General features: G+C 43.4%; 1 protein-coding gene across 1 annotated transcript; it reads left to right on the forward strand.

The window, feature by feature from the left end:
• Positions 1 to 19,344: 19,344 nt before the first annotated feature.
• Positions 19,345 to 47,919, forward strand: LOC144492385 (uncharacterized). Its single transcript, XM_078210392.1, has 7 exons — positions 19,345 to 19,555; positions 21,390 to 21,486; positions 25,429 to 25,620; positions 29,972 to 30,095; positions 39,837 to 39,937; positions 44,617 to 44,776; positions 45,353 to 47,919. Exons 1-7 carry the CDS (start codon positions 19,423 to 19,425, stop codon positions 45,476 to 45,478), a joined length of 933 nt encoding a protein of 310 aa, XP_078066518.1. The 5' UTR covers positions 19,345 to 19,422; the 3' UTR covers positions 45,479 to 47,919.
• Positions 47,920 to 72,089: the final 24,170 nt, after the last annotated feature.

The raw sequence follows: 72,089 nt of genomic DNA on the forward strand, positions 1-72,089 counted from the left end.
CTGCAGGTACAGCCATGATGGGTGAATGGAACTTGGTGCAGTTTAGCATTTAGGCAGCAGAAAATTGGATGGCCTTAAGTTTCTGAAGGATACAAGATGGGGGAACCAGTCAGATGTGCTTTGAAACACTGGAGTCTGGACCTAAGAAAGACATGTTTTCCTCAGCAGATGAACTGAGACAGGAGTGACGTTGCATGATATTATAGAGACGGAAATAAGTGATCTTGGTACTGGCATGGATAGATGGTCAGAAGCTCATCTCAGGCACATAAATACCAAAATTGTGAACAATTTGGTTCAACCTCAAACAGTTGTCAGACAGAGAGATGAATTTGTGTATAGGGAACAGAATTATTGACAGGAACTGAAGACAATGGTTTCTATTTTCCCAATATTTACTTAGGAGAAATTTCTGGATGTCAGTCAAGCAGTATGACAATTTTGAGACAATGGAGTTGAGAGAGGTGGTAGTGTGGGAGAGCTGAGTGTCATCAATGTGCTTACCTGATTGGGCACCCTATGTTTTTGGATGATGTTGCTGAGGGGCAGCATGTAGATGAGAAATAGGAACTGGGCAAGGACGGGTCCTTGGGATGACCCGAAGTACCAGTGCGGGAATAGGAAGGGAAGGTATTGCAGGTATTTCTCTAGCTATAATAGGGTAATAAGAATGGAACTGAGTGAGTGCAGTCCTGCCTAACTGCACGGCAGTGGAGGGGCACTGGAGGAGGATGGTAAAGTCTACTATCATTGGTGCAGACAGATAAAGAAGGGCCAGGAGGGATAGCTCATCTTGGTCTTCGTCATGTGGAATACCACAACTGACTTTGGTAAGAATTGTTTTCAGTACAGTGTGCGGGAAGAATTCTGATCTGAGGGATTTAAACATAGAGTCCCAGGAAAAATAGATACATATTTTGGAACAGCAGCACATTGAAGAACATAGGAGAAGAAAGAGATATTGAATATGGGGAAGTCAGATAGATTAAGGATTTTTTTTGACGAGGGGTGATAAGGGCAGTTTTGAAGGCGAGGGAAACAGTGACAAGTGATAGAAGCATTAACAATATCAGCAACATGAGGCCAGGAAGAGAAGTAAGGTGGACAGCAGTTCCGTGGAGGTAGGGTTGAGAGAACAGGAAGTGGGTCTCATGGACATGATGAACCTGGAGAGGACAGGAGTGGAGATAGGAAAGAAACTAGAGAAAGCTCTGATTCCAGGGTTAGGGCAGGGAGAGCCTTTGAAGAAGTTTGTCCCAGGAGACTAGTGAGACAGAGGAAAACAGGTTATGCAGCCCAGCAGGTCGACATCAATGTTTATGCTTCACATAAACCTCCTCCTAACCCTATTCCTCTAACTGTCTTTGCATAATTTTGTAATTTTCTAATCCTTTCTCCTTCTGATTCCCCATCTATTCCCTCCTATCTGACTTCCCCATGAACGCATTTATGCTTTTATCGCAACTATTCATTGATAGTAGCGTGTTCCAGATTCTAATCACTTTCTGGGCAAAGGTGTTTCTATCTATTTCTCAAATGGAATTTATGAGTGACTATTTTGTATTCATAACCTCTTGGTTTTTTCCCTTCGGACGCTACCCCTGCCATCATAGAATGAAAGAATGATACAATAGAGACTGAGGCCATTCTGCCCATTGAACTTATGCAGGTTCTTTGAAAGAGCTATCCAATTACTCTCGCTAACCCCCTGCTCTTTCCCCAGAGCTCTGAAAATGGTTCTTCTTTAAGTATTTGTTCAATTCTCTTTCTTTTTTAATTGTTATTGAATCTACTTCCAATTTCTTTCAGCCTGGAGGAATGGTAGTAGCAAATCCAATAGCAATTTTCAAAAGAGAATTTGATATATACTTGAGAATGGAAAAAAAACATGCGGACCTGTGGGGAAAAAACAAGAATGTGCAACTAAATAGATAGCACAAGCTCTACAGGCAGAATGGTCTCTTTCCAATGCTGTATGATTCAATGTTATTCACCAATGAGGATTTCTTATAGAAGTTATCCAGTTGCATACTCATACACTGGGGCTGCAGTTTTATTCTGGTGTTTCTCCATCGCTCTGTCGAAAGGAGAGCAAGTGCTTTCTCTGGGCAGGAAGGAAAATAAATAGAGCAAGATCCCATTCTTGCATATCTTCTTCAGGCAGTTAGGGCGACAGTAAGATTAAGGATGTGAAGACTGCTCAACCATTACAAAAGCCTGCAAAACTTACGTGATACAGGGGGACCTCTAAAGATGAGAAAGTGGAAAACCTGCCAAAGATTAAAGTAGATGTTTGTCGATTTTTCATGTCAGGGTTTATTTTTACCTCAGCAGTGGTGATAATTTTACCCACCCCTTTAAAGATAAATTCAATGCATGGTGTACATGGTGATTCACCACTCCAAGAGGGACATATTCCACTGCTGAGGCCATAGGAAATGTGCATCATATGGTGATGTTGTAATTCTAAGTACGTCTCCATTTTATTGTGGCAGGATGAAGAAAAAATCAAGAATGCCTTTGTGACTAAGAGAAAGAAAAAACTCAGGTTTGATGGAAGCAATCTGACTTTGTCTGGAACCAGGAGGCTGCCTGATGAAAGCAATTCTCCTTCAGAAATGAGGAGCAATGTACTCACACCAGAGCAAGAGAGAAGAGAGAGGGGTGATGAACTGCTAGATAATTCTCGCTCAGCGGAGAACAACACACCAATATCAGGCTCTTTAAACTCAGAAACCATCTCAGGTACAACAGTTTTAAAGTTTATTTATTAGTGTCACAAGTAGGCTTACATTAACACTGCAATGAAGTCACTATGAAAATCCCCTGGTCGGCACATTTCGGTGCCTGTTCGGGTACACTGCGGGAAAATTTAGCATGGCCAATCCACCTAACCAGCACGTCTTTCGAACTGTGGGAGGAAGTCCACGCAGATACGGGAAAGAACGTGCAGACTCCACACAGACAGTGACCCAAGCTGAGAATCGAGCCCAGGCCCCTGAAGCTGTGAGTCAGCAGAGCTATCCACTGTGCCACTGTGCTGCCACAGCACACCCTGCTTGCTGCACATCTGAAATCTCGTGGAAAAGATCTTTTATAAAACAGGAAGTGTATAGGTCTCCTTGTCATGTGAAATCCAATGCATACTCACTGGGTTTGCTACATTAAAATCTTATCAAATTGGGCCAAACAGGGAGAAGCTTGGTCCTCAGGACTTCCATGCAATGAGAGGGACACAGAAATAGTTTACTTCTTTGGAATATTCCAGAATGGACAGTCTCAGTCGGAAGTCAGTTGGCAATAACTTAATCAGCTGGAAAGACCTGTACAGTGTCTCTTAAAGGACGACTGTTATGTAGGTAAATATAGAGGCAGCCATTTTGCACACAGCAAGATCCCGCAAACAACATTGAAATAAATGGTCAGTTAATTTGTTTGTGCAGGTGTTGGTTAAGGGAAGAATCTTTTACCAAGGTACAAATAGAACTCACGGCCCTTCTTTAAATAGTGCCAGGAATCTTTAATATTTCAACCCTTACATTGTTGCTACTTGCTGCTGACTCACTGAATTTATGGAAGCGTTGCCCTCAATTTCTGCATGTTGTAACATTTTATTACAATTCCATTTCCTTGTACCTATAATCCTCTTTTTAATTGCCATATGAAGGTCAACAGCAGGAAGAATTCAGTGCTCAACAGTTATTGCTCTGCGTGTCAGACTAGATAGCACATTTAAGTTAGCATCCTGAGCTAGCATATTTAAAACATTAACTCATTGCACTACTTCCTGGTGCAATCTGTACTCAATCCATACAGTGATTGGAGGACTTCAGTACATAATGAAACTGCTTTGCACTGTTGCTGTTTATCAAGAGTGTCCTCGTTAGTCAGCCAATTAATTATATCAACTTAGCAAAATAGAATTTTTTTTAACTTTTCATTTTCCTTATTTAGGATATAATGAACTCACCTTAAGCAAAGTCAGAAATGACATCCCAGCGTGAACTTTAGCTTCCGGTTCGGGAGGGCAGAGTTGGGACATTTCCTGGCTCCGCAAAACCAACCCAGGAAAAAGCGCCCCAGAAATTGGGATTTTGCATTCCAGGATAGCAGGGTTCTCTGAGAGCTGAACCGGGCAACCCCAGGATGAATGCAGAGTGCTGAATGAGGAGGCGGGCTGGGCGGAAGGCCTGCCTTGATGCACCAGAATTATGTCAAAGATTTTTTTTAAAGCATTAAAACATAAAATGACCCTCACCCCCCCACAAGCCCTCTCACTACCCACACACTCCCCATGCCCCATGCATGACAACACATGCCACTTCATGTCTTCTACCCATATCCATGTCACTTCATATCGTCCATGACAATATATGCCCCTCTACCAACCCTCATAACCCTTATACCTTCCTCACCCTTTCAAACACTCCGTAAAAACAATCTCTTTGGCCAAGTTTTTAGTCACCTGCTCTCCTATCTCTTTGACTCAGTGTGACTTTTTGAGTGATTCCACTCTTGTGAAGCATCTTGTTATATTTTTCCACATTTAAGTGTTAAGAACCCAGCTGATATTAAATGTTATGCATTCCAAATCCCAGAAGGGAAAATTGGAATACCAATTCCTAACAGTACTCTTTGCAACTGGGTATAACGTGAGGAAAGAAGTGGAAGACTAGGGAAGAATGTTAAGGTCTTGTAATAATGAAACAAATGAATGTTTATTAACAGTAAAACACAAAACATTAAATGCAACTAAAACATACACATAGCTATGTAATGGCTATGCACATTACATTTAAATTGACCCAGTTCCAAATCCCTCTACTTTCCTAACCTCAGAGCTAAACCTCCCCAACAACATTTCATAGGTTTTCAATTTATAAACAAAATCCAGCAGTAGTTACCACACTTGGCACCTATATCTCTTGCGGGGTTGCTTCTGGATTAGAATTGAAACAAAATGGCTGTTCGAAAACAATTTCTCCAGGTACTTGCTATTTGGAGCAAATCAGGGAATCTCTTCAGTGCAGCAGGAGGCCATTCAGCCCATTGAGTCTGCACCAACTCCCTGACAGATGGCTTATCCAGGCCTTCTCACCTGCTCTATCCCCATAACCCCACACATTTACCATGGCGAATCCATTTAACCTACACATCTTGGGACACAACGTAGCTTTGTGCTGCGTGTGGCTGTGATCTGTATAGGATGAACTCTGCCACTGCTTTTTCTTTTGATCTTTTCTTACATGAACTACCTGTCTCAGATTATTTTTTTCAATTTATAATGTATTTATTAGCATCACAAGTAGGCTTACATTAACACTGCAATTAATTTACTGTGAAACTCCCCTAGTCGCCACACTCTGGCACTTGTTCGGGTACACTGAGGGAGAATTTAGCATGGCCAATGCACCTAACCAGCACATCCTTTGGATTGTGGGAGGAAACCAGAGCACCTGGAGGAAACCCACGCAGACATGGGTAGAATGTGCAAACTCCACACAGACAGTGACCCAAGCAGGGAATCAAACCCAGGTGCCTAGCACAGCAAGGCAGCAGTGCTAACAAGTATGCTGCAGTCCACCTCCCAGAGGTCCTTCTTAATGACATTTCTTACATGAACTCATCCTTTAAAATGTAAATGCGATATTCACCCTCATCTTCCCTTTTGAACTTTTACTATCTTTGCTTTAATTCCTGAAATTCTACGTCTTACTGTTATCAATTTCTCTTTGGTAAATATCTGTTTACAGTGTTGCTAGATTAATCCACGTATCAAAGACCTCAATTCCTTGACCTCAGCCAATCTACTTTCCTATTCAATTCCCATTTAAAAATAGTTTGCTCTATTTTAATCATACCCCACCAGAACACATTTCCAATTATTAGATTCTTTAATTTTCATTTTACTACAACTTCTTGACATAAAACATTACATAAAAGTAGCATATGGTTGAAAAAAAATCATTAAAACTACCAGTCAAGTAAAGCAACGGGTTAGATGTATTGGGGGAACTGGAAGCAAGCAGTATATTTGTGACGTGGCACGGTGGCACAGCAGTAAGCACTGCTGCCTCACAGCGCCAGCACTGCTGCCTCACAGCGCCAGGGACCCAGGTTCAATTCCGGCCTTGGGTGAATATCTGTGTGGAACTTGCACATTCTCCCCGTGTCTGCGTGGGTTTCCTCCAGGTGCTCCGGTTTGCTCCCACACGACAGAGATGTGTGGATTAGGTTGATTAGCCATGCTAAATTGACCGTTAGTGTCAGGGGGACTAGCAGGGTCATTATGTGGGGTTACAGGGATAGGGCCTGGGTGAGATTGTTGTTGGTGCAGGCTTGATGGGCTGAATGGCCTCCTTCTGCACTATAGGGATTCTATGATCCTACGCACATTGTAGTGATCACTCTTATTGAAGTTTAAGATGCCCCTATTCACTGTCATCTTTCCAAATTTATTGAAGCCATGTTTATACCTCCCTCAAGTCGACTCATTGTAAAAATTTATTTTAAAATGGCTTACTTTTCTTCATGATAGTTCCTGCTTGCCATATTTGTTTCCTGTTTAAAGAAGAGTGCATGGAGTGGGTGTGGCTCAGTACAATAAGTGAGAACTTATATAGACATTATAAATCATAACACTTCTACTTTTGTGGCATCAGCTAATTCAAAGTCCATCGGAGCAAATCCCATAATTTACTCTTTGAGCTCCATTGGGGACTCGTAATCCATTTATAATAAAGGAGATTTGTTGCCAAGTTATGTGTCAGGGGTCAAGAAAATAGCAGAAAAGGAAATCCATTGTAAACCAAGTTAGGTCCCAAAAACTGAGCTTTAATTGGAGTTAATGAATAATGAGGTGTAATTATTATAATGTCACTTGACAGTGTTTGAAAATCCAATGTAAACAGTCTGCTTTGTTGCAGTTTGGAGTTAAGGTCATGGACAAATTTTATGATTTTATCTGATTTTTTAAAAATCTGACTTAGATTCTGAAAAAAGAAGCAAAAGGAAGAAATTGAAGAAGAAAAGCAAAAATAAAATCAATTCGGCTGACACCGAAGATAATTTTTCCAGAAATGTGAACTTAACAGCACCTCTGGGTAAGGCTGGTTGGTTGATTTTAAATGGCTGATAAATGAGCAAAACAACATTTACAACTTGTATTTATTCAATGTCTTTCACATAATAGAGAAACTCAAAGCAAAGGGGCATCATTTTAAAAAAAGACACGGCAGGATTTTCCATCCGTGCTCGCCCCAAAACCGGAAAATCCCACCCCAGGTCAACAGACCTTTGCATGGTCCTGTCGCTACGATTCCTATGGTGGGCAGGACGGGAAAATTCCAGTGACAAAGTCATAGAAGGAGATATGAGAGCAGACATGATTTTAGGGAGTATTTTAAAGGAGGAAAGCAAGATGGAGAGACAGAGAGGTGTCGGGAGTGAATTGCAGGGTTTTGGGCCATAGCTAAAGGCTCAGAGACCAAAGTTGGAGCAATTAAATTCAGAGATGCTCAAGAGGCCTGAGTTAGAGGAGCACAGATATTTTGGAGGATTGTGGTGCTGGAGGAGATAGGGAATGGCGAGGGTGTGGAGGGATTTGAAAACAAGCATGAGAATCTTGAAATCAAGTCATTGTTTAACCAGAAGCCAGTGTAGGTCACCGAGCACAGAGTGGCATTTGGTGCAAGATAGGACAAGGGCAGTGCAGAATTTGGGATGACCTTAAGTCTACAGGGGATAGGATGTAAGAGACCAGCCAGAAGTGCATTGGGATAATGAAGTCTAGAGATAACAATGCCAAAGGTAAGCGATTCAGCAATAGGTGAACTGAGACAGGGGCAGTCATATAATGTTGTAGTGATAACAATGAGCGCTCTTAGTGATGGTACGGATATGCTACAAGATGCACTTCAGGAACTCACCAAGGTTCCTTAGACAGCACCTTCCAAACCCACAATCACTACCATCTAGAACATAAAAACATAAGAACCAGGAGCAGCAGTAGGCCATCTGGCCCCTCGAGCCTGCTCCGCCATTCAATAAGATCATGGCTGATCTTTTCGTGGACTCAGCTCCACTTACACGACTGTTCACCATAACCCTTAATTCCTTTACTGTTCAAAAATCTATCCATCTTTGCCTTAAAAACATTCAACATGGTAGCCTCAACTGCTTCACTGGGCAAGGAATTCCACAGATTCATAACCCTTTGGGTGAAGGGGGAAGGTGGGGTAGGCCGCTGACACCCTGCCTGAGATCAGTGGGGGTAAGGGGGGTTCGCTGCCACTCTGCCTGTGATCAGTAAGGGGGAAGGAGGGTCCGCTGCCACTCTGCCTGTGATCAGTGAGGGGGAAGGGGGGTCTGCTGCCACTCTGCTTGTGCACAGTAAGAAGTCTCACAACACCAGGTTAAATTCTAACAGGTTTATTTGGTAGCACGAGCTTTCGGAGCACTGCCCCTTCATCGGGTGAGTGGGGTCAATTTACATCAGGACTCACGTGATGAAGGGGCAGTGCTCCAAAAGCTCGTGCTACCAAATAAACCTGTTGGACCTTAACCTGGTGTTGTGAGACTTCTTACTGTGCTTACCCCAGTCCAATGCCGGCAACTTCACATCATCACTCTGCCTGAGATCAGTGAAGGGGAAGGAGAGTCCGCTGCCACTTTGTCTGAGATCAGTGGGGGAAGGGGGGGAGGGAGCCGTGATCAGTCCGGGTGGTGGGTGGGTAGGGGGATAAGGGGGTCAGTAATGTTGTGGGGGTGGGGCAATGTCTGTGGGGCCAGGGGGAGTCATTATTCGGCCCACGAGGGATGTGGCAGGGGAGCCACATTCTATCCTTTTTTCTGCACATGCACAATTGGAGGTGCCGATCGGAGCTGCAGGGTTTTTGGTGGGGGGCCTGAGAACGGGTCTAAAAGTCGGACCTGAAACACTCCCAGTTTCAAGTCTGCCCAGCACTTAGAATCAAAATGGTAAAATAGGACCCATGGACCTACATGGGAAGTGCCTGGAAAGTTTAAATTTCCAATGAGCAATTGCCCTGTTCCCCGAGATGCTCTGTGAATATCTCTGACTTTGGGTTAGAGTCGGAGACTATGGACAGTTCCATGGAACTTACCTGAATAGCTACACAGGAAAGATTATACAGACAAATATCTAGTCTAACATCTGGGTAACTACATGACTGACCCCCCAACCCTGACTATATCCTCCAACCTGCATCCCTACCAGACCCAAGTATTCCCCTGAGCCCTCCAATCACTCAATCACCTGACTACCCCACCCTACCCCTATGACCTGACAATGCTCCCAACCCAATCCAACTACCCCTCAACCTCGACAACTCCCTTACGCCCAATAGGCCCGCTGACCCACTGATTACCCTGGCCACCCAACTCCCTCTGATCCAGCCCAATCTGACTACCCACCCCCGATCTGACTCAACTCAACCATGTGATTCGTTCCCCCACCCCACCAACCACCAACTGTGCTTACAAATATCCCTAACCATCTGAATACCCCTCAGAACCTACCCAACCACCCCATTAAACAAACCCAACGTGCTCCAACCACCCGACTACACTTGGACTGCTTGACTACTCACCTGACTGTCCCCCTCGCAACGTAATGCCACCCTCCCCCCCGATCATAAGATTATCCCATCGACCCCACTCAACTAAATCACCCAATTATCCCTCAGACCAGTCCCAGCCAGACTAATCCCCCCCACACCCCTTGACTATCCAAATGTCTCCTGACTATACCTCAGAGACACCTGACCACTCCCTGATCAACCTACCACCACTTACCCACCATACCCACCTTCCCCCCTTACCCATGCACTCACCTATTTACCAACATTGTGCGGCATGGTGGTACAGTCATTCGCACTACTGCCTCACAGCGCCGGGGGCCTGGGTTTGATTCCCGACTTGGGTCACTGTCTGTGCAGAGTCTGCATGTTCTCCCTGTGTTTGCATGGGTTTCCTCCGGGTGCTCCAATTTCCTCCCACAGTTCGAAAGATGTGCTGGTTAGGTGCATTGGCCATGCTAAATTCTCCCTCAGTGTACCCGAACAGGCGCCGGAATGTGGCGACTCGGGGATTTTCACAGTAACTTCATTGCAGTGTTAATGTAAGCCTACTTGTGACACTAAGAAATAAACTTTAACTTTATTTTAACATTAAGACTGGCTATTTAAACTTATCAAACAGCAGCCAGTGTTGTAGAAAGGGGGCACGTTCTGTCTTTTCCCAACACTACACCATTGCGGCAGAATTTGCCATGCTGCACATTTCTAGGAAAGCTCAACTCAGGAGGTTCCAGCATCAATACTCAGCAGTGTCGAGCTGGGGGAATCTTTGCACAATTCAATATTCAGACAATCATTTCTGCTGCTCAGAAGACCCTTTATAAATAAATGTACAGCAAAACCCTGCATACATTTCAATGTTAACTGCTAATGAATTGAGAAGATTCCACAACAGGCACTTTAGATTCACCTAATCATTCTCTTTTCCTTTTTTTACATCCCTTTTAGATCTCTACAGAAAAGCACTCCTTGCATTAAAGACCAGACCACGAGCTAACAACCAGTCAGTTTAATCAATTAAACTATAAGGATGAGTATCCAAATGAGTATCTCAGGGTTTTTTCAGTCACTGGATACTCTCCATGTTGAAGCATGTGAACAGTTGATACTTCATTTGAAACCCTTGCTTTCTTAAACTATATCAATCTTGGAGATGGTTCGGTAGGATAGATGTCTTTCAGTAAGTGCACAAAACAATTTTTTCTATAAGATTTCAAGAAAATATTGACAAATCATGCAATTTAATAATCAGAAACCAAGATAAATTTATTTTCCCATGACTCCTCAGAAGCAGGAGACCTGAAACCGTGGCTGCCATTCACACCATATTGTGATTCAAGGACACTTCACAACTCCTTTATGATCTATGAAGCACGTTTTTTCTATTCCATATTGCCACATTCACTTATTTTCTTCCACTGTTATATTTTGTATTCTTTGTTTCTTGCTTAATGTGTTTAAAGGAAAAAATATTGACCTGTTTGATATGGGGAGCTAATTCGGATAATAAAACACATAATCATGGGTTTAAGAACACTAACACAATACTGACTTAAGAGTGAATGATCTTAGGCTATCGAGAGCGCTGACAAAGGCTGTTGCTATAGAAGACAGCTCTATATGAATAACAAGTATTTATCATTTAAAACATCTAATTTGAATTTATAAAATCGATGCAGTTTGCTTTTAGTGACACTTTGTGAAAGCTTCAGCCAATGGCAAAACACAGCAGGGCTTGATGGATGAGGCAGGAGATAGTGCCTGCATTCCCGAGGGCAATAGTTCCACTGAAAGCAGTTACATTATCAGCAGTGGGTGGGAACAAGATGGCTACCAATGCCAATTTGATGAATAGAGCTATACAGCTCCGAGCTGATAACGCAGGTGGAAGGCAGGCATAAGCGATTTCTCAGGGTTGGACGAGTGTCATATGGGTTCAATTCGGTGGGAATCATTCTCACATTTCACTGTCCAATGACCTATGTTGCTGGGCAACAGAAGGAGATAACGTCCGTAATTACTAATAAATGAAATCCCATGAGGTCAAGATGTGTATTGTTATTGGCTGGAATTAATGACAGGATGATTATTGACTGATTTGTTTTAATGCTTATTGGATAATGCCCACTGGAAAGGTGGGCAATATGATTTTGTAACTGTATAATTGTCCTTGCAAGGGCTTTGTACCTTAGAGTGACATTGGGCTGCCTGCATTCTATACCTTGAGTGCTGGGCTACCTTAAATCATTCTCCCATTTGACTGTTTGGTTAAATAAAGTCACGTCTTAAAATCAGTACACTGTGTTTCATGAGCCTTTGTATTAGCTTAAATTTAGCAATACATAGCCTCGAGAGAAAGACCTTGGCAACACTGTTGCATAATCTTTAATGTAATAAAGAGAGGTACCTAAATATCTGCTAATGTCTCTCACTCCCTCAGTATCCAGTGCTTGGCACTGCTTTTCAGGAAGAATGTGAAGACTTTAGAGAGGGTACAGGAAAGATGGATGTGAATGGTTCCATGGATGAGGAACTTTAGTAACAAGTATAGATTGGAAAAGCTGTGGTTGTTCTCCTTAGGGAGGATAAGGTTGAGAGGGGATTTGATAAAAGTGTTCAAGGCAATGAGTGGTATAGATAGTACCGATAGAAAGAAATTGTTGATTTTGGAAGAAGGCTGGAAAACCAGAGAACACAGATTTAAGGCAAGTGGCAAAAGAACAAAAGGAAACATAAGGAAAACCTTCATACAGTAGTTGTTATGATCTAGAAAGCAATGTCTCTGAGTATAACGGAGGCAGATGCAATAATACCTTTCAAAAGAGGATTGCTAAGCATCTGCAGAGAAAGAAAATTACAGGCCACGGGTAAAGGGTAGAGGATTCATGACTAGCTGAGTTGCTCCTGCAGCGTGCAAACAGCTTTGATGGACTGAATGGTCTCCTTCTGTACTGTAATCAGTCTGAGATTCCATTTTATGATTACTCATAAAGAGGAAGGTTAAAAACATCTCAGCTTGCACCCAATTATATAGTTATAGGAAACATCTAAGATCCAAGATGATTTTGTAACACTTAATTATTTAGACTTGTCTTACACCATGTTGTTGACTGCAGCAACTTTAAAAAATTTAACTTTGATCTAAGCAAACATATGCCATCTTAAACTGCACTTTAATAAGGATATTTCCTTATTGGCTCAAAGATCAATAATTTAGTCTCAGATAATAGATCGTATCAAACAGGAACTGCTCATACATTTCAATTTAAAGATTGTAAAAAAAAAGTTCACAACAAGAAAGAGCAAATTTGCATCATTATCAGCCAGGAACAGATAGCCATTGTTGTTTAATGGGTTTTTGAATGGCAATTTCAATAATTAAAGAGCATTTTCAGCAAAGTGCCCTCTACAATTGATTTGGGATCTGTGTGAACAAGGTAATCAACACTGCGTCTTTTCAACAAACTTCATTACATTGATATCTCCCCGAAAATATGAAGCTTCAAAACATAGGCATAAAACATGCCAGATACAGTTGCAGCTTGCCCATTCAATTATTAGTGAATTTTTAATCGTATGATAAATTTTAATCCATGCTAAATAATGGGCCCGATTCTCCCCAAAAAATTCTAAGTGCTGAATTGGCGGGAAAACTGGTGTAAATCACGATTGTTTTCTCAGTGGGAGTTCAGATCAAATCTCCCACACTCTGCGCACTGCAGAGGCCAGAATATCATTAAAAGCTTACGAGGGTGCCGGGGGGGGGGCCTATTCATGCCGGAGTCTGACAGTTCCGGGCCTCTGCGCATGATCTGTCAGCCTGCCATTTCCTGGCCAGCTCAATCGCTGGCCAGCCCGGGACCCCCGCAGTGCTGCCCCCTTCCACCTCCACCCCCACGGCCCAATTGCAACCCCCCCATCCATTCCCAGGCCACCCCCAACCCCCCCTCCTAGTCCTGGAGCACCGCGATCTCCAGCCTCCCCCCTGCCCAGCAGTGACGATCCCCCTCATGGCAGACCCCCCCCAGCAGGCAGATGCTCCCAGTAGGCAGACCCCCCTGTGGGAGGCAGACCCCTCCTGAGAGGCAGACCCCCCCCCCCCCCCCCAGCCCTGGAACCCCCCTGATCGCTGGCCTTACTGACCCCCCCTCCCTCCACCCGCGAATCACTGACCTACCAGACCCTCCCCAGGCCAACCCCGATTTCGCCCACCCCAGGCCAGACCAGATCTACCCCCACCCAATGACCAGGACTGAACCCCCGCCCCACCAATGACCAGCCCTGGTCACCCTCCAGCTTCCCTCTCTGACCGGTCCCAATGCAGAGTGGCAGCTGGTTCCCCCCCACTGACTGATCATACCCCCAATAGACCCTGTCCCCAGTATGTCCTGCCCTCTCTGGCGCTGCCCCCTTTGTACTGCTCAGTGTCCGGTGGGCAGTCCCAAGGGGCACACCCTTCCTTGCCCCCAACCTCCCGGGAGGTCCTCAGTTGCCTCTGCCCCCACCAGCAGGATGAGGATGCCTGTTCCCCATTAGTGAAAAGCAGTTGTTAACCCCGCTGGTAGGAACCACTCCCGGCAGTGGGTGGAGATGCTAGCGAGTCTGGGGACTAGCCGGAGACTGTCAATTTCCATGACATTGCCATATGATAATCAACTCCATGCTGATTTCTGGCACGGAGCTGAATGCCTGGAAGACTCGCGACCGGCGTCCAGCAAAAGATCCCCCGCTGATGTCCCCGGCCTACTGCGCTGCTCACACAGTGCAGTGAGCCTGGAGAATCACGGCCGTGGTTGCTTGCCCTGCTCAATTGGCAGTGCAGTGAACAGTAAGCACAGTTCACCACTGACTGGAAAACTTGAACTGCACTCTATCCACCATCTTAAACATTCTTCCCCTTTCACCAGAGACACACCATGGTTGCAGTGTGTACCATCTACAAGATGGTAAAATGGTAAGATGGAGAAAATCACCAAAGCTTCTTAAAATCATTTTATAAACCTGCAACCTCTACCATCTAGGCAGGCAAGGACAGCAAATGCATCGGCACACCACTACCTGCAAGTTCTCCTCCAAGTCACTCACCACCCTGACTTAGGAATATATTGCTGTTCTTCCATTGCTGCTGACTCAAAATCCTGAAGCACCCTACCTAACCACATTGTGGGTGTACCTACACCATACAGACTGCAGAGGGTTCAAGGTGGCAGTTCACCACCACCTTCTTAAGGGCAATTAGGGATAGACAATGCTGGCCTTGCCAACAACACTCCCATCCCTTTAGTGAATTTTAAAGAATCCTTAAATGCTTCAAGCCAATGATTTTTTAAAATTATAATCACTACTGTAGGGATACATGACAATAAATTTTCACAAAGCAAAGTTCCACAAACAGCAAAGAAATAAAGGACCAGGTAATTTAATTTTGCAATATTACTTGGGAAATAAAAGGTGCCCTGGACACTTGGGGATCCCTTCTACTCTTCTTCAAGTAGTCCTGTGGGGTCATATACATCCATCTGAGAGGTTAGATGATGTGGGCAGCACGGTGAGAGAGTGGGTAGCACTGTTGCCTCACAGCGCCAGTGACTCGGGTTCAATTCCCTGCTTGGGTCACTGTCTGTGTGGAGTTTGCACGTTCTCCCCGTGTCTGCGTGGGTTTCTTCCAGGTGCTCCAGTTTCTTCCCACAGTGTGAAAGATATGCTGGTTAGGTGCATTGACCCAAACAGGCACCGAAGTGTGGCGACTAGGGGAATTTCACAGTAATTTCATTGTTAACATAAGCCTTACTTGTGATATGGTGTGGCAAAATCTGAGCCTCTTTTGGGGCTATTCTTTGAGTATCTCATAGTAACTCCTTTCAACCTTAGATAGAGAAAGCCAGAATACAAACATACTTTACTGGGTCTACAAAATCTGATAAATCGCTTCGCAAAAGAAAAGAATCAGTCGAGATTATTACCTTCTTCTGGAGAGCCTTTTATATTTTAATAAGTTACAGCCAGATTAGAATTTCTTTGGATATTAAAAGGGTCCGAGCAAAAACTCCTCTGTCATGTACTCCCCCACCAGAAGAGAGTACGGAGTTGGGTTCGTCAAGTTATTGATATAGAAAATTATGTGAGACAGTATGAATTTAAAAATACATAAAAATTTATTCAATGTTTATGAGGCAAAAACAAATAGCAACACTCGGCAGATTAAGGAAAGAAGAAAATAACTAGGTCTTATTTCTAATAGAGAATCAAAGTTTAAGCTTTAATTGTTAAGGAGGTAATATTTTTTTAAAAGGCTATCCTGTGATGCACGGTGGCACAGTGGTTAGCACTGCTGCTTCCACAGTGCCAGGAACCGGGGTTCAATTCCAGCTTCGGGTGACTATCTGTGTGGAGTTTACACTTTGTCCCTGTGTCTGCGTGGGTTTCTTCCCATAGTCCAAAGATGCACGGGTTAAGCTGATTGTCCATGCTAAATTGATCTTTAGTGTCAAGGGGATTAGCAGGGTAAATACATGGAGTTACGGGGATAGGGTGGGATTGTTGTCGGTACAGTCTCGATGGGCCAAATGGCCTCCTTCTGCACTATAGGGATTCGATGATTCTGTGAAAAATTAAAGTAAGATTGTCTTAATCCTAGAGTGAGATTCCCTCTGTTCATGAAACAAATCTATCTGAACTGTTTTTAGATACTTAATCATAAATTTTTGAAGCTGTATAATTCCTTACATAGAGAGGTGTCTCTTTGTTTGTAATGAGGCTACGAGTATTAATGTTCATATTTGGTTAAAAAAATACAACCTATTATAACTGATGTAATTGTCCAATTCCATGAATTCATTGCCTGACTTGCCTTTGAATGGCAAGGCCGAGCTAACGGTGATGCTAGTCAACATTTTCACTGAGTCAAAAGATGGCTTCATGTGAAGTAACATGACATGGAAGCTGAAGTTCTCTGTGATTGTGGTTTTGTTATCACTAACTAGCATTGTACTCGTTACATGCTGACGTAAGTGAAAAAAAATACATGGGGTCGAATTTTACAGCCTCCTTGGGGCTGCTCTGGAAAATGCAGAGACCTATTCAAAATTCCATTGACTTCAGTGGGACTGGAAAATTCTGCCCGCAAGAAGGGCTGTAAAGTTTCGGCCATGGTGCTGTTTTTTTTTTAGTTGTGTGAATTCATATCACATTTTTGTGGACGGGACTAATACATCTTGTCTTTGTAATCTGCCTCAGACCTTTTGTTAAAAATAAATAATATTTTGTGGGTTTACAGGGAAATAACCATTTTTAATCTCATATTCCTGCATTATGGCGATATCTTTCTACTCCTATTCCTTCGCAGTGAGACCCTGACAGTGCAGCACTCACCCGGCATTGTTCTGAAGTGTCCGCCCAGAGTGTGCTCAGACATCTGAAGTGAATATTTAATCCAAGGCCTTCTGTTGTGAAAGGACTATCACTGAGCTAATAAATGTAACAAATGTTCTATTTAATCATTGAAGGGCGACTATGCTTCGCTGCTAATTCCCTGCAGTTAATGTTTCTCACTTTCTGTTGTAACAGAACTAACAATAAGATTTCACAAATAAATTACAGTTAATTATACATGAAAACTTACCTTCTACATGCATTATACTTTCCATTATTCCATATATTTTTGTTCAAATTCTTCTAAGACTTCATATTTACGTTATAAATTTCTGGGCTACCACATCACTCTCTTCCAAGTCAAAGGCTGCCTATGTTTGCAATCTGTGCCCATATATGAAGAGGAACATTTCTCTCGATGGGGCGGCACGGTAGCACAGTGGTTAGCACTGCTGCTTCACAGCTCCAGGGACCTGGGTTCGATTCCCAGCTTGGGTCACTGTCTGTGTGGAGTTTGCACATTCTCCTCGTGTCTGCGTGGGTTTCCTCCGGGCGCTCCGGTTTCCTCCCACAGTCCAAAGATGTGCGGGTTAGGTTGATTGGCCATGCTAAAAATTGCCCTTAGTGTCCTGAGATGCATAGGTTAGAGGGATTAGTCGGTAAATATGTAGGGATATGGGAGTAGGGCCTGAGTGGGATTGTGGTCGGTGCAGACTCGATGGGCCGAATGGCCTCTTTCTGTACTGTAGGGTTTCTATGATTTCTATGATTTTCCTAATGTAGAAAAGGGTCGAAAAACTCAATGAAGCATGTCACTTTCTGGACAGGAGGAAGAATGTTGTGAGAGGAGATCACAGATTTGTCATAGGGTAAAAAGTGGCCATTTGGCCCATCGTGTCTTCACCGGCTCTCCAAACAAGCATAATGGCAGATCTTTCACAAATGAGGTCAATGTTCCCAGTCCTTAATTAGTTTTCAGTTTAATCCTTGCTAATGTTCCTTGGTACTTCCTGGTAGATACAACTGAAACATTCAAAGAACATTACATTTGGTTAACAGTTAAGAGACAGAAATACAGAAAAATTGCTACAAAAGGGGAAAGAAAATTGCATGTAATGGAACATATTCCCCTTTGCACCGTTTGCATTTGATATTCCACTTTTGTTTCTCAATCTATTTTTTGTTTTTCTCGCTTCCTTATTTTTGCACCTCCTTGTTTTATTTTCACCCTTCATTGTCCAAATTGAAGACCCTGTAGGAACATCACGAGGCTCAAAAATGCCTGAATAACTTGGACCATTGTACAGAAGCATCTACATTACACATCATTATGATAGCACAGGTTTTCCAGAACTTTGACAGAAAGCAGCAAGTAGATGTGAATGCCCTTTCTTTAGGCTGGAGGGCAAGTTTACTATAAGGAAAGAAAGACCCACAATTGGCAACTAAAAGTGGGAGCTGAAGAAACTCAAGCCATTATTCAGGTGCCACCGCAGGCATTTACGCTCAACTATTGAAACTGCTCCTTCACAGCAATTGGTTCTTCATGGAGAAGGAATATTACCAGTTGTACTGAGTCCTGAACTACCACCAATCCCAGAGGTCCAAGAGACCTCAATAACTGCAACGGAATGGCAACAGTCACAAAGGCCACAGGAATAACACTCACCAGGCAAAGAACAAAGAACAGTCAGTGTGCATGCATTCCATTAAGAGACCTGCATGTTTTAAACACTATGGCCAAAATTTTCCAGCCCTTCACACCAGTGGGATCTTCCAGTCGCACTGATGTGAACAGAGATTTTAATGGCTTGCAGACCCTCACTGGAAAATTCCAGCCAATGCATATGCAGAGATTGACTAGTTGTTAATGCATAAGAACAGATTGACAGTATCATGCATGCAAACGTGTCTTTTATTCACTAAGAAAAAGGGGATGTTAATCTTTAGTTCAATATGAGAGGGGGGGTTATTTAGCTTTTGAAATGTAGCAATTTGATTGACACCTCTTTCAGTCATGTGCTATGATATCTTGAGATCGATTCAATAAAAGCCTCACACCTAAACATACACTAAATGAAGACTGTTGACCACTCACACGCCCTCTCCTCCCCATTGGGACTGACATCTGATTGAAAACATTGTATATTGAAATAACGATGTGGAAATCGTACACAACTACATTTTCTTTCTCTTGAAAGATGCCGTTTAAAGAGGCCAACAGCTCAGATAAGATACCTTCTGCAGCAGGTGTAGCTTCAAGCTATAAACGTTCCACATTACCTGGGTGGGGAAAATATTAACAACTGCTAAATGATTACCTGAAATGTATTTCCTTTCTGGTCATGTGGGGAGTGATAAAATCTGTGGACTTCAAACTTTTCTTAATGCAAACAGAGTTCCATTTCCACTCTGGTGGAACGTTGGTGGAAATATAAAGTGTAGGTTTGATATGAAAATTCCAAGAATGTCACTTCTCAGTGTTATTTTTACAGTCATCTTGATGCTGTTGGCCAGTACATCTACTGGACAGACTTTGAAACCTCTAGCTTCAATCCTCACTAGCACGGAAGGTGCAACGTTGGGTGAGTACTGTCCAATGTCAATATTGTTAGTCAAGTATACATCATTAGTGTTGAAAGTGTTCTCTTCTCTAAGTGTCACTGGGGAGCTTTGTTATGTGCAAAAGTTTCAGATTAAGGAGGATTCAAAAAATTCTATGCTAAAATAAGTCCTCTTGCGAGATCGAATATTTTAAAAAGTACTGCCCCAAAATGTTTTCCCTAATAAGAATATATATAAAGGGAGTATTTGTTAATGTTGGCATGAGATCATTTAGATTATTGTTTCATGATATCAGGGTTGCACTAGACAGTGTATCTATCCATGGGCCAGATTTTCCTGCAAAAGAACAGCATTGTGACGCAATGAGAACAACTTGCATTTCCGGACCACTAGCTCTTCTCTGTTGGGTTCTGTTATAACTGGTGTCCCTAACTGTATGACATTAAAATCTCATCCCAGTCTCATGGACATCATTGGTCTCCAATTAGCATATAATTAATGGGAATCCCACCTGAAAAAGGAGGGTGCTTCAAAACCAAGTGTAATCAAGGGCCACCTCGCACGCCGCACATACTGGATAGGACTTTACAGCCTCGCTCGGGCAAAACCAGAAACTCCCGCCCGAGGTCAACGGAGATTTCCGTTGTCGGACCCTTGCCTGCCACAAAATCGGCGTGGTAGAGTTCTGGCCACTCTCTTCCACCTTTTTCCATTAGGAAAAAGATATAAAAGCCTGAGATCGCGTACCAACCAACTCAAGAACATTTTCTTCCCTGCTGCCATCAGACTTTTGAATGAACCTACCTTATAGTAAGTTGATCTTTCTCTACACCCTAGCTAGGACTGTAACACTACATTCTGCACTCTTTCCTTTCCTTCTCCCCTATGTACTCTATGAACTGTATGCTTTGTCTGTATAGCGCACAAGAAACAATACCTTTCATTGTATCCCAATACAAGTGACAATAATAAATCAATTAAAATCAAATCAAAAACCAGCAGAACAAAACTTGTGGTGGGTGAGAATGGAACATCATACAGATCCACTTGATTATTTAGTTCCATTTCCATTGGGGGATGCATCTTCTGTCCTCAAAGATTATTGGGCCTCTCTGACAGCATGACTTGAGGTTGGTATTTCACTCCACAGAAATAATACAAGTGCAAACCTATATTCCACCATGGCACAGCATTCTGCTGTATCACTGTGCTTCTGCTATTATGTTAGATTGTTGTTCTGGGATTATGAAGATCAGAGACTGAATTCCCTCACATAGGAACATGGCGGGCAGCACAGTGACACAGTGGTTAGCACTGCTGCCTCACAGCGCCCGGGTTTGATTCCCGGCTTGGGTCACTGTCTGCGTGGAGTCTGCACGTTCTCCCTGTGTCTGTGTGGGTTTCCTCCGGGTGCTCCAGTTTCCTCCCACACTCCAAAGGCGTGCTGGTTAGGTGAGTTAGCCATGCTAAATTCTCCCTCAGTGTACCCGAACAGGTGACGGATTGTGGCGACTAGGGTATTTTCACAGTAACTTCGTTGCAGTGTGAATGTGAGCCTACTTGTGACTAATAAATACATTTTCGAATAATGGATGTAAAGCTCAACTTCGACATGGGTACAAAAGGTGTGCAGCAGCTTCCTCTCCTGTTGAAGTCAATGGATAGGAAAATAGGGCTGGGTGAATAATGTGGCAGCCAATCCATTACTGCGTATTTTTTGCAGACCTGCTTATGTTCCTCTTAATGTTTCAAATTGATAACACCAAGGGATGTTTCATTCCTCACAACTTTTTAGGAAACCATCTTTTCTTTGTTAACATTTTTCTCAACATCCTTTCCATATTTTTCTTCCAGAAAGTTGCAAAAATATTGGCGACTATGAACCATGTCTGAGGAACACCTGTCCAGAGTATATGCCTTGCTACTGTAAGGAGGAGAAAGAATATTGCCGGTAAATATGTGTTTTGAAATGGATATTAATAATGAGATTTAATCAGTACTGCCCCAAAAATAAAATTCCGAATAATGCTACATAAAACGAATTTGTTAATATTGGCATGAGGTCATTTAGATTATCATTTCATGAAATATCCAGATAGCTCTCTGGGTGGTGTACCCCGGGCCAGATTTTGCTGAAAACTAACAGCACCTTAACGGCTGCAAATTGTAGCGAGAAAAATATTTGCCATAAATTGCAAATTGCCCAAAAATTGCAGGCAAATTTACATTTCTTCACTGTTAATGTTGTGAAAACAGCATTTTGCCCTTTCTTCTCTGAGATTTTCACGAGGTTGCTTTATAGAATCCTACAGTGCAGAAGGAGGCCATTCGGCCCATCGGGTCTGCACCGACCGCAATCCCACCCAGGCCCTATCCTCATAACCACATGCATTTACTCTAGCTAGTCCCCCTGACATGAAGGGAAAGTTTAGCATGGCCAATCCACCTAACCCGCACATCTTTGGACTGTTGGAGGAAACCGGAGCACCCGAAGGAAACTCACGCAGACCCGGGGAGAACGTGCAGACTCCGCACAGGACCCAAGCTAGGAATCGAACCCAGGTCCCTGGTACTGTGAGGCAGCAGTGCTAACCACTGTGCCACCATGCAGCCCAATTAATCAATATCCACCAAATGTTATGTAGTCTCCTCATTAAGAGCATTAGCAAGCAATAGCAGGCAATTTAATTGACAAACAGACCACTAATGATCTTCCGGGAGTTGTTCCTAACTCTCTCTTCAACTCCTTTACAAAGATGGTGTTTCGTGCTAAACTGATGTTTGCCTCGAAGACCAACTTGTCCAACTCAGAGGCTTTTTGTGCCTAAAGTATCTGGGGAAAGTCATCCCCTGGGAATATTACTGCAGCTCACAACAGAGAACTGGTACTATCAACCACACCGAACACATTCTGCAACAAATTAAACTAAAGTTTACCCAGAGATGCAGCCCCGATTTATAATCACTTGTGGGAGCACTGCAGGTGGAAGTTAAAATGGTTGCCTGGTGTATTCCCATAGTGTTTCTGTCGCCTGCCAGTTTAAATGCCACATGCTGCCAACCATGGATATGTGTGGGCCTAATTAAAATGTACAAGTTGTGGTCCAATAAATGTCATTGCTATGGTGCAACCTAGAGTCACAGGAATAAAGAACCAGAGCTATCAGTGATACCGAGGGTGAGTTAGTAGCATAACCAGAAAATACCAAATTAACTGAGTGGAAAGAAATGTTTGTGAAGGAGCTGTGTAGTCCTTGTGGACCAAAAGAAGAAGCAATGGTCCTCAGGGCAGTGCCGATCCCCCCACCCCCCTCATCCCAGCAGACCTCCCCCCGCACCCCCCCCCTACCCCCGGCTGAACCCCCCCCCCCCGGAAGCAGACCCTCTCGACCACCCTCCCCCCCACCCCGGCAGCCCACCCATTCCCCCCCACCCCCAGCCCGCCCCGATCGCTGGCCTCCCCCAGCCCTGACCGATCTTGTTTGCAGAATGGCAGCGGAACTCCCCCACCCGCACCGATCGCCCCCTAGGACCCGCCCACAGTAGGCCCCATCCCCTTGGCACTGCCCGATGCCCGGTGGGCAGTGCCAAGGTGCCCCTGGGCAAGGGCACTTTGGCACTGCCAGGGTGCCCACGCCCAGAGGGCACCAACCCTCTGCCGCCTGACCCCCTGGAAGGCCCCGATTCACTCCGGTGCGATCTCCCACTAGTTCCCCGAACGTGGGGAGCTACTCTAAACTCTGCCGGAGTGAAATACTGCTGGTGGGAGGGGGATGCTATGGGGCCCGGCAAGTTCCGTGCGGGCCCGATAATGACATTTAAAATATATTTAAAATACATTTCAAACAGATTAAAATCACTTACCTCTCTTCCCACCGGTTTCCAGCACGGTCCTGTCCTGCCTGTTCTCCGGCTCTGGGAGATGCGCATGCGGCAGGAATGCATGCACGAATCCTGCAAAATGGCCGACACGCGCATCTCCCAACCCGACCTGCCAGAAAATTTGCGGGTCGCGATGGGAAAATCGCCCCCAGAGAGACAGAAAGCAGGAAACTACAGACCAGTTAGCTTAACAACTCATCATAGGAAAAAAATGTTAGAAGCTATTATTAATGATGTTATAGCAGGGAACTTGGGAAAAATTCAAGGCAATCAATCAGAGCCAACATGGTTTTGTGAAAGGAAAGTCATGTGTGTGAGAGAGAGAGTGTGTGAGAGAGAGTGTGTGTGTGAGAGAGTGTGTGTGACAGAGAGAGTGTGTGAGTGAGTGTGTGAGAGAGAGTGTGTGTGACAGAGAGAGTGTGTGTGACAGAGAGAGTGTGTATGGAGTTGTTTGAAGGGGTCACATGCTGTGGATAAAGGGGAACCAGTGGATGTACTGTATTGAGATTTCCAGAATGCATTTGACAAGGTGCAACATTAAACATTATTGTGTAAACTGATGTAGGGGGTAACATAGTGGCCTAGATTGAAGATTGTCTAGCTAACAGGAAACAGAATGAGCCGAAATGGCTCTTTTTCTGGTTAGTAGGATGTGGCAGGTGGTGTGCTGCAGCGATCAGTGCGGTAGCCTCAACATTTTACAATGTATATAAATGAATGGATGGTTGCTAAATTAGCCAATGACACCAAGATAAGGAGGAAAATAAATTGTGAAGAGAATGCAAGGAGGCAACATCTGGCAAATGGAGTATAATATGGACAAATATGAAATTGTCCAGGACATTGGTGAGACCACGGCTGGCATTCTCCAATCTTGTTCGCCCTGGTTCTCTTACGAGGAAAGGTTGGAGAGGTTGGGTTTGTATCTAGTAGAATTTAGAATAGTAAGAGGCCACTTGATCAAAACCTTTAAGATCCTGAGGGGTACTGACTGAGTAGATGTGGAGCTTCTTGTTGGAGAATCTAGAACTAGGGGTCACTGTTTAAAAATAAGGGGTCGCTCATTTAGGACAGAGATCAGGAGAAAGTTTTTCTGAGGGTTATGATTCTCTGGAACCCTCTTCCTCAAAGGCAGTGGAAGCAGATTCCTTGAATATTTTTTTAAGGCAGAACTGGATAGATTCTTGTTTCATAGAAACCCTACAGTACAGAAAGAGGCCATTCGGCCCATCGAGTCTGCACCGACCACAATCCCACCCAGCCCTGCCCCATATCCCTACATATTTTACCTGCTAATCCCTCTAATCTACGCATCCCAGGACACTAAGGGGCAATTTTAGCATGGCCAATCAACCTAACCCGCACATCTTTGGACTGTGGGAGGAAACCGGAGCACCCGGAGGAAACCCACGCAGACACGAGGAGAATGTGCAAACTCCACACAGACAGTGACCCAAGCCGGGAATCGAACCCAGGTCCCTGGAGCTGTGAAGCAGCAGTGCTAACCACTGTGCTACCGTGCCGCCCAAGGAATTTAACAAGGAATTGAAAGGTTACCAGGGGTAGGCAGGAAGGTTACAATCTGATCAGCCATGATCTTATCGAATTTCGGAGCAGGTTCAAGGGGCCAAGTTGTCTACTCCTTCTCTTAATCTGTATGTTTGTATCCAATTAATTCTACTCCCCTACTCTTCCCCACAGCACTGCAAAATTTTCCTTTGGGTATATGTCCAAATACAGCATTACTGTAGAATACACCAAACTATTTAAAAACTAATTTTTTCTTTCAATTTGTATGACTAACATCAATTTGTGTAAATTGGTTGTCACTTTCATACATTGCAAAAGTGATTACAGTTCATTGGCCGTAAAGCGCTTTAGAAAATTGTTAAGTTGTGAAAGGTACAAAGTAAATGCAAATGCAAGCCTTTTTAAGATCCGTGCATCTGTAATTGTTAGGCAACAATAGAATTGCTACAGGGTTGTAAAATATTCAAAATATGTTTCCTAGGTGTGCAAATTTTAAAGGCGCCTTGGGAGATTACTGGTATTTGGGACCAAAATGTGACCAGCAATGGAGTACCCTTGACCTGATCCTCGTAGCTGTGGTTCCTGGAATTTGCCTTGCACTGATTGTTGCTGTCTGTATGTACAGTATCTACAGCTGCAAGAAATTGAAGCATTATGCAAATGACGATAAAAGGTGAGTCGTATTATTAAAGGTACATGTAGGGCAAGTATGATTGTCAATGCTGAGACTATTACCAGGTCAGCAGAATGACTCTCATAATCAAATCCGATACATTCAAAGGGCTTGCAAAGTAGTTCAAAGCTTTTCCTCTTGCAGCCCAGAGGGGGAAAAATATTCTCCAAACCCACCAGGAGGTTTGAAATAAAAACAAAAATGCTGGAAATACTCAGCAGCATCTGAGGAGAGAAACAGCTAAAACATTTCAAACCGTGACCTTTCATCAAAGCTTCTCACTAGCAATAAATAAAAGCAAATTACTGCGGATGCTGGAATCTGAAACCAAAAGAGAAAATGCTGGAAAATCTCAGCAGGTCTGGTAGCATCTGTAAGGAGAGAAAAGAGCTGATGTTTCGAGTCCAGGTGACCCTTTGTCAAAGCTTTGTCAGCTTTGACAAAGGGTTATCTGGACTCGAAACGTCAGCTCTTTTCTCTTCTTATAGATGCTGCCAGGCCTGCTGAGATTTTCCAGCATTTTCTCTTTTAGCTTCTCACCAGCAAGTTCTTTGATAAGCCTGTTTTGCACACCAGAGACTGAATCATCTCACTCACTGGGTTCTCTGCTGCATCAGTTAAAACATTGGGGAGTTGGGTGGTGTGGGGTAGCCCAGTAAGCAGCTCCAGCAGCCATTAAGTTGCCCCAATTGGCTGTTAGTAAACTGGAGCTGGGACATCCATCATTCTGGATTAGGGAGCCCTCCCTCAAAGAGCTGCCTGCCAATCAAAAGGCTGACAGCTCTCCAGTGCTGGCAGCACCACTGGGAGTGGTGACCACTGCATGCAAGGCCTGGGGGGGGTGAGCTGCGGTGATTGAAGCTCAGCTGGAGAAGGAGTCTTCAAGGTGCAAAGGTGAATACTTTTCTTCAATGTTCACCAAGGAGAGGGGCCATGTTTTTCAGGAAGAGAAGGTGTTACAGGCTAATAGGCTGGAGGAAATAGATGTTCGGAGGGAGGATGTCTTGGCAGTTTTGAATAAACTGAAGGTCGATAAGTCCCCTGGGCCTGATGAAATGTATCCTAGGATTCTTTGGGAGGCGAGGGATGAGATTGCAGAGCCTTTGGCTTTGATCTTTGGGTCCTCGCTGTCCACGGGGATGGTGCCAGAGGACTGGAGAGTGGCAAATGTTGTTCCTCTGTTTAAGAAAGGGAATAGAAATGACCCTGGTAATTATAGACCGGTTAGTCTGACTTCGGTGGTTGGTAAACTGATGGAAAAGGTCCTTAGGGATGGGATTTACGACCATTTAGAAAGATGCGGATTAATCCGGGATAGTCAGCACGGATTTGTGAAGGGCAAATCGTGCCTCACAAATTTGATAGAATTTTTTGAGGAGGTAACTAGGTGTGTTGATGAAGGTAGGGCGGTTGATGTCATATACATGGATTTTAGTAAGGCGTTTGATAAGGTCCCCCATGGTCGGCTTATGATGAAAGTAAGGAGGTGTGGGATAGAGGGAAAGTTGGCCGATTGGATAGGTAACTGGCTGTCTGATCGAAGACAGAGGGTGGTGGTGGATGGAAAATTTTCGGACTGGAGGCAGGTTGCTAGCGGAGTGCCGCAGGGATCGGTGCTTGGTCCTCTGCTCTTTGTGATTTTTATTAATGACTTAGAGGAGGGGGCTGAAGGGTGGATCAGTAAATTTGCTGATGACACCAAGATTGGTGGAGTAGTGGATGAGGTGGAGGGCTGTTGTAGGCTGCAAAGAGACATAGATAGGATGCAAAGCTGGGCTAAAAAATGGCAAATGGAGTTTAACCCTGATAAATGTGAGGTGATTCATTTTGGTAGGACTAATTTAAATGTGGATTACAGGGTCAAAGGTAGGGTTCTGAAGACTGTGGAGGAACAGAGAGATCTTGGGGTCCATATCCACAGATCTCTAAAGGTTGCCACTCAAGTGGATAGAGCTGTGAAGAAGGCATATAGTGTGTTAGCTTTTATTAACAGGGGGTTGGAGTTTAAGAGCCGTGGGGTTATGCTGCAACTGTACAGGACCTTGGTGAGACCGCATTTGGAATATTGCGTGCAGTTCTGGTCACCTCACTATAGGAAGGATGTGGAGGCGCTGGAGAGAGTGCAGAGGAGATTTACCAGGATGCTGCCTGGTTTGGAGTGTCGGTCTTATGAGGAAAGGTTGAGGGAGCTGGGGCTGTTCTCTCTGGAGCGGAGGAGATTGAGGGGAGACTTGATAGAGGTTTATAAAATGATGAAGGGGATAGATCGAGTGAACGTTCAAAGACTATTTCCTCGGGTGGATGGAGCTATTACAAGGGGGCATAACTATAGGGTTCATGGTGGGAGATATAGGAAGGATATCAGAGGTAGGTTCTTCACGCAGAGAGTGGTTGGGGTGTGGAATGGACTGCCTGCAGTGATAGTGGAGTCAGACACTTTAGGAACATTTAAGCGGTTATTGGATAGGCACATGGAGCACACCAGGATGGTAGGGAGTGGGATAGCTTGATCTTGGTTTCAGATGAAGGTCGGCACAACATCGTGGGCCGAAGGGCCTGTTCTGTGCTGTACTGTTCTATGTTCTATGTTCTATGTTAGCAGACCCAGCTGGTGAGCCAGCTTTTGAGAGGCCATGGGGAGGAGGGGAACCTAGCGGGTAAGGGAACACTGAGGAGCGGGGCCCTTCCGTAGGGCCCAAGGGAGGTCAGTTAAGGAGAGAGAGCATATGATTCAGCCCCAGCTTGTCTGAAAATAAAGGTAAAGGAAAAAAATCAACCTTAACTCATAAAAGAGGGGGTTGCAGCTTTTGAAGGATATTGGTTCCTCCTCATTGCACATGGGCCATGCTGGACAGGAGTCTGCAGAAAGGCTCAGCAGTCTTTTCTTTAATTATTCATGGGACATGGGTGAAGCTGGCTGGCCAGAATTTATTGCCCATCCCTTGTTGCCCTCATTCAGAGGGCAGTTGAGAGTCAACCACATTGCTGTAGCTCTAGAGTCACATGTAGACCAGACCAGGTAAGGACGGCAGATTTCCTCCCCTAAAGAACATTAGTGAACCAGATGGGTTTTTCAGACAATTGACAATGGTTTCAAGGTTATCAGTAGGTTCTGGATTCCAAATCTTGGAATTAAGAACCTACTGATGAAGACCTTTGAACATGTAGAACCCTCTATCCCCCAGTCACCAGCAGCTCTGGTGAGGAGACCTGAAATTGGGTGTTCACGGTGGATGGAAACAGATCAAATCTGCTCTACCTGTGACTGCGCTACAAAGTCATCCTTCAGTTGTAAAGAATTTGAAACGAGGCAGGAATTTATCCTGGAGTATACTTTTTTTTGAAACAGATAACACAAACATTTACATAATGAAATTGTCTACTGGTTCTCCAACATTGCTTTGCCAGAAATATGCACCGCTCATTGTGCAAATTTGAGCATTGGCAACATGGACCTTAAAAATGAGGCAAAATTGGTCAAAGAAGTACCGTGAAAGTACAAAACATTTTTGTCCTACTTTTTTAAAATAATGTACGGCGTGAACAAATTCAATATAAATTGGGAGTCTTAAACTGGTGTGTGGATTATTTGTTTCCTCCTGCCACACTTCTCAATCCAAGGGATTAACTCACGGTGGGATGATTTTCATTGCCTTGCCTTAAAAGGGTGTTGTGACCTCCAAATGGGGTCAATAATCTTACCACACCGTAAGTATTGCTGATGCGGTTAGCCGCACTTTTGAAGGAGGCCCACTGCCTGTCAATGTGCATGTCTGTTTCAAACCACAGTCCCCTTTCAATCTGAAAATCAGCGTCCGTCAACTTAAAGAGGACCTTGATTTCCATTTTTGATCTGGGCTGGTCAAAGCACACACCATCTCTATTCCAGCCAGTTCTACGGGCAATGCAAATGAAGAAGCCTAGTAGAAGTAGGCAGTAAATTATTTTTGTGCGCCCCAGAGGATCTGGATAGCTCCCACAGTGTATACAGGAATAATGGGCCTCTGCCATTCTGTCCGGTGGGCAGTTACACTGTTTTAAAATGCCAGATTTAACAATGTAAGTGCAGGGATCCAGCGCATGAGTATCTGTTTCCTGTGATTTGAGATAAACAAGTGATATTGCCATCGTGTCTACAAGCAGTAGTTTTAGGTTTAGAAGAGTTTTTATTTAATTTGCCAATGCAAGATATCAGGAAAGAGTTGCAATTCAGAACTAAAATTAAAACCTTTCAATTAACTTTGGACAGCTGAGAGCTATGTACAATGTGGTCATGCTTCAAACATTAGTCTTTTTCCATGTTAATAAGTGAAAAGCAATTTTTAATGAAAAATGCCACTTTACCTTGCAGACAAGAATTAATTGCAAGTAAAACCAAAATCAAGCATCCCATGGTAACCAACATTCACCAGAACAAAGCCTTTTTGAATGATGAAGACGACTACCAAGATCTGAGTGTTCGACAGCAAAATATGGTAAGACATCAGTAGTATTAGCTCAGGTAAAGGTATGTCCCAAAGATGCTGGGAGCCACTTAGAGTCAGGCCAATAGGGAGACTTGACCATAATATGATAGAATTTTATATTGAATTTGATAGTGAATTAGGTAAGTCCAAAACCAGGATCTTAAATCGAAACAAAGTAAACTATGCAGGTATGAAGGGCAAGTTAGCTGAGGTAGCTTGGGAAACTATATGAAAACTCTCACCAGACAAAGGGGCAGCGCTCCGAAAGCTCGTGCTACCAAATAAACCTGTTGGACTTTAACCTGTTGTTGTGAGACTTCTTACTATATGAAAAGAATCAACAGTAGTCAAGCAATGGGTCATATTTAATGAATTAATGCATAACTTCCAACAAATATACATTTCTTTAAGGCATTAAAACCTCACAGAAAATGTGATCCAACCATGGCGGGAGTTAAAGACAAAAGATCAAAGATAAAAGCTTATAATGTTGGCAAAAAAGGAATAAACATGAGGATTGTGAGGATTTTATAATTCAATAAAGGATCGAGACAGAAAAAGAGAAGGGAACAATGAGAGTAGACTTGTAAGAGGCATGAAAATAGATTGTAAATATTTCAGTAGCTATGTAAATAGGAACAGATTAGTGAAAGTTAATGCGGGCCGCACTGAGACAGAAAATGGTGAAATTATAAAAGGGAATAAGAACATTTCAGAGACATGAAAGAAATACTTTGTTCTGTCTTCACAGCAGAACACACAAAAAAGTATTCTGGAAATAATGAGCAACCAAGGGTCCAGTGAGGAATTCAAAGAAATCAGTTTTAAGTAAATAAATAATACTAGAGAAACTGACAACAAATGGCCAGAACATGACAGTCTACTTGCTGAGGTATTAAAAGAGGCAACTGCAGAGATACGTTAGTTTTGATGTTCCAAAATTCCTGGAATTCTAAAACCATTCCCAAGAATTGGGAGGTAGCAAATATTACCCTGCTATTTAGGCAACAAGGAAGGTAGAAAACAGGAAGTGATGGGCCTGTCAGCTCAATATCAGCAGTTGCAAAATATTGGAATCTGTTAATAGGAATGTGGTAACTTTAGAAAATCATAACTCAGTGTTGACTCTGCTTAGCCACATGATTAGAGGGAATTGAGTTTGACATATCCTGTAGGATGATAAGGGGGCATCAGTGGATATGATGGGCCTGATTTTACCATCGTGTTGCGCCCATTTTCGGGTGCGAAAACTTGGTAAAGTCGGGCGTGAGGCGAGTAGTGTGACCACCCCCGCCTCTGTGCCGGTTCCCCCTTTAGCAGGGCCCGAAAATGGCCACGATCAAGACAGTGCCCAAAATTGCATGCTTGCATTTAAATTGACTTAGTGGGCTGCACGCCCAATCTTACTGGTACTTTCCCCTTTACCACCGTGTTCACCCATCCAGATTCAGCACGAAACAGACATACTCTAAAAAAGTCTGATTCTGGCACTCCAGCTAGTGAGGAGGTAAGTGCTGAGCGTCGGACGGCTCTCTGCTTGTGATCAGTGGGGGGAGGTCTGCTGCCACTTTGCCTGTGATCAGTGAAGGGGAAGAGGGATCAGCTGCTACTCTGCCTGTGATCAGTGAAGGGGAAGGGGGAGGGCCCACAGTTGGTCTGGGTAGCAGGGGCTGGGGGGGGATAAGGGGGTCAGTAATGTTGTAGGGGTGGGGCAATGTCTGTGGGGGTCAGGGGGAGGCATTATCCGGCCCGGGAGGGATGTAGCAGGGTAGCGATATTCTATCATGCGCAGTTGGAGGCGCCAATCAGAGCTGCAAGGTTTCGGGCGCGTTACCCACCCACAGGCTTCTGCAGCGCAATTCGGACTCACTGCTATTTTTGCAGGCAGAGTGCGTATGGGGGCGCCTGAGAACGGGTCTAAAAGTCAGACCTGAAACACTCCCAGTTTCAAGTCTGCCCAGCACTTAGAATTAAAATGGTAAAATAGGGCCCAATGTATTTAGATTTTCAAAAAGCATTCAATAAGATGTTGTTACACAATATTGGAACGCCTGGGATGAGGGGAATTTTTAGCTTCAATTAAGGATTCACTGATGGACAGAAAATTAAGAATAATGTGTCATTTTCAGCTACTTGGCTGCAACTAGTGGAGCACTCTAAGGATCAGTTCGCGGGCATCAGCTATTTACATTTTATCTTAATGACTGAGAGGAGGGAAGTGAGTTTCTGAGTGTAACGCATCCAAGTCTGCTCATGGTGCAAAGTTAGATGGGGGCATAAGTGGGAGGAGGACACAAAGAAACTTCAGAGGTAAATAGACAGAGTAGGTGTGTGGGTAAGAAAGTCACAGTTGGAATGTAATGTGAGGTTATCCACTTCGGTAGGAAAAAAATTTAAAAGTACAATCTTTTTCAATGGTGAGAGAATAGGAAATATTCACAAAAGAAGAAGTCTTTATAAAGGGATCACATGTTGACATCAAGGTACAGCAAGCAATTAGGATGGCAAGTAGTACATTAGCTTTTGTTACAAAGGGATTGGAATATGAAAGTATATTAATTACACAGGGCATTAATGGGGTCACACCTAGGTTGCAGTGTTCGCTTTTGATCTCATTACGTAAGAAAAACACTTCCCAGAGGGAGAGTAATGACTATTTCCTGGAATTAAGACATTTTCCTATGCAGTGAGATGGATTAGATTAGATCTATCTTCGTTTGAATTTAGAAGAATAAGAGGTCATCTAATTGAATCAGAAGAAAATTCTTAGGATTCTGAGAAGATTCTGAGAAAATCGTTCCCCTGGCTGGGAGTGCAGGGTCACAACCTTGGGTAGGCCATTGAAGAAAAGGTTGAGAATCTTAAGAGTTCTCAATCCCAGAGAGCTGTGAATGCTTAGTCATGCTGGGTCAACAGCAGATGGGAAAATGGGTGAATGAACCTGCACTTTAGGGCACTGTGTCTTCAGCAATGTGCCCACCTCCAGCCCGCCAGCTATACCCAGCCCCCAACTGCAATTTAATGATCAGTAGGCAGGGCCTACAGTTTTGAAGAGTCATATTTGACTCAAAACTTTAAGTCTGCTTCTCGGTCCACAGATGCTGCCAGACCTGCTGAGTAATTCCAGCATTTTGTTTTTATTTCAGATTTGCAGAATTTGCAGTGTTTTGCTTTTCATTTTAATAAGAACATAAGAACATAAGAAATAGGAGCAGGAGTAGGCCATCTAGCCCCTCGAGCCTGCCCAGCCATTCAATAAGATCATGGCTGATCTGACGTGGATCAGTACCACTTACCCGCCTGATCCCCATAACCCTTAATTCCCTTACCGATCAGGAATCCATCCATCCGCGCTTTAAACATATTCAGCGAGGTAGCCTCCACCACCTCAGTGGGCAGAGAATTCCAGAGATTCACCACCCTCTGGGAGAAGAAGTTCCTCCTCAACTCTGTCTTAAACCGACCCCCCTTTATTTTGAGGCTGTGTCCTCTAGTTTTAACTTCCTTACTAAGTGGAAAGAATCTCTCCGCCTCCACCCTATCCAGCCCCCGCATTATCTTATAAGTCTCCATAAGATCCCCCCTCATCCTTCTAAACTCCAACGAGTACAAATCCAATCTCCTCAGCCTCTCCTCATAATCCAAACCCCTCATCTCCGGTATCAACCTGGTGAACCTTCTCTGCACTCCCTCCAATGCCAATATATCCTTCCTCATATAAGGGGACCAATACTGCACACAGTATTCCAGCTGCGGCCTCACCAATGCCCTGTACAGGTGCATCAAGACATCCCTGCTTTTATATTCTATCCCCTTCGCAATATAGGCCAACATCCCATTTGCCTTCTTGATCACCTGTTGTACCTGCAGACTGGGCTTTTGCGTCTCATGCACAAGGACCCCCAGGTCCCTTTGCACGGTAGCATGTTTTAATTTGTTTCCATTGAGATAGTAATCCCATTTGTTATTATTTCCTCCAAAGTGTATAACCTCGCATTTCTCAACGTTATACTCCATTTGCCATATCCTCGCCCACTCACTCAGCCTGTCCAAATCTCTCTGCAGATCTTCTCCGTCCTCCACACGATTCACTTTTCCACTTATCTTTGTGTCGTCTGCAAACTTCGTTACCCTACACTCCGTCCCCTCCTCCAGATCATCTATATAAATGGTAAACAGTTGCGGCCCGAGTACCGATCCCTGCGGCACGCCACTAGTTACCTTCCTCCAACCGGAAAAACACCCATTTATTCCGACTCTTTGCTTCCTGTCGGATAGCCAGTCCCCAATCCACTTTAACACACTACCCCCAACTCCGTGTGCCCTAATCTTCTTCAGCAGCCTTTTATGGGGCACCTTATCAAACGCCTTTTGGAAATCCAAAAACACCGCATCCACCGGTTCTCCTCCATCAACCGCCCTAGTCACATCTTCATAAAAATCCAACATGTTCGTCAAGCACGACTTTCCCCTCATGAATCCATGCTGCGTCTGATTGATCGAACCATTTCTATCCAGATGCCCTGCTATCTCCTCTTTAATAATGGATTCCAGCATTTTCCCTACTACAGACGTTAAGCTGACCGGCCTATAGTTACCCGCCTTTTGTCTCCTTCCTTTTTTAAACAGTGGCGTAACATTAGCCGTTTTCCAATCATCCGGCACTACCCCAGAATGCAACGAGTTTTGATAAATAATCACTAACGCATCCACTATTACCTCTGACATTTCTTTCAATACCCTGGGATGCATTCCATCCGGACCCGGGGACTTGTCCACCTTCAGTCCCATTAGTCTACCCAGCACTGCCCACCTAAGGTTAAGGGCAGATTTGATGGGGGTGTTTAAAAATTCATGAAGGATTTAGACAGAGTAAGTGGCCATTTAATGACCTGTATTTTACCTGTGGTGGGCAGGCCAATGCCATGTGAGAAGCTGGGAAGCTCTAGCTGCATGTACTGGTGCTAGGTGGAGTGCCTCCTTTGCAGGCCTCCCTGTCCAATTAGAGGCACCTCTCCAGAGGTCATCCCTCCACCTTTAGAACAAAGAACAAAGACAATTACAGCACAGGAACAGGCCCTTCAGCCCTGCGAGCCTGCACCGACCATGCTGCCCGACTTAACAAAATCCCCCTACCCTTCCGGGGACCGTATCCCTCTATTCCCATCCTAGTCGTGTACTTGTCAAGACGCCCCTTAAAAGTCACTACCGTATCCGCTTCCACTACCCCCCCCCCCCCCCCCCCCCCCCCCCCCCGACCCCCTCGCCCTCCCTCGGCAACGAGTTCCAGGTACGGACTACTCTCTGTGTAAAATATCTGTCTCGTACATCTCCTTTAAACCTTGCCCCTCACACCTTAAACCTATGCCCCCTCCTCTTTAACCCTCTCCTCTTGAACTTTGCCCCCAACCCCTGCCCCCCCCCCCCCCCCCACCCTTCTTCTCAGCCCAGATTTACCTGAGCTACTCTGCGTGATTGGGGGGCCTGTAGTCCCTGGCCTGGCCTCCATTCTTGCCTGGCACTGCTGAGACTACAGAGCATGGTATTCATCTCTCAAAAGTGGAACTTCCTCTTGGGAAAGGGGCAGAAGTCACACCTTAAAGCAGCTAACGCTGGTTCCTGAGAGCTCCTGGCTAATCAGAAGCCAGCATTCGTGCGTTGTTCGGCAACACCACTGAGTGTTGGTGGCACCTGATGGGAATTCACTCACACAAAGCCTAGAATCACTGAGAGACCCAGGCCACACTTTGAATGATAGCGGGATGGGGATTGCACTTCCCACTTAAGGGTCTTAATTGATGGGAAGACGGAGGGTTCTACACCTACCACCGTCCTGCCCTCTGCCACCAAACCTGCCCTGGGGGAGGGCATTAAATTCTGCCCTTCCCCTGCTGCTCCTGCTCCACCACCACAATCCTAATGGGCGTTGTATGGAAATGTTCAGCCATGTGGAAAAATGACCGCCGTGTGTCTGACTACATGAGGATGTGGACCCAGGGTGGCTCTGAGGAAATTACTGTCCAGTATATGTAGATCACACATAGCTTACACCTTTGTGTCAAATTATATAACATTTAAGTCTGTACTTGTAATGTAAAAACAGCCTAGGAACAAAGGAATTAGGGGTGGGAGTAGGCAATTCAGCCCTTTAAACCCACTCCACCATTTAACATGATCATGGCTGATGGGGTGGCATGGTGGCACAGTGGTTAGCACTGCTGCCTCACAGTGCCAGGCACCCGGATTCACTTCCAGCCTGGAGTCACCGTCTGTGTGGGGTTTGCACGTTCTCCCCTTGTTTGCGTGGGTTTCCTTTGGGTGCTTCAGTTTCCTCCCACAGTCCAAAGATATGCGAGTTAGGTTAATTGGCCATGATAAATTGGCCCTAGGGTCAGGGGGATTAGCAGGGTAAATATGTGGGGTTATGGGAACAGGGTGAGGGTGTGATTGTGGTCGGTGCAGACTTGATGGGCCGAATGGCCTCCTTCTGCACTGTAGGGATTCTATGATTATCCCGGTCTCAACTTATTTTCCTGCCCGCTGCCCACAGCCCTTTATCCTGCTTTTCATCAGAAACATATCTGTTTATTTTTTTGAAAAAGATTCCAGATAGGTTAATGCAACCGTTGTGTGATGAAATATTAGGGAGCATTTCATAATGTTGAAACTCTTTGCAAACCCTTTAAAATACAGATGGATATTCATGCAGAGGTTGACCTGATATAAGGGTTTTATGGAATCTTGGTTCCCCAACGCCATTAGATAGCACTTGTTAAATATGTTTTCAGTGGCACTATTCTATCACCTAAAGTCAAAGTGCAAATTTACAATGACCTGGTGATATCAGCCTTTATGAGACTAGAATGGCTGATATCTTCTCCCTGCATAACTCCCTCCACGGTTCCATGTCAGTCCCGAGGAGGAGAGATAACACAGTTGAAGCAATAGGTTTTGCGGAGGTAATGTTCATGATTTTGAAGAGGATTAACAAGGTGAGACCTCACCTGGTGTATTATGTGCAGTTTTGGTCTCTCTATCCAAGGAAGGATATAGAGGGAGTGCAACGAAGATTCATTAGACTGATTCCTGGGATGGCAGAATTGTCAAATGAATAGAGATTAGATCGGCTGAGCCTGTATTGACTTGAGCTTAGAAGAATGAGAGGAGATTTCATTGACACGTATAAAATTCTGACAGGGTTGGACAGACTGGATGCAGCGATGTTGGTTCTGCTGGCTGGGGGGTGGGGGGAGGGCGGGGTCTCGGACAAGTTGACACAATCTCAGGATGAGGGGTAGGCCATTGAGGACTGAGATGAGAAATTTCTTCTCTGAGGGTGGTGAACCTGTGGAATTCTCTATCACAGAAAGCCGTGGATGCCAAGTCACTGAATATATTTAAGTAGGAACTGGATTTCCAGGCTGTAAAGGTGCTGAGGGGTATGGGAAGAGTGCACAAGTATGGTATTGAAGATCAACCTTAATCGTATTGAATGGTGGAGCAGGCTCCAAGGGCCGAATGACCTACTCTTTTCTATGATTACGGGACACATTTTCCAGAGTGTTTGACAAAAGTGATTGAAAATTCTGGTATTATGGAGGAAGGGGAGTGATCTACAGCAACCAAGGCTGGAAGAGTTGAAGGTACAGCAAAACATAGAGGGGGTTGGGTGAGATGGGAAAGAATAAGGTTTGGTGATGTTTGAAGACATGAGCAAAGGTATGGGAGGTCGGCTGAATTAAGGTTTTAGTTGAGGAAGATTCTATGCAGTTAGTAGAGGTTGAGTTTGTCAAGGGTGAAACTAAGGGGATTTCCCACCTTAGATATCCTTTGGACTCATTACGAGCCACGAATATCATGTTTGGACTCTGACGTGAATCTGCTGTTGATCAAATAAAAATCTTGATATTGCAGCAAGCTTGCTACAAATTTGCAGTTAAAATATATCCAAATTATTCATAACATATAGAGCGGGTTCCTCAACAGACCATTTTTGCCAATCACGCTCTACAATCTGTGGGTTCAACTGGCAAAGTTCTGACCGCTATCATTTTAATTTATGCAGAGTTCATTGTTCATCAAGATATTCCCTTTTGAATAATTTTCTTACGCTTTTAGACAAAGATCGATATTTTTTCCATTACACTGCCGAAATAAGATAATTGCAAAACTAAAGTAATTTCTCAAGGTTACTCTATTTTTTTAAAAAGTGAATTAAGTTAATGAATGATTTCTTATACATAGTTCAAAGGTATAAGCAGCCAAGTATGTATCATGCTGGTTGCTGGGTCAATAAGGGAATGGTTGTGGGGAAGGAGACAGTAATTAAGAAGGTGCCCTTTCTCCTACCATTCAGAGTTACTCCTGTAGCTCAGGAAAATGCAGAGTTGACACAGCGGGCGGAATTCTACTGGCACGTCAGCCCGAGGTTCGTACGATCCCACCCAAGGCCAACGGAGAATGCCGTTCTCCGAGCCTCGCCCACCGCCGGAATCGGGGCAGGCGTGCTGGTAAAATTCTGGCCAATCTGTGGAGCTGAATCTGGTGTGAAAAAGGTCAGATGAAAGCAGAAGGTTGAGTTTGAAGACAGAGAAAATAAGTGATTCAATAGCATTAAAAGAACTAGTACACAGAAGTAATGCAAATCCATTAGATTTTTATAGAGCAAATGCTGTGCATAATACTGGAAAGCATTTTAAGATTTGTAAATGGTTCTGTATTTAAACTGGTGCCACTAAATTAGGTGGTGATAGAGGCAAAAGGATGGCATTATGCTCATCTATGTAATTTTCAGTCACTTTAAGATTTTGACCATATAATCTAGGTTGGAGCTTCACTGCAGCACTGAGAGAGTGCTGCATTGTCAGCGGTGCTCTAATGCTTAGAAGAAGGGGAGAAAATTCCCTTATTGCTTCACTTCTTAAAACAAAACTTGCAATGGATACCATGGCTGGGCCTTCACATTCATTCAAAAATCAAAGTCAGAAGTCTTCCAGCACTGTCCCAGTGTTCCTGAAAAATAAAGAATCGTAGAATCCCGACAATGCTGAAAGAGGCCATTCGGCCCATCGAGTCTGCACTGACAACAATCCCATCCAGGCCCTATCTCCGGAACCCCACATATTTACCTTGCTATTCCCTCTAACCTACGTATCCCGGGACACTAAGGGGCAATTTAGCATGGCCAATGCACCTAACCCGCACATCTTTGGACTGTGGGAGGAAACCGGAGCACCCGGAGGAAACCCACGCAGACACAGGGAGAGTGTACAAATTCCACACAGGCAGCCACCCAAGCCGGGAATCGAACCCACGTCCCTAGCACTGTGAGGCAATAGTGCTAACCATTTAAATGGCGGCTGAGGGGAATGTTACAGCTAGAAATGCAACAAGACACACCCTTAAAGTGCTTTCTGTCTCCATCCTAGATGGGGAGGAGAGGCAGACACGCCAGACCACATTTGTAATTTGAATGCACATGGCTTAATATAACTTGGATAGCAATTGAGGTTGGGGCTATAAATGGAACTGTGCTATAAAATTCACTGTTACCACACTGAGGGTAGGTAGATCTTGAGTCATGAGGAACCAGAATGAAATGGCTACCCCATTGTGGTCAGTGCCACTGAAGAGACACTTTACTGTTTAACTTATTAGTCCTTTAGCTTGACAATTATTGCATTAAGATGCATTAGTGAAAAATTTACTGAATGTGGCAAACTCAGTGTTCATGATTCTTTTTGTCACAAGGTTTATCCTCCAAGAATTCCAAATGTGAATGTAGCTCATGCAGGCCAGATGGAACATATCTATAAAGCCCAAATGATGCCTATTCCCAAAGCTAATTTCAGGTTTGAAAATTTTTGTGTCTTATCTGTCATTTGGTAATGAAAACTTTGATCAACAGTTGTAACTATTGACCTCAGCATCATCTCCTATATAATGCATTGAACTTAGAGAGGGGAAATCACTGTAAGCACGTACTACTCATCCTACAAAGGCTTTCATTCAAAAATGTAACCAAAAAACTAATTCAGTTAAATCACTTTGGTATTGGAGCTAAATTCCATTATTAAAATCATACTGAGACACCCTGGAATCTTTTCGCTTTTATGCTTTTGCTGTCTTTAATGGTTTAAATTACAATGCCTCTGACATGTAGTTTTTGTACTTTAGGGTTATAAGTGCAAATTCTAAAACAGACGGATGGTTTTGTTATGATCCCAGTTGATGTTACTACTGGATGGGAAGATCCCAGAATGGAACGCTACCTCAAAAGATCAATGCCAGATACTTCCAACCTCGTCTATGGCTAGGATTCTCTGGTGCCGCTGTAGTGAATGGAGTTTTGGCTTAGCACTAAATTCTCCATTCTCGCTGGCAGCAGGAGTGGGAAAGGACGAGATTTGAGAATCCCACCCCATAACCTTTACTTTCTTTCAGAAAATGTGAATGAACAGAGTCATAGGACTGCCAATTAGCTTTTAACAACAAAAGAATTATTAAACATGAGAGGTTTGACTATAATACAATCCTCCTTCACCTATACTTATCTACACAGATTTAAAAGATAACACAGGTTACAAAATATATCTTATACCATAATGTTCTCAATAAATACACAGTCCCTGTAACCCAACAGGCTGACTGTGGTCAGACACACCCCACTCTGAAGCCAAGTGACAGATGCCACCCAATTGAGCTTCTGTGGACTTCTCCTCAAATTCCCCCAGATGATAATCTCACTGTGAGCAAACTGATCTCACTGAACTCTGGCTTTCACATGAGGGTTTTCAAACTCCATTTTCAAAAAGAAATGCCTTAGAATCTTCATTCAAACAATACTTTCCCTCAGCTGCTGCCAGCAAGGATCCACTTCCGGGTTGTGCAACTCTCCTTCCAGTATTCCTCTGACACGAATAGCCATGTGCTTTAAAGCTTTCACACAAACTCTCAGACCTGTCCACCAGTGGCTTCATAATTGCTCCAACTATCGCTTCACAGGCTATAGTAATATATCACAAACCTTAGGATCACTTCAGATCTCTCTGGCTTCTCACTGGCCAACTTCACCAATTGCTTTACAGCACAATGCAGATACAGATTGAACTGAAGCCAAAAACCCCCATACCTGCAAGCACTGTTGTTTAACACGAATCGAACTAAAGATTTATCCTTTCTTACCCAGAGACCACTAAATTAAACCCACTCAACTACCTCCGATTCCTGACAGTTTAATTTAATTGATCCTAAAGTAGTTTGACGTTTTCACGTCAGAAGCCTTACTCTAGAAAGAATTAGTTTTCCTCAGTTGAACAAAGGCAATGGACAGCTTATGCAGGAATGGATTTCATAATTTAAATGGTGACCGTGTGATTTAAGATTTGTTCCCTTAAAACCTGCCACAGCTGAAATTCAGTGATCCCAGTCACTGTATATTGCCCTCTGGTGGTGAATTTCTGCAGGACACTAACAACAAATTTTAGTTGCAGAATATTATTCAACGTCATTTTGAGTTGCAGAATATAATACTGCATCGTTGTTAAATATCATTTTCATACAAGACATATTCTTTATTGCAAATGCCTTCTTAAAACCCTCTCCCCCCGTCCCCTCCACCCTCAATTCCAACAAGTGCAAGGAACTCATGGACCTCTGAGTCTGCTGCCTTATGTCTTCAGCTCATTTACAGAGGGGTCTACTTACATACCTGAACTGACAGCTGTTCAGCCTTGTTCACCTGAGATCCAAGACAAACGTGCATCAATTACTCATCAGAGAGTTGCTATACGCTGATGCAGCTGCTGTAACATTCCATACTGAGGAACACCTCAAGCAGCAAATAGACAGATACTCTCACACCTGTATAGAGTTTAGTTTGATCATCAGCATCAGGAAGACATGAAATATCATGGTCTAGAATATTGCCATACCATGATCTATCAGCATTAAAATGCTGGAGGTGTTGGCAGCTTCACATCGCTTGGCCCCACACTCGCTAGCAATGTGACAATTGATGCTGAAAAAAGTATAGAATAAAATTTAAAGTTGGCCTCAGAAATAGTACCATGAAACCAGCATTGAAAAACCTATCTGGTTCACTAATGTCCTTCAGCGAAGGAAATCTGCCATCCTTACTTTGTCTGGTCTACATGTGAGTCCAGACCCACTTAAATGTTGCTGACTCTTAACTGCTTCTGTTGTCTCAGGTGTTTCCTCAGCATCTCTTGGTAGGACATGGTCATCAACTCCAAGATTCAGGAGTGTGCTAATTCCTTCAGCACACACTCATTGCTAATGGCCTTATTCATTGGTAAGATGATGGCCATATTCACAAAGACCTTCTGTATGATGAACTGACAACTAGATCACAACCTCCTAAGAGTACATACCTCCACTACAAGAACACCTGTAAACAAGATAGTAGACATTGACACTGACAATTGAGAGATAGTCACTGATGGCCATATCCTCTGGTGGCTAACTGGAGGGACATTGGAAGGATCAGGCAGAAACAAAAAGCTCAGTTGGTCATGAAGATAGCTCAGAGAAAATAGAGGCTGGTGAATTGTGCACCTTCTCAAGCTACTGTCTTGTCCTGCATTAAATGCTGTTGACACTGCTTTGCCAGAGTGGGGCCCCTGAGCACACCAAGCAAAGTTTAACAGAATTGCCCACCACAGCGTAAACCATTGTCTAATGAGACAAAAGACTGCAATCAAGATTGACAATCTAATTTGCTGCCTCTGTCACATCCCTTCCTCCCTCCAGCTCACCTGGCCAAACTTCCTTTAATGCTCCCCCTGCACTATTCCTGAAACTGTACCTTTCTCCAATTTCTCCCATGTCTTCTCTGACCTTACCTTCTTTCTGAGACCCACCTCCAGTTCCTTAAATCCTAGTTCCACAAAACTGTTGATTGCCAACTTCTCCTCCTGCCCTCCTCCACACCCCCCCCCCCCCCCCGCCCCCCCCCCCCCCCCCCCCCCCCCCCACACCATTAACTATCCATTCCCATCTTTCCTGGAATTCCATGTTTGAATCCCTCCAATCGGGTTTTTGCCCCTGCCACATCACCAAAGAAGCTGTCATAGATGACTTGTCTGCAGCCTTCGACATAGTTGGCCGCACCATCTTCCCCCAATGCCTGTCCACTGTTGCCGAGCCAGGTGGGCCTGGTTCCATTCTTATCTACCTAATCATAGCCTGAGAAACACTGGCAACGGCTTTCCTTCCTGGTCCCACACCATTATCTCTGAGGATCTATCCTTTCCCCCCTCCTATGAGTCATCTGCATGCTGCCTCTTGATAACATCATCCAAAGGTACACTGTTCATTTTTGCTGATTACACCTGGCTGTACCTCGCTACTACCTTTTTCAGCTTCTCCACTGTTGCTAAATTATTAGATTCTTTGTCCAACATCCATTATTGGATGAGCAGAACTTTTCTCCAATTAACATTGGGAAGATTGAAACCACTGCTTTCAGTCCACACTCCAAACACCATCCCTGTCTCCCTGGCAACAGTTTAAGATTAAACGTTGTATTTAATTTTGAGCCCAAGTTGAGCTTCTGGTCTCATATTCATGCCATCACAAAGATGACATATTTCCTTCCATGTAATGTCACCTGGCTCTCCCTTTTCTCAGTTGATGTGCTGCTGAAATCTTCATTCATACCTTTGTTACCTTAACTATTCCATAGCATTTGTTGCTGGTCTCCTGCAAGCTCTCCTTCATAGATTTGACATCTTTCAAAGCTCTGCTGCCCCTAATTCACAGCCAATGGCCATTTCTCTGTCACCCCTGTACTTTCCGGACTTCATTGACACCTGGTCAAGCAACATCTTGATTTTAAAATTCTCTTCCTGGTTCTCAAATTTCTCCATGGTCTCATCTCTCCATGCTACAGGCCCACAACTCTCCAACCTCTAATTCTGGCCTTTTATATATACCTCATTTTAATTGCCCCACTATTGGTGTCCATGCATTTAATTGCTTGGGTCTCAAGCTCTGGAACACCCGACCTACACCTCTCCAGCTCACTGCTTCACTTTCCTTTTTTAAGGAGGCTGCTTTAAAAACCTTTCTTTCTGGCCAAGCTTTTGGTCACCTGACCTAATATCTCTATTTTCCAGCGTATTTTCACACTCACATTGTTTTACACTTTGGGGAATAGCGGGGGAAGGATTCCTGAGCTGATTATCACAGTATGAAGGCTTCTTCCATGGTCAGCAAGTCCCGGTGTTGGGCTTGAACCTGGGGCTTCTGGTCCAGCAGTAGGGGTGTTACCCCTGTGTCACAAGACCTCCTATCTCCTTTTGTGGCCTGGTGTCATATTTTGTTTCATAATGTCCCTGAGGACTGCCGTGGGATATTTAATTATGTTAAAGCTGTAATATAAATATAAGTTGTCGTTGTGTATGGATATGAAGTTCATTAAAAGTCTGTTCAAGGAAAATTAAAGTGCTTTGAAAGCATATTTGCTCCAGTAAGCCTGTTCCATTTAATGCAGTACTTCCTCTTTCAGTTACCATCAGCCTGAATCAAATATTGTCCGAGAACATTTCTCACCTCCAAATCCTTCATACTATGAAGACCAGCATTCCATTCCTGAATTCCACCCAATGAATGGATATCCGGAGCAGGACTACAGTGTACCTCCTGTAGTAACCATTAAGAGGCCTGAGGTAAGCCAGATCGATAAATCCCTGCAATAGTATTATGCACCAAAATTCCTGGAATCTCCCACACCATCATTGAGCAATACCAATAAGAATGATCAATCCTACTTTATACAAGTAATGCATTTTCTGGGTGCATTTCTCTGTCACCCCTGTGCTTCCTGGCCTTCATTGACACCTGGTCAAGCAACATCTTGATTTTAAAATTCTCTTCCTTGTTTTCAAATTCCTCCATGGTCTCACCTCTCCCTGCCCTAGCCCCATAAATCTCCAACCTCCATGGGTGCCATACCTTCAAATGTAGAATTCTCTTTGTTTTAGCTTTGCTGCCTTTGAATTTAAACAAAAATGTTTAGATGCTGAAAAACTCTATGCTGCAAAAGTCATGAGGTAATTTTAACAATTCGTATAATTAAGGTACCAAATGGTAGGTCTAGCTCTGAAATGCTTACAGGATTTTCACTTCATGAACCGTTTAGGTACGCTATTTAATCATTTGTATAATTTCCTCAGAAGCAGTGTAAGGCTTAAATCAAAAGGATGCATTGCTCTGAAACGTCATGTCATGTTTCTGCTTTGCAGGTAAAGGGGATAAGGGTTTTGCCTCCAGTTGGACCCAGACAAAGTTTCGGGATGGAACAATTACACAAGGATCCAGGATATCCACAATTCCGCAACCCTGCCGGATATGGAAGGCATCAATATTAAGGAGTGAAGATGGGATAAACAAGGGAATCTGATCTCTTTTAAGCTTAGGCATTGCCAGCAACACTTGCTCATGTGGCAAATTAATTCAGTTAAAAAATCAATATGTAAATGATCCATCAACAAATGTTGGAATTGTGAAGTGAAGTGCCATCATGGAACAGGGCTCACTAATGAAGCCAATAGTGACAAATTACGATTTTTTGAAAGTTTGTGCTCCTGATATGCACTCATATTAAAAGGATGTTAGCGCAGGGAATGTAATTCCTTCCCATATTAGGTACAGAAGTGTCAATTTTAAATTCCAATGGGGATTGTTTGGGTTGGAGCTGAGGCAGAAGGTAACCATCCGCCCCTCCACAGCATGAGGCTTGGGGAATTTCAACTGCAGGACTTCATCTCCATAAGCCCCATCTGTTTCTATCTATGTTAGTGGGAGATGCCAGCTGGCTGACTGTTGGCAGCAGGGTTAAGGAGGAAGGTTGACAGGGTCTTTGAGGAATGGTCCACAGCTATCGGCCGTGTGTTCAGGAGGGTGCGGTGAGTGAGGAGGCCTTTGCAGTTTGGGGAGAGACCTAGGGTAGGAAGGCCCAAGGTTTCCGTGTGGGGCCTGGAAGGGCACTCTTACTCTTCATAATCCACTCGAAAGAAAAACGATGACCACAATTGCTTGAATGGAAAAGGAATCAGGCCTGATGCACATCACACAGCCAATCTTAGAATCACTACAGTGCAGAAAAAGGCCATTTAGCCAATCGAGTCTGCATCGGCTCTCCGACAGAGCATTTTATGCAGACCCAATCCCTGTAATTCCAAGTAACTCCTCTACTAATCCCCCTAATTTACATATTTTGGGACACTAAGGGGGAATTTACAACAATCTATCCACCATACCTGCACATTTTTGGACTGTGGGAGGAAACCAGAGAACCTGGAGGAAACTCACGCTGACACAGGGCGAATGTGCAAACTCCACACAGACAGTTACCCAAGGTTGGAATCAAACCCAGGTCCCTGGCACTGTGAGGCAGCAGTGCTAACCACTGTACCACCGTGCCACCCTATCTTCTGTCAGTTTCCTGCCTCACTGACAAAGTTAAAATGTACTCTTAAATATGTTGTTGCTACACTTAGGAAGGGGCAGGCGGGCTGTTGGGGGAAGTTCACAGTAATTGTATAACTCCTGTTTTCTTACATAAATAGTATTTTCTGCATTGGTTAGTGCCATTGCTCTCTTTCTGAGACACTGGGTGGGATTTTCTCGCCCCAAGACAGGAAAATCCCACCCAAGGTTAACGGACCTTTGCATGTTCCACCCCCCCCGCTTGCTACAATTCCAGTGGTGGGCAGGACGGGAAAATTCCACCCTGTGAGACTATTTGCTCAACCAAAGAAAATTTTAACAACAAGGTCAGAATTTGTAATTGCAAGAAATAAATCCTTTTTAAGATCTAACATATATTTAATTGTATAATCTCTTGCTTGTGCTGCAAAGTAATCATTGCAGGTTACAAATGAGAAGCATGAATGTCAATTAGTACAAATCAGATAGCCATCTCTCATTTTCTGAATGTAATTATATTTAATTGCAAACATACTGAATATTAAAGCTAGATTATTGAAACATGCATACTTTAAACACTGATACTTTAATCAAATGTTCCTTCTCCTTTCTTGAAAGTAGTGACTCTGGTTGGGGGTATGGTTCCATTTGCATTTTGTGCTTCCTCAGATTGATCAACCTTTGGACTTACGTCTTAACTTGGTCCAGTGATAGCATTTTAGTTTCAGCCAATTGTTGGTCCCAGACCTGCCCAATGTCTTGAGGTGGAGATGTCGGCGTTGGACTGGGGGTAAACACAGTAAGAGTTTTAACAACACCAGGTTAAAGTCCAACAGGTTTATTTGGTAGCAAATACCATTAGCTTTCGGAGTGCTGCTCCTTTTCCACTCCATCTGACGAAGGAGCAGCGCTCCAAAAGCTAATGGTATTTGCTACCAGATAAACCTGTTGGACTTTAACCTGGTGTTGTTAAAACTCTTACAATGTCTTGAGCACATAGTCCAGGCTGACACTTCAATATAGCACCATGGGATTGCTGTATCTTTGCAACTGCTGTCTTTCAGACATTCTATTAAACCAAGACTCCATTCAGGTGAATGTTTGAAGGGTTGCTTTTGTCAACATTTAATTTTAACCTACGCTACCAAAACTAGATTGAATACTTATCCCACTGCTGTTTGTGGAATCTTGCTATGTGAAACTTGGCTGTTTTGTTTACTGGAAAAATAATAGTAGCTACACTTTATGACCAAGTCCAGAGGGGTGAACAAATTCATCTCTCTTTCACCCTTGAGGTTGGTTATAACAGGAGTTAATGTTGATTTTTCAATTCTCTATGTACTTGACCATTTGTAAAGCTATATAAAGAAATAAGCCAACCAGACCTCGTGTTAACAAGGAGTTAGTTTTATTGTTTTTTAAAAAATCACTGAGATAAAAATATAATACTTACTAAAATAGGTAAAAACACATCCCAAATCCCGCAACATACACAGACAACACACAAGCATGAAAAACAAAACAGTTTACAGAGTGGAGGAGGTGGAATTAATGAGAGCTAAAGTCCATCAGAAACAAAAAAACAGTTCCAATGTTTCTTTGGCAGTCTTAAAATTCAGGATATTGCAACTGATGTAACCTTCCTGGATACAGTCTTTGTTAATTCATTCATGGGATGTGGATGCTGTTGGCAAGGCTAACATTTATTGCTCTTTAAAAAATAGTTGTGAGCAGTCTATCTGGTAATAGCCACAACCACAGTGCTGTTAGGGACGGTGTGGTAGAATTTTGATCCAATGACCACGAAGGAAGGGTGATATAGTTCCAAGTCAGGATTATGCATGACCTGGAAGGGAAGTTACTGGTGGTGGAGTTTCCATGCATCTTCTGCCCTTGATTTTGTGGGCGGTTTGGAAGGTGCCATCAAGAGTCAAGTCGGTACAGTGTGTCTTGCAAATGGTAGATGTCACTTGTGATGAAGAGAATGAATGCTTGAGGTGGTTAATTAGGATGGCAATCAAATTGGCTGCTTTGTCCTTGGTGTCAAACTCTCTTGACTGTTATTGAAGTTGCATTCGTCCAAAGATATGGGGAGTGTCTATCACATGTCTGGCTTGTGCTCTGTAGATGGTGGAAAGGATTTAGGGAGTCAGGAGGTGAGATACCCACAGCAGAATACCCAACATCTGACCAGCCCTTGTAGTCACAGTGTTAATGTGGCTGGCCACCTTAAGTTTAGGTTAATTCCCAGGATATTGAAGGTGGGGGATTCAGCGATGGTAATGCTGTTGTCATGGGGAAATTAAAGGCTTTGCATGAATGCTGTCTTATTAAAAGAAAGACCTGATTCAGCAGGCTACTTGAGGGAGAGGTCCCTCTAATGCAGTGATGGGCAACACAGGTAGTGAGTGGGCGTTCATCACAATGGACTGCAAGATGAAATCAGGTTTGTTCACTAACCATGACCCCATGATTAAGATTAAATACGTTTAATACTCATCAAATATTTCATAACAAGTTACAGAAAATGCTTAATCATTTATATATTAATAGAACCACCATCAAATTCAAATGGTTAAAAGCAAAAAAAAATGTTTACGCATTGGACGCAGAGGGAGCGCACAGCTCTCACAGTCAAAGTTGTGCGCTATTTACACAGTCCCACACATTAACCTTACTACCCTAATGATACGGACACTGCCGCCCATAATATCTAATTAATTAAACTGTAAATACTGGGAGAGGAGTTCTATACATTTGTGTAATATATTTTGGGCAAATGTTCTCTTCGGCAGGAGTCACATTCACATGAGGACTGAAATTCAGACCATATTTACTTGTCTCAGGATAGTAGATGCAATGTGAATGTGCCTTTAGACACAACTAAAGATCAAAACAGAATGGCTTCATCAGCACATTATTTTTAAATAAGATTTTGGATCTCTATTGGGAACCATTGTCCTATTTTCTCATGTTTTAGATGTGGAGAGGACCTGCTTTGCATTTTCAGCCTTTTCTGCTGCTGTTTCAAAATTCAAGCTTCCAAGAAAGTGTATTCACAAAAGGAATGCAAAATCATTTATTCAATAAAATGGATAGGGATTTGATTTTTAATCGCTGCTGGGATTGGAAGCATAGGTGGGTGAGTGCTAAAAATACAACCGATGTGCTGATTCCCTGGATCCTCCTTGCCTCATCATTTGCAGAGTAGGGATGGAGGGGGCCTCAGGGCCACGCGTTGTGTATCCAGGCAAGCTGGTTAAGGGCCTCTTCAGGTCAATTAAAGGACTTTGACCAAGATTTTGCAGTCAAGCAGCTGGGACAAGTTTAGCTGCCTGGAGGTGGTCACCGAGCAGGAGGGCAGGGGCCCAGGGACCCAGGCAGGCCCTCCGTGCCTGGATGCAGCTGTAACTGCAGGCCACCCTACTCTCTTAACAGTATTCGCACCTGGCTATAAAATCCATTTTTAATTTTAAGATGTTGGAGGGACGGTACTTCCATTAGGGGTCACCTTCTCCTGCTGCATCCTGCTGCTATTTTCGATCTGGAAAATCTCTGATTGGCCATTCAGTTTCAAGGGCCTGCCTGCCATCTTTCTTTGGATGGTGAACTCATCCTCTGGTCATCAACTGGCCAATCGAGTGACTGTTTCTCATACATTGATCCAGAATTAAATGAAGTTACTTTCTCGAGATAACCTTATCTTGGTATCCAGATGAGAATTGCAAATGAAAGGTTATGATACCTTAAAAATGTTCAGTTCAATAACTATCCTGTAATCATCTCAAAACATTGAAAATGAGAGCAGGAGTAGGCCATTTGCCCTTCAAACCTTCTCCACCATTCATTATGTACATGGTTGATCATCCAATTCAGAAGCCTTTTTCCAATTCTCCCCCCCCCCCACCCCCCACCCCCCATATCCTTTGATTCCCTTTGTTGTAAGAGCTATATTATTTTTATTCATTGATGAGACATGGGTGTCACTGCCTGGCCAGCACTTATTGCCCATCTCTAGTTCCCATTGGAGGGCAGTTGAGAGTTAACCACATTGCTGTGGCTCTGGAGTCACATGTAGGCCAGACCAGGTAAGGACAGCAGACTTCCTTCCCTAAAGGACATTAGTGAACCAAATGGGTTTTTCCGACAATCAACAATGGTTTCATGGTCTTCAGTAGATTCTTAATTCCAAATATTTTTTTATTGAATTCAAATTCCACCATCTGATAAAGCAGTGGACAGACAGGGATCCTGTTCTATCCCAGGTGAAGAGATTCCTTATGCAGAGACGGCCGATGGTTGTGGGAATGATGAAATGAGACCATGTGCAAAGTGGAAAGATGAGCTGAGTGTGCAGGATGTTTGTGTTCTTTAGAGGTCAAGAGTGGTTATCCCACCCCCTGGTCATTCACAAGTTTTGAATGATGTTCATGAGGCTCACCCAGGTGCCTCCCGAATGAAAGGTTTAGCCAGGTCATATGTTTGGTGGCCTAATATGAGTCAGGACTTAAAATGGTGAAATTCTGTTCTGCGCATCAGATCAGCAAGAACATGGCACCACCAGCACCAATATATCCTTGGGAGTGGCCTGACCATCTGTGATCTAGCTTTCATGGGTGCTTTGCGGGGCATTTTATGGGTCCTATGTTTCTGGTCATCGTGGACATGCGTTCTATGGGGGTTAGAAGTACACATCGTGAGCAACGTCACAGCTTTCAATATGCTAGAGAAGATATGCCAACTTTTTGCAACTCACGGTTTACCGGATTCTCTTGTTTCTGATACGGTACAATGTTTACGAGTGATTTGTTCCAAGAGTTTATGCAAAGGAATGGAATATGTCATGTACATTCTGCACCTTTTCATCCAGCTTCGAATAGTTTAGCAGAACGAGCTGTTCAGACACTGAAAGGATTGAGGAGATTGGTAGGTGATACTTTGGGAACCAAGCTCTCACGGTTCTTGTTCCAATATTGTATCATGCCACAAACAACAACAGGAGTCTCACCAGCTAAATTACTTAAGGGCAGGAAGTCAAAGTCTCACCTGGATCTGCTACATCCAGATGTCAAAGCAAGAGTGGGAAGGAGGCAGGAAAAGCAGAAGGAGAGGCTTTCAACCCGAATGACTGTGTCAATGTGGAGAATTTTGGCAGTAACTAACGATGGCTGCATGGCGTTCTTCTCACCTAACTGGCCCAGTATTTTTTTCTAGTAAAACTGACCAATGGAAAAGTCATTTGCAGACAACGGGATCACAATTTGACTTGACTTGAATTATTATTGTCACATGTATTAGTATACAATGAAAAGTATTGTTTCTTGTGCACGTCACAGACAAGGCATACCATACATAGTGAAGGAAAGGAGAAAGTGCAGAATGTAATGTTACAGTCATAGCTGGGGTGTAGAGAAAGGTCAAATTAATGCGAGGTAGGTCCATTCAAAAGTCAGATGGCAGCAGGGAAGAAGCTGTTCTTGAGTTGGTTGGTACGTGACCTCAGACTTTTAAAATCTTTTTCCTGATGGAAGAAGGTGGAAGAGAGAATGTCCGGGGTGCATGGGGCCCTTAATTATGCTGGCTGCTTTTCCAAGGGAAGTGTAGACAGAGTCAATGGGTGGGAAGCTGGTTTGATTGATGGACTGGACTTCATTCACGACCCTTTGTAGTTTCTTGCGGTCTTGGACAGAGCAAGAGCAATTGCCTGTGGCACGACTCAGAGAAAGCAAAATGTTTCGGATAACAAGGTGGAAGGAAATGCTGTCATGGACGTTTGACAGGAAGTGGTTCCTGATGTACAAGGATTTCCAGTGGAGAGGAGGAGGGACATTCATGCACAGATATTCAACCTACTCCTCTGCCCACAAATCAAGCTCAATTGAGGTAAACCTCACCACTGTCTACAGGGTCACCAGTGATACTGCGCAGGTCACAGTGCTGTTGCTCAAGGACTGGCATATAGTTGAGACATGAGTTTCATTATGTTTCTTTCCTTAAAGGGGATGAAATTAAGGGGGGAGAAGTGTTATAGAATGTAAGCATCTTCCTAATTGAATGTATATATTGGTGTCTTTAGTGAGAAAGAGCATGTGCGAATGACGTCATCAGTAGTGCAGGCTTTCATGGGTTTAGTCTTACCACGAGTGAGCTGTGCAGCTTGCTGCCTTCGGTTCTTAGTTCATGCTGTACTGTATTTGGATATTTTTATAGGAAGAATGAATATCGTAGTGCATTCAACTACTTTTTTGTGGCCAAGTTACCACAGAATTTAAAAGAGAAGGTGCTGTTACACTGTGCCCGATTATCTCAAGGTGTTAGAGCCATACAGGGAAAAAGGCATTTATTTCAAGCTGACTATTCAGCTGATTTTAATTGGCATGGTCATGACAAGGCAAAAACACGTGGGACAAGATTTTCTCCACAGGCTCCTGAATCAAGCTGAAACGTGAGTCAGAAGCCCATGCTGGGAGAGGAAATTTCACGTGTGATTTTCACCGGGTCGACCAACTAATGGCCAGCAGGCAGGCTCTTCATCCAATTAAGGATGGGGCGCATGGGCATGCGAAGCTAGAGGACCAATCCAGCTTGAACAGAACAGCAGGCTGCAATGGAAGGTAAGTAAGGAAGAGGAAGCCACACAATGTCCAACTAAGTTTAAAATTTTTTTAAAAATTTATGTTTAAAATTGGCTTTTGCCACCAGGCCAGCACTGTGGGTGGTTACCCTTCTACAGCAGAGCCTGTGGCTAATGCAGCTCAGTAAGAGTTTTAACAACACCAGGTTAAAGTCCAACAGGTTTATTTGGTAGCAAATACCATTAGCTATTGCAGCTACCAGGCTGGAGGGGGAGCCCCTCGGCCCTGTCTGAGCACTGACGCCCCAGGCTGATGATAGGAGGCTGTCAACAAACACCTAACTGGCCCTTGTTGCCTGACAGGTCCTAGAGGACAGCTGGAAAATCCCAGTTAAGACTCCATTGATGGGCCTTAATTGAGCATTAACTAGTTTGCATGTAGGTGGGTAGCCACCCGTATCCCATCTCTACAAAAACAGCCTGAGGCTGGGATAGAGACAGGGAACCAAGCCTTTGGAGTGTTGCAATATTCTTGGATGAATACTGCATTGAATGATTCGCCCGCCTTTTATTTGAAGGTGGTGGCAAAAGTGATGTTGACAGACATAGATTCTTGATAGTTGTTTCCATTACCAAACAGATCCTAAACACAAGTACACATTTACAGAATGCATTATAGAAGTTAACAGATTATCAGGGATATCAAAACTGCAATCTAATTTCAGGATTATAAGACATTCAAGCATCATTCTTAGTTTGTGTTATTATTTGAATCCTGAATTACATTATTGCTTTCTGATTACTCAAACATTCCTAATCTCCATGTAACACAATCTGGATGTTCAATTGACTTTACAATTATATCTGAGATCAATCAACTGTGTTCCAGCTTTAATGCACTACACTATCATATGTTTCTTTGAAATTTGATTTCATTTCTATTTTATGCCTGCTTATAATTTGTGGTTTTCGTGCAAAAAATAATGGAATCACAGAGGTGTTTTGAGCATAATTTTATAAGTCTTATTAATGTATTCATAGACTTGGGTAGTTCAACAGTAAGTATTTATTACTAATAGAAACTGTACACACATAGATACAGTAAAGATTCAAGCTAGGAGCTGTCTCCATGCTTGCTTCGACACATGGCTCTAACACTGCACTGACCCCTAGGTACCGGCCATGTGTTCTTACATCAGTGTGGGTAACACTGTACTCATCTCACATTAATCCTTGATGCCCCAAACACTTACACTACAAGTATGATTCCCAAACAGTAACAAAACTTGGAAACATCCCAAAATTTCACACAATAAAATAAAATTTGATTCCATATATCAATGGGCCTCATTATAAATGGAAGGAATTTAAAGAAGACAATCCTTGAAACTGTGGTAAAAATCCCAGAAACCTGTGTAATCAAAATTGAATTTAATCGGTTACTCTTAAACTGATGCGCATCAATTTGACACGAGGCACAAAGCTTCGGTAAAAGAAGGCTTTTATTAACTAACAATGGAACTATCAGAACTTTAACACACTATCCCAGACTGAAGAGGTCCCGCCCGAGCAGGGGGTCTTATACCTCTTGTGCCACAACAGTTACAACCACAGGTGTATCAATCCCACCCTAGCCCAACAACAACATTAGAACAACCCAACAACAACATTAGAACAATCCCACAGTGGGAACCAACGATGGTTCACCACATTCACCCCTCCTTTGAGAACAAAGGCCGGCGGGGTACGAAAACAGACTAAAATGTCAACAGATTATAAGTTCAGATGGTCTGGAGGACCGCACCGTCGTTGTGACCTCCTCAATACCGGCGGTGACACCGGAGTAGGTGCTTGCGGTGGCGTTCTCCCCAAAACAGCGTCCAGCTGTTCTCCCACGGACTCACAGGCCAGTTGACCCTGATGAAACGGTAGTGCAGGGGATCCTGATACATTCTGCGATGGCGACGATCTTCGGGGCTCAGGCAAGCTGTGCATTGGAGTAAAACTGTTAAGCATTGGTCCCGATGCTGTCCGCGCCACGTCCGGGGGAGAAATAAGGGATAAGGGATTCGTCACTGGGGGTATGGGAGCGACAGGGGTTGCTACGTCCCCTGCGGGCGCCAGGTCTCGGATCGAGACTGTGTCCTCTCGCCCGTCAGGATATGCCACATAGGCATACTGAGGGTTGGCGTGGAGGAGGTGGACCTGTTCGACCAAGGGGTCGGACTTGCGGGCCCTTACATGTCGCCGCAGGAGGACGGGTCCTGGGTACGTCAACCAGGCTGGTAAAGATATCCCCGAGGACGACTTCCGTGGGAATGAGAACATCCTCTCGTGGGGAGTAGCATTGGTTGCCGTACACAGGAGGGAGCGAATGGAGTGAAGCGCATCAGGGAGGACCTCCTGCCAACGGGAGACTGGAAGGCCTTTGGACTTCAGCGCCAATAGGACAGCCTTCCAGACTGTAGCATTCTCTCGTTCCACCTGTCCATTACCCCGAGGGTTGTAACTCGTGGTCCTACTAGAGGCAATCCCGTATGAGAGCAGGAATTGCCTCAAGTCATTACTCATGAACGACGAGCCCCTGTCGCTATGGATATAGCTGGGGTACCCAAACAGGGTAAAAAGATCACGGAATGCCTTGATCACCGTGGCAGCCGACGTGTCCGCGCAGGGGACAACAAACGGGAACCGGGAGTACTCATCTATTATGTTCAGAAAGTACACGTTCCGATCTGTTGAGGGAAGGGGGCCCTTAAAATCCACACTCAGCCTCTCGAAGGGGCGAGTGGCCTTGACCAAATGTGTCCGGTCAGGTCGGTAAAAGTGCAGTTTGCATTCCGCGCAAATCCGACAGCTCCTTGTCACCGACCTGACGTCCTCCACCGAGTAAGGCAGGTTGCGGGCTTTGACAAAGTGGTAGAGCCGAGTGACCCCAGGATGGCACAGGTCATTATGGAGGGCGTTCAAGCGATCCTCCTGCGTAGTAGCGCGTGTTCCGCGCGAGAGGGCATCCGAGGGCTCATTGAGTTTCCCTGGACGATACATGATATCGTAGTTATAGGTGGAGAGTTCAATTCTCCACCGCAAGATCTTATCATTCTTGATCTTGCCCCTCTGCGTGTTGTTGAACATGAACCCCACGGACCGCTGGTCCGTGATCAGGGTGAACCGCTTTCCCGCCAGGTAATGGTGCCAGTGTCTGACGGCCTCCACAATGGCCTGGGCCTCCTTTTCCACCGCTGAATGCCAAATTTCGGGGCCTTGGGGGGTGCGGGAAAAAAACGCGACGGGCCTGCCCGCCTGGTTTAGTGTGGCGGCCAGGGCGAAATCAGATGCATCGCTTTCCACCTGAAAAGGGATGGATTCGTCTACTATAAGACCATAAGACCATAAGACATAGGAGCGGAAGTAAGGCCATTCGGCCCATCGAGTCCACTCCACCATTCAATCATGGTTGATTTCAACTCCATTTACCCGCTCTCTCCCCATCGTGGCTTTCGCGATGTCGTGTTTCAATTCCTTGAAGGCCAATTGGGCCTCTGGCGTGAGTGGAAAAGTCGTGGACTTAATAAGCGGACGGGCTTTGTCCGCGTAGTTGGGGACCCACTGCGCATAATAGGAGAAGAAGCCTAGGCATCTTCTCAGTGCTTTTGCGCTAGTGGGCAAGGGAAGTTCAGCAAGGGGGCGCATACGGTCTGGATCAGGGCCAATGACCCCATTTTCCACCACGTATCCCAGGATGGCAAACCGCCGCGTACGGAATACACACTTCTCCCTGTTGTAGGTCAAATTCAGGCGAGATGCAGTGCGTAAAAAGTTCTGGAGATTTGTGTCATGGTCCTGCTGATCACGGCCGCAGATGGTGACATTATCCAGGTACGGGAAGGTAGCCCGCAGCCTGTTCTGGTCCACCATTCGGTCCATAGCACGCTGGAAGACCGAGACCCCATTGGTGACACCAAATGGAACCCTAAGGAAATGATACAGACGACCATCCGCCTCAAAGGCCGTTTAATGTCGGTCCTCTGGGCGAACGGGGAGTTGGTGGTAGGCGGACTTAAGGTCTATGGTGGAGAACACCCGGTACTGCGCAATCTGATTGACCATATCAGATATGCGCGGGAGGGGATACGCATCCAGCTGCGTATATCAATTAATGGTCTGACTGTAATCAATGACCATCCGGGGTTTGTTCCCGCTCTTGACCACCACAACCTGTGCTCTCCATGGACTAACACTGGGCTGTATGATCCCTTCTTTGAGGAGTCGCTGAACCTCAGATCTGATGAAGATCCGATCTTCAGTGCTGTAACGCCTACTTTTAGTAGCGATGGGCTTGCAGCCTGGTACCAGGTTCTGAAATAAAGAGGGTGTGGTGATCTTTAACGTAGAAAGATTGCAGGCGGGGCACTTTGGACAATTTGGAGACTGCAGCTGTTCCCCCACTGTCAGCGAAGGGAGTGGCCCACCGTACTGTAGGATCACACTCTTCATGTGGACCATAAAGTTTAGTCCGAGGAGAATTGGTGCGCAAAGATGCGGCAACACAAGGAGCCTGAATCGCTCGTAAATTGTGCCTTGCACTTTCAAAGTTACCACACAACGTCCTAGCACAGCGACAGACCGGGACCTTGATGCCATAGAGATTGTCTGTTTGGCAGGTTGAATCTGGAGTCCACACCTCTTCACAGTGTCAGGGTGAATAAAGCTCTCAGTGCTCCCGCTGTCAAACAGACAATAAATTGCACGACCATTTTCCTGTATATCCATCATCGAACAATCAAGCCTGTGATGCTTAGCCTGGTCCAGGGTGATCGACGCCACCGTTGGTCCGTGAACGTCACTGCAGGCAGCTGAGGTCGATGCTGAGGACCCCTGCTGGTCGCTCATGGTCATCGTCGACCAAAATGGTCGCCCCCATGAATCGCACATGGGTGAGGGCGCCAAACGTAGCGACTCCTGGTGGTCATCCTCCTCCGACTCCGTCGACCGCAATGGCGTCGTCCTGGACTCGCATGTGGACGAACCCCGTGAGTACTTCGACGACGATGGTGATGATCCCCGTTCCGAAGGGTCACAGGCCGCACTGCCGTTCTTGGGCTTCGATCTGCACACCTTCGCATAATGCCCCTTTTTACCGCATGAGGTACAGACTACCGCTTTAGCGGGACACTTTTGTCGTGGATGTTTGGCTCCTCCGCAGAAGTAGCACCGCGGGCCGCATGGGGCTGCAGCCGTCGTCTGGTTAACATGGGAGCACGCCATAACACTGCACTTCAAGCCCGTGGGGCGAGGAGGGAATTGTGACTGCTCCTGCCACGTTGTCTCCACGTGGTCCTCCGGATACAGGACCAAGCTCTTCGAAGCCGCCTCAAGCATTTCAGCTAATTCCATAGCTTGGGTCAGGTTGAGATTTCCCTTTTCTAGCAGCTTGAGACGGATGTATGAAGACCCGACCCCGGCCACAAACGCATCTCGGGCGAGGTCGTACATGTACTGCTCAGCCCACACAGCTTTGCAGTCACAGCCCCTGGCTAGCTGCAAGAGCTCATTGGCGTAGTCCTCCATGGTTTCGCCCGACTGCCGACGTCGTGTAGCAAGGAGGTAACGAGCGTGGATCTCGTTAGGAGGTTTCGTATAGCGCTTTTTTAAAAGCTCGAGGGCCCTCGGGTAAGTGGTGGCCGCACGGATCGCGAGGTAGACTGTGTCGCTTACCCTCTCATGGAGGACCCGGAGTCTGTCATCGTCTGTGGTGACCGCTGCGGAGGCTGCTAGGTAATCTTCAAAACACTTCAGCCAGTGGTCGAAGGTGTTAGAAGCGCCCACCACACGTGGATCTAGCGTCAGACGTTCTGGCTTTAGGATTTGCTCCATACTCTCCTTTCTTTTTTTTTTCCTCCGTCGAGAGTTTAATGTTAGTTAATAAAATTGATGCGCATCAATTTGACACGAGGCACAAAGCTTCGGTAAAAGAAGGCTTTTATTAACTAACAATGGAACTATCAGAACTTTAACACACTATCCCAGACTGAAGAGGTCCCGCCCGAGCAGGGGATCTTATACCTCTCCCAGGAGGCGGAGCCCGACTGGGATGTGCCACAACAGTTACAACCACAGGTGTATCAATCCCACCCTAGCCCAACAACAACATTAGAACAACCCAACAACAACATTAGAACAATCCCACAGTGGGAACCAACGATGGTTCACCACATAAACCAAGAGGTCTGATTACATGACATCAACTTAATCAAAATATAATGGATGGATTTTCCAGTCTCTCAGCCTGAAGTCAATGGATCTTTTGCTGGTCCGTCAAATTTTCCATCCTGCCCATGACGATTCCTGTAGCGAGCAAGAGCAGAAAATTTAGGCCATTTGTCCTGTGCAAATGTTCTCAATTACTTTGAAGTATTCTCAAAACTATACTAGTTAAAGAGTGTTGCAATTTAAATGCTTATATACTGCTGTATTTTTGAAATGCTAAATATATACAGAAGTCTCATCAGTATCTCAAAACTAATGACACTTTAAAAGTAATTTAGCTAAAAACACTTCTGTCAGATCAAAGCTGTTCTGACCAAACGCCTTTACCAAAATATCATCCTACTTTTTTTTTCAGTTTATGCACTAACAGGGAGAAAGTTCAGTTATTTGTTCAGATGCAGCTCCCCACCCCCCCCCAAAACCCCACTATTTTTTCTTTCACCATTGGAGACATAGTGGGATTGATATTAGCTTCTATCCAATAATAGGCTCCCTAACTTGTGAAACCAAGGTAACATTAAGCCACTCTTCATGGGGATGGTTAAAGTGCAGGAGTCCTGATTTGAACAAACGCTCAATGATCACAGCTGCTTTATCTGTATCCTCTGGGGAACAGTTTGGTGAGAGTATTTGCTATGAGAGATATATTTGTGCAGTTTGGAGGTGTTGACACATAAAACATCAGGATGGTTGGCGTCATAGCTGCTTTTACTAGCCTCAAATGCATGCTATGCTTCTCATGATGCATTGGTCCGGTAGCCACATGCTAGTGCTTCTCATCTTGCATTTGTCTGGTAGTCGCCTTCAATGATTGCATTGCATCCATTGGATGCAAGCATGCCTTGCAGGCACCTATAAGCCTTTTGGTCTCCTTTGCAATAGAAGAGAGCACAAAATACAAGGGAGAGTCAGCAAACCAGAGATGAGCAACCAATAGTTGCAGTGCAGTTGCTGAAGGTGATTACCAGGTGTCATGAGAGGCACTAGCATGCAGTTGAGGATGCTTTGGCATGTACGTTAATGGAGGGCTCATTATTGTGGATGGCAGCCACTAAGTCACTGTCTCCCCTTGTGTCACAAATGTATGGTAAATCCCACCATGAAAAATAAAAAGGGTTTTGCAATAGACTGTGATGTTATTCTATACATATGCAATTTAAGAATTGGAAGAGGAAATGGTTACATTTTTGATTCAGCAATACACTAAAATTTTTTTAGGTCAGGACTTTTAGAAGACAAACCTTGAAACAAGATCTAGTCAGAGTGATTTGGAGGAGTAAATTACTTGAACGTCAACTTTTTAAAATGTTAAATAAGGTTTTTAGCTCAAACTAGACACTGGTTTCTTTGGAGGATTCACTACCCACACCACATGCTAATTACACTAAATCACTAACAAAATGGATGGGATTTTATGTCCTCGCTTGACCTGAGACTGGAAAGTCCCACCCGAGGTCAATGGACATTTCCAGTGGTAGAATTCCGGTGACTAATAAATCCAAAACTGTGTATTTTGGAACATACAGAATTAAGTTTGAAGAAGTAGCATCAGGAGATTTGAAGAAAAAATATTGGTGGAATGGATGATTACACTTTGAAACAAAGGATTTTGATGTCTGACTAATGGATAGTTGAAGATATCTAAACAGCATGAAATACATTGCCAAATTCAGTCATAAGCCTACTCACGTACTTATTGGGATCCAACTGGAATATTTTTCTGATCCATTTTTGTATTTGCCAATTACATCTCTCAGCCGAGGGTCATCACATTCTCATAATCCATCTGTCAACCTCCTAGAACATTACTGCCAAACCACTTCCTTCACACCGTCTGGTTGTATTTTTAACCTTTTCTATACCCCAAATTGTTAATTCTCAGTACGTTGCATATGCAATAGTTTTCAATTGTTATCAAAAGCAAAAGTAATTTACTAGTTGTGAAATATTTTGGGACATTTTAGAGAATGAGAAATACTATAATAATAGAAATCCTTTCTTGCTTCCATTCTGGAACAAACAGCCAAAAGGCACATTTGAAACATTTAATGAGAAAATTGGTCAATTGTTTCTGTTTGCTGCCTGGTATTAGTTTTAGGAGATTTGGTCCATTTGGAGGGCCAGGCCTCTTAATCATTTGGCTGATATCTGTTGGCAGAAAATGAGACCAATATTGGTTGGCCTGGTTGACTTCCAGGCCAAAAGAAAATAGATTCTTTGGTAAGGGATTCATTTTTGGTATGGGTAGTAGGCAAGTGTCGGTTTTCTGGATAGCAGCAGCCCAGGTTAGTTCTGTAGAAGTGAAAGGAGTGTTCCTATTTATCCCAGCACCACAAAAATACCATAAAACTTTAGCTCGACTGGAGTGCTCGACTGGACTCAACTGGGCAGACCTGTCGAGCTAAGATGTCCTAAGATGGCAAACTGGGTCAATTTGCATATTAAAAATACCCACTGCCTGAGTGAGGTGAGCACTCCAGTTGCCCAGCAGTAGGCCGAAAGGAAAACTGTAGTCAGTGATAAGTCATTCTACATTATTTTCAAACTGTGACTGTCTTCTTTCTGCTGTGTGATATGATTTCTCATATTTTCCAAAACAGCTCGATCATGCAATGAGGAGACTGCAGGTCCTTTGGGATATGTGTACATCTTGGAATATTCATGCTTGCACAGAAGAGTCTTGATAACATCTCCCAATTGTGTCTGTAATATAGTTAACCAAAATCAACATGTTTTATTCTAACAAGTTTTACTTATACTATAAGTTGTAGTTTATTCCTTTAGCAACAGCAGACTTCGAAATTTTATATATGATATAAATCAGTGTTTCAGCATTATTGGGCTATGTGTGACAGATCCAAGGGCCACCACAAGTTATAAAAACTGAACCCACATCCAAACATTTCCAAAAGTGAAACCTACAGGTGTTTAACATTTTAAAGCTTCCTTCATTGTGTAGGATAGGCTATGAATTCCTTCATGATTGCTATCAATGCCTATTGTACGATGATTTTCAATAGATAAGATTCTAATAGATCAAATCAGATTCCAACTTTCTCTTACATTATAAAAGACTTTTGTCATCTTTTCATATGTTCAGATCAAAAGTGCTGTAAGACCACTGGACTTTTTCTGTGTTTCCTCAACAGATAACAGAAGTTTGACCAATGTAAAGGTTTTCTCAGCTTAGAAATTGCACAGCCTTAACGAATTACAGGCTTATTAAGTACTATTAAACTCATATTTATACTGCAGTTATTGTGATTGTGTTAGTTGTGTGTTGTTGTACTTAACTGGTATTTAGTCATCAATTGTGTCCAGAGCAGGATTTTATAATTTAACTGTTTTAAATTAACCAAGACAGATTTACATTTTCTCCTTCAAATATGAAAAATATGGCAGCAGCAAACAAACACATTCAGGACTAGGTTTTATTTATTTGTTATGTTGTTTATTGGTAATTCCTGCCATGTTGAGAAAATCTTTAAAATCAGTCAACATATACATATTACAATTTTAGAAATTAAGACAGATTGGCACTGCAAACTGGAAACATTTGTTCTTATTTTGAAAGTTCATCAACAGAAAGGAAGTCAAAATGTTTACACATACCAAGGAATAGACCCACTAGATCTTCTGCAGTATTTTCTCATATTTCACTTATAGCCTTACGCATCTGCCATCTAAACAAGCTTTTTATTACATGGCCTGGCTGATGCCACCGCTCTTCACATAACCTTATATATTGCCACTCAATTCTCTTCAGAAAAATTGCAGTAATAAATTGAAAATCAACTGAGATTTATTTCCACAACTTAGCTGTCCCACCAGCATGTCATCAGAATCACATCTCATTACAGCTTGCTGTTGGGTTTGTGAGATTACTAGTCTTGTAGATGTGACCTTGAAGGTGTTTCTCATTCATCAGTATGTAGAGCAGTCAAGGTATGGGTTTGCAGTTTGCTTCGATTTTATTCACATTTTTCTTTCTTTGCTTCTTCTCTTAGCCTTTTTATCCTGAAGGCAGCCAAATTTGCTGAGGCACAGTGCCAAGGATGGTGATTTCCATCTGCTACCTCCACCTAGAGGCCAACTTTAATCAGTGACCCAAGTAAATGAATGGCTAAGATATTGTACCAGGCCACAGACAGATGGCTTGAGCAACATAATTATTTGAGCACTTGGACAGTTGTAGTCAGTTGGTGCTACAGCTATGTCCACTATCTTAATATTGACTTGTACATACAGGGTAAATATTCCATGTAACATTTCAGTAAGTAAACAATATCGCTTCAGCTGTTATCATGTGACACAAAAGATTAATAGTTAAATTCAAATTGTGATTCAATTGAAGAGATTCAGTGTGCATTGTCTGCTGCCAAATCATTGCTAGCAGCCTTGTATTTCACAGACAGTACATTTTAGGCTTTATGAGATTTAAATAGCATACAAATTACTTTCAATAAATATACACGAAAACAGAAGCCTGCTGAGCCAGTCAAAAATTAATGCCTGATCTTCAACCTCAACTCCACTTTCATGGCCTTTCCATATATCCCTCAATTTCTTTAGTGTCCAAAAATCTACTGACTTCAGTCTTGAATATACACAATGACAGAGAAAACACAGCCCACTAGGGTAGACAATTCCAACGGTTCACAACCTTCTGAGTGAAGAAATGTCTCCTCAACTCTTAAATGACCAACACCATATCCTGAAACTATACTCCTAGTTTCAGACTCTCCAGCCATTTGCCCTGTCAAGCTCTGAAAGAATGTCATATATTTCAATGAGAACACTTCTTGTTCTACTGAACTCCAAAGAATACATGCTAACAGTAGTACAAGGATCTTACACATCTAGGGGTAACGTGGGACTGAGTACAATACTACCCACAGTGTTGTAAGAGAGCACTTGACTGCACCTAGGGGTCAGTCTGGTGTTGGACAGAGCTGTGTGCATAAGCAAACATGGAGGCAGCTTCTAGCTTGAACCCTTTACTGTATATATGTACATAGTTCTTGTAGTTAATAAATATCTACAGTTGGCCTACTAAAGATTTCATTACGACCTATTGAATGGTATCCAACACGCTCCAACACTAACCATTGCTGAGTTCAGCTGACAATCAGCTGTTCAAGCCATCTGTTTGGTATGTTTCACAGGATAAATTTTGTTTGTACTGGGATTGGAAATTGTTAGCATTAACCAGTCAGACAAGTTAAAGGATGAGACAATGGAAATTCTCCAGATCCGGAACCACTTTGTGATTCAGGGCTTGCCAGCTTTTATCTATTTTTATTCTGAGTAGTTTAGCTTCTGTATTTCAGACTACTCCCATAAGTGAGTTTTAGCTATTTATGTTCAAGGCGTGTTTTAATTGTCCCAATATCTATGTAAAATGTGCAGCGTGCCCATGTGATGAATAGAAAACCCTTTTCCACACTATTTCAGTATTATACCCTGTGCCTTCATGAGATCTTTCTTGTCATCATAACGCAGAATAGTCAGACATTAAGCCATATCATGGGCTGCAACTGCCAAGCTAACTTATTAACTAACACTGGAATAAATTAGTACATTTTTTCCAGCAATCCTTAAGTTTAGCTACCTCCCTATTTTAGTAGAACATTCAATTACTGTGCTAAACTAGGTTATTGATATTTTTCTTACATAGTGATTCTCCTTTTCCTTATCCTTTCTCATCAACTAGGCAGTTGTTTAGCATCAACAGCTCATTTTAAAGATTTAAGAGTGAATTATTTCAAAGACTCCAAACAGATTTAATAATTTTAAAATTTCCAAGCTAATATTAATCTTCACACTAGAACCAGATCTTAAAAATTGGGGCTACATTCAATAATAAAAAAACTACTTCCCTGTATTTGAGTACAATGCAGAGGAGTGGTAATTCAACTGGGACCATGGCACTAAATGGGCAGAATCAGATCTGTCTGCAGTTATATGCTTCACCTGATATTCAGTCCAGAAATTGGAACTGAATATCAGGCATTGCATATAATGGGGGATAGATCAGATATTGCCCATTTTGCACCACTGCTTGAGACAAATTGAAACTCTTCAGTGCTTGTATTTGAGTTCAGGGGTTTAGTCATATTTCCACCCTCCCCTCTATTATAACACACTGTAGCAGCCATTTGTGATGTATCTTGTTACAACCAGGTGAAGAGGGATGAAGTGACTCCTCTCTCTTTTTCCACTCCTGGGTTGGTTATGACAGAATGTGAATTTCAAAAGAAAAGTATATATATTGCCAATTCAATATATATACTTGACTGCGCAGTTTTGTAAGAAAGAAGCCAGACAGATAATCTTGAGTAAAACAAGAAAGGAGTTAATTTTCTTGCTAAACCCCACTCAGCTAAAATAGTAAGAATATTTTTAAAATATATACATTCCTGTTCATACTAATGCAAAATAAATCACACACACACTTCGAAGCATGCAAAAAGAAATAAACTTCAGAGTAACAGATTTTTCGTCGTGGCTAAAAGAAGTAATTAAAAATAACACCTGATTTAATGAATTTGGTTCTTCACTGAATCAGTTGCTCAGTAGTGGTATCTGATCGATCCCCTTCCCCTGGAATCACTGTTCCTGAGTTGGAATCTTTCTTTCTAATCCTCCATTTACAGCAAGGAGATTTCCTGGCTGGTTTTCAAGCCACAAACAAGGCTCAAAGCTTTATTAAGAGTTTAAGAGAGAGAGAAGTGGGAGGGCAGGGCAGTCACCCCTGCTATCCTGTATCAATTTGTCTCTGCAAGTTCAAATTCAGTATTTGCATACAGAAGAGCTGGGTCACATGGCATCCCTCTCTCTCTGGTTTGATCACAGCAGTTCACCAGAAACAATAGTGAATTCTAAAAGGAAAATGTTCACCCATATCTGCGGCTTACCCTTGGCCCTTGTCCTTTTTAGCTGGGGTAATTATTTTTTAATGTTCCAGTTAACTCCTGAATGATCCATTCTCTACCTTGATGAAAAAGCAAGGGACTTTTCACACCCCCACAGATGCCATAGTCTGTTTCAGATCTTCATAGCACTAGGGGTGACTAATTAAGCTGTAACTAAGGGGTGACCTAATTGAGACATACAAAATTATGAGCAGCCCAGATAGGAATGGTAGAAAAGAATTGTTTCCCTTCGCAGGAGGGTCAATTATCAGGGTAGGGGACACAGATTTAAGGTGATTGGTAGAATGATTAGAGGGAACATAAGGAAAACATTTTTCACCCAGAGGATGGTGGGCATCTGGACATAACTGTCTAAGTTGGCGGTTGAGGCTCTAAAGCTCAACTCCTTTAAAAGGTATCTGGGTCTGCATGTAAAGTGTTGTGACCTGCAAGGCTACAGACCAGGTGCTGGAAAATGTGATTAAAATGAGCAGCTAGTTTCTTTTTTTCTCTTTTTTGGGCTGGCACAGACACAATGAACTGAATGGTTTCTTTCTGCACCACAACTTTTTGATGGTCTTCTGTAGTTCCAGTGTTCCCGGGAAGTGAAATGTTGCTTCATGGGTGCAAATCAATAGCCATTTTGTCTTTGTTTCAGTTGAAATTCTATTTTTCTTTAAAGTTTAAAATGTGAAACCAGATGAAGAGATATCAAATTAATATTTAATATAAACACACTTTCTTAACAATATAAACTAAAACCAGAATAAGCCAGTTCAATTGGGTAGCTGAACTCCATGAGTCACGTCTCTTTTTATCCTACGAAGATATTACAGTCTGATGATGAGGATAGGATTACAGATCCTCTAGTCATGCAAATCTGAGTTGGAGTACTTCCAGCAAATCAGCAGAGCAACTGTGAGGTTGTTTTTTGCTGAGAAATGGGCTTTAAAAAACCTGTCTAAGAAAGAAAAGACTACGCATGGGTGGACTAACCCTCGAAGATGGCTGCATCAACAGGTACCATGTAGTGCAAGAGTACAGCCATGACCCAGAGTCTTTTGATACATATGTGAGGGTCTAGAAATATTTCTCACTGTTAATAATATTCTTGAATGTCCTGATAATCCAATTGTTAACCAGATGGTGGGTGAAAGAGAAAGGGTGATATTTTTGAAAGAAGCAGGCCCAGACATGGATGAGACGCTCAAGAGTTTGTTTGCCCCTGCCAAGCCAAAATACACCACTGTTGGACATTGTGTGCAGCTTTCAGCAACACTACAATCCCAAACAATTGGCGATTGCAGAAAATTAGCAATTTTGGACAAGGATTCAATTGCCCAGTGAGGACATTGAAGGGTTTATCATTGCTTTGCAAAAACTGTCCGTTTTATTGTAATTTTGGAGAATTTCAAGAGAGAGCATTGTGGAACAGATTTGTGTGCAGTTTAAAAAGTGAATGCATTTGCAGTAAGTTGCTAATTTTGCCAAGGTTAGCTTTTGACAGAAGTTGTCAAGCAGCATGTTCATGGACACGATGGAACATGACTCGAGAGAAATTAACTTCAAGTCGTTTGCTGAAATAAATATGTAGCAACTGAGTAAGCCAAAAGCCCCAACGAAAGCAGTTAGTGGTAGCAGTGTTAATACAAAGTCCTGTGAGCAGCTCTAAGGCCAACACTGGACACAGAATTCTCTCTTTGTGAAGAAGAGTGCTACAACTGCGAGAAGAAAGGTCATGTCAAGGCATTTCAGAAGAAAGTAAATGGAGAAAATGCTGGCTGGAGGAAATGGCAGTCACTGAAAATGGTTGTCAAACAACAGCAGGTCAATGAGGAGTTGATTAAGCTTCATGTGATCCGAAGCACAAAGATGTCTAGTAGAAATTTGCATTGCACTGTGGCCCAAGTAGCGTTGGATGGAACTCTGGCAACATGGAATTTGACACAGATGCATCACTTAACTTGATTCCAGGATCATGGTATCTTGAAAAATTGAGTCAACTTCAGTTGGATAAATCACAGAGACAATTTTGGAGTTCTGAAGGAGAAAAAGTTTCAATAATGGGTAATCCAATTATGTACAATGAGCAATGTGCAAAACTATGCACCATTATGAAGAGGGGAAAAAAGCCTGCCTTGTTGGGAACACATTGGTTAGAACACTTAAACTAGAACAAACTTTTTTATGTCAAAGCAAAATATACAACACAAGGTGATGTGATCAACAAGTACCCTCAGATATTTAATGAAACTGGAAAACTGATTCATGGGTTCAAGACCAAAGCTTTGGAGGAAAGCAAGACCAGTTTATTGCAGGCCTTGTCCACTACTCTATGCTCCAAGGGTGAAAGTACAGCAAGAACTGAAAAGATTGAGGACATTATGTCTTAGATAGGGCAGAGTAATTGGGCTACTCCCACAGTGGTAGTACCAAAGTCAGATGGCAGTGTAAGAATATGTGATGATAAGGATGTGTGGTATAAGGTAATTGTAAATCAGGTGTGAGAATGTAATGCAGCTGACATTTTGCCAAATGTGAAGGATCTGTTCATAATGTCAGAATAGATTTTTTTGAAATTGTATCTGACAAATGCCTATCTACAACTTGAGTTAGATGATGGGCAGGATTTAACGGCCTCGCTCATTCCGAATCTGTAAAATCCTGCCCCAGGTCAATGAACCTTCCCATTGTCCATCCCTCATCCGCTCTGATTCCTGTCGTGAGCGGGACGGTAGAATTCCAGCTGATGAGTCTTAGTCTTATTTGACTTTCAATATACACGAGTTTACTTCAGTTTTATAGGCTGCTATATGGTGTATCTTCAGTCTCTAGAAATTTCCAAAGGAGATGAATCAAATTTTGCAAGAAATTTAGGGGGTAGTGTGCTATTGGGATGACATTTTTATTTTAGCTCCAAACAGGCAGAAGACAGGCTGACAAAAATGCTGCAATGTTTGGAATAGCATGAAATTCATGTGAAGGCACGCATATGTTTCAAAACTCTAGAGTACTTAGGTCACAGGATAGACAAATATGGCTTACATCACACCAAGAGTAAGTTTCAAGCAATAAGAAATATGTCACGCCCTCAAAAGACCTCTGCGCTCAGCTTCTTTTTGGTCCTGGGGAATGATTACTGTAAATTCATACCAAATTTGGCAACCAGAATGGATCCATTGAATGAACTTGAGGAAGGGTGTTTCAAGGAATTGGACAAGAGTGTGACAAAGCATTCAAGTTATGTAAAACTCAATTGGTAGATGGTACATTATGATGTGTCCAAAAAAATTTAATTCAGCTTGCGATAGGCCTCTTCTCTCTGTGATCTCTCATGTGTTGGATGATGGTGAGGAGAAAGAGACTGGATTTGATTCAGTGCTTGAATGAAATTATGCTGATAGAATGTGAAGCATTGGGCAAGATTTTCTGGTCCCACCTATCGTGGAAATCGTAATGGGCGGGACAAATTCAGCAGACCATTTAAAGGTCCATTGACCTTGGGTGGGAATTTCCCATCTTGGGGTGTGTGCGGTCAGAAAATCCAGCCTGTTGTCTTTCACTTTTGAAGTAAGATTTCATAAATACTTGCATGGTCATAGTTTCACAACCAAAACTGATCATAAGCCACTGATGGCTATATTGAATCCAAATCCTCTAATACCCACTTTATCTGTAGCACAGATGCAGAGATGGACTTTTATTTTGTCTGCTTATCAATACAACATTAAGTACATATAATGAGATGATCAAGTCACAGCCCTAAAGGGAAGATGTATTTTTTTTTTCACATAGATGAGTTGCAGTCACAGCAGATAATCTTGGTGGAACCATAAAATGTAGGAACAGAAGTAGGTCATTGTTCCATTGAGTCCGCTCTGTCATTCAATGAGATCATGACTAATCTAATTCATAGAATTTCATAGAAACCCTACAGTACAGAGAGGCCATTCGGCCCATCGAGTCTGCACCAACCACAATCTCACCCAGGCCCTACCCCCATATCCCTACATATTTTACCCGCTAATCCCTCTAATCTACATCCCAGGACACTACGAGGCAATTTTAGCATGGCCAATCAACCTAACCCGCACATCTTTGGACTGTGGGAGGAAACCGGAGCACCCAGAGGAAACCCACTGACATTCAAGGCAGTCCTTGAACTCCACTCAACTCCATCCTCAACTCCACTCTCCCATCTCAACACCACAACTTTTGATTCCCTAACTGATTAAACATTTGTCTATCTCAGCCGTGAACATACTTAATGGTCCAGCCTGTACAACTCTCTGAGGTAAAGAATTCCAGATTCACTACCCTCTGAAGGAAGAAATTCCTCCTCATCTCTGTATTAAATGAGCGACCTCTGAGATTGTTCTAGACTCTCCCACAAGGGGAAATAACTTCTCGGCATCTACCCTGTCAAGCTCCCTGAGAACCCTCTATGTCTCAATAAGGTCACCTCTAATTCTTCTAAACTCTAATGAGTACAGGCCCAGCTTTCTTAACCTTGCCTTGTAAGAAAATCCATTTATACCTGGGATCATCTTGTGAACCTTCTCTGGACTGCCTCGAATGCCAGTATATCTTTCTTTAGATAAGAGGATCAAAACTGCTCACAGTATTTGAGATGTGGTCTAACTAGTGCCTTGTATTCTTTTAGCAAGACTTCCCTATTTTTGTATTCTATTCCCTTTTGAAATAAAGACCAACATTCCATTTGCCTTTCCTATTTTCCTGCTGAACTTGCATGCTAGCTTTTTGTGATTTATGCACAATATCCCCAAAAACCCTGTGCTGCAATTTTCTGCAGTCTTTCTCCATTTAAATAATATTCAGCTCCTTCATTTATCCTACCAAAGTGCATTATTTCATATTTTCTTACATTATATTCCATCTACCAGGTTTTTGCCCACTCACCTAACCTGTCTATATCCCTCTGTAAACTCTTGTGTCATCATCACCACTTCCCTTGCCATCTATTTTTGTGTCACCTGCAAACTTTGCAATAGTACATTCACTCCCCTTGTCCAGGTCATTAATATATATCGTAAATAATTGTGGCCCCAGCACTGAGCACACTGACATGCCGCTAGTTACAGGTTGCCATCCTGAAAATTCCCTTCTTATCACAACTCTCTGTCTTCAATCAGTTAGTCAATCCACAATCCATGCTAATATACTACCCCGAACATCATGGGTTCTTATCTAATAAGATAAAATAATACATGTCGTTTCTGAAATCAGTTCAGATCCGAGTAGGAGTCAGACACACAGGCCTGATGAAGTGGAAAATATAATTGAAGGTGGGCAAAATCAGTCTTTGTTGAAGAAACTTTCTCCTCAGAGTCAAGCCAACATCACTTGAGGTCTGTCCCCAAATTTTGAGTTTGGGTCAAGAAAGGTAGTATCTTAAGAACAGGAAACCCGTGGTTAAGTTGAATTTGTAAATAAATGAAAACCAATAAACAGATGTAGGTTGTGTGCAATTTGACCATTATGTAACTTCATAGAACTCATGAGTGTTGGTGCCATTTGTGTATGCATATATATCGCTTAAAACTAGTTCAGTTGGGTTTTGAACTCTATGCGTCTCAGACCTTTTTTGGTTGCAAAGTTATTATCCCTCTCCAGCCAGCTACCCTCTCCCACCTGGCACTCTCCTTGTGTACCTGTTTTCAGAAAATAGACAAAATTTTATAATAAATATACCAAAAATTAAATTCTGTGAATAAAGCTTTTTACAAAAATCCTTAACAATTACAGAATTAAAAATGCTCTTTCCAAGCTAAA

This window comes from Mustelus asterias, chromosome 4 (assembly GCF_964213995.1).
Source record: "Mustelus asterias chromosome 4, sMusAst1.hap1.1, whole genome shotgun sequence".
NCBI lineage: Eukaryota > Metazoa > Chordata > Chondrichthyes > Carcharhiniformes > Triakidae > Mustelus > Mustelus asterias.

Excerpts from the sequence above, each read along its gene's own strand:
- LOC144492385 (XM_078210392.1), top strand. The coding sequence starts at position 19,423 with ATGAAAATTCCAAGAATGTCACTTCTCAGTGTTATTTTTACAGTCATC. Across the intron at positions 39,938-44,616 it reads ATTCCCAAAGCTAATTTCAG|TTACCATCAGCCTGAATCAA; the intron begins GTTTGAAAATTT and ends TTCCTCTTTCAG. Across the intron at positions 44,777-45,352 it reads TAACCATTAAGAGGCCTGAG|GTAAAGGGGATAAGGGTTTT; the intron begins GTAAGCCAGATC and ends TCTGCTTTGCAG.